Source organism: Eleutherodactylus coqui, chromosome 1 (assembly GCF_035609145.1).
Source record: "Eleutherodactylus coqui strain aEleCoq1 chromosome 1, aEleCoq1.hap1, whole genome shotgun sequence".
NCBI classification, from domain to species: Eukaryota; Metazoa; Chordata; class Amphibia; order Anura; family Eleutherodactylidae; genus Eleutherodactylus; species Eleutherodactylus coqui.
Window position 1 is genome coordinate 179227327 of NC_089837.1, and position 72089 is coordinate 179299415.

The following is a 72089-nucleotide window of genomic DNA, read 5'->3' on the forward strand; positions in this document are numbered from 1 at the left end:
TGGTCACCAGGATAAGTAAAGCACAACATTGGAAATCTAATTCTTCTCCCTCCTTTGCAGAGATAATTAGATATATAAATACCAATTGCTGGTTTGAATATATACAAGTGCTGCCAACAGGGTAGCCTGATATAGACAATGTTGGTAAATATGGTTATCAAGCAACTTCGAATTTAATGCCATCTAACTGTTACCCATGTTAACTTCCTTTTATATTAAAAAAGGAGATTTTATTTTTATTTTTTTATTTATTTTAGTTTTTTCTGGTATCCAGCCTGACTGACTGATTGATTAACCTGTCATCTTATATTATGGTAAATTTTCCTGTTATGTAACCAAAACCTTATTTTGCTCATTTTTACTTTTTACTGAAAACTGTAATCATTAGAGTTACAATCAGTATAATTATACAAATGCAAAAGTTTCTTTTTCTGTATAAAACTTTCAAAATATAAAATCAAATCTTTATAAAAATACAATAAGATACAGTATTTCTGTCGCACTTTTCTCATCTAGGAATCAGAGAGCATATTTTCTAGAATCCCCTCTCATAGTCAGGATGTTAGTTTGGCTTTAGAAGACTGTAGTGAGAAATAATGAAAAAAATGAACATCATGGCAAACATTGATTCGAATGGCAGCCCTCAATTTTTTTTCCTGAAATGAAAACAAACATTAGCCACATCAAGTCGCCAAATTATTGCTGGCCTCGTAAATTGGCTCAAAATATTTATATTTGTCAAAAGTGATAGATATGAGAAAAATACATACATTCTCCTTATTTATTTAGCTTCTTATAAAGATTTGAATGTCTTCTGTCTCCCTTTTCATCTTGGTTAGACATATCCTGAAATATGTTGCATGAAATGAATAGCTTTGAATTAAATCATGGTTTCATGATATTCTGTCTGGAGATGTATATGCTATATTTGTTCGTGTGAACACCCAGTAGTTGTGAAGTGAATTGCATTATATCAAAGGTTTTTCTAGCATGTCATTGTGATATATTGAATTTGTATCAAGATAAAATGGTGTCCTTAACTAAATTTCTGAAAATATAAGCATGTACACATTTGTACATCTATTTTATATTAGCCAATAATAATTACTGAAATCTCAAAAGGGTTAAAGGAATATGGCTAAAAAATGAAAGTTCAGGGTCATAAATGAAAAAAAATGAAATAGGTCTATGTAACATTTAAAATATATCATATAAATGCAAATGCAGTGATTACAAACGAGACCAGTCTGTAGTGAATATATTCCAGCATATATGTGCATATCACATATTAAATTTCATTGATAGCAAGAACAGGATATGCTAGCTCTCAGAGAGGTAATCTGTATTTAATATTTGTATCCATTTATATGTACTCATATGTGGACGTCTCTATATTATTTTTTTCTTTCAATAGCAATTGTTGTTGTTAGCCGTTTAGTCGTTCACGACCCTCGGTGACCATGAAGATGAGCTCCCTCCCTGTTTTTCGGTTTGGCACTGCTTCTTTCTTTAAAGGGTAATTAATTGACCATTAAAATTGAAATTCACTTAAAATGTACTTGTCGGCGAAAAGCTAAGGGTTTTCTTCCAATATGTTACCGATTGCCAAATTAGGGTATCAAGTCGGCTTGGAGAAAAAATCACACACAGCAACAGGCTGCATGCTAGAAATGTTTCTGGTTTATTGCAAAAGCTTCAGTCTTATATACCATTTCAAAGAAATGAAGGCGTTTTAGCAAAACAGTGTACGTGCGGTCTTGACAATCTGGCCTTTCCCACACATTCTTACCATAACAGTAGGTGAAACTGTCTGTCCTTGAGTCTTACGGGAACCAGTGTCTAGCACAAGATACCACAAGATACCAGATGTACATTGCTTGTAATCACAGACAAGCGCTTCTACGCTGAATCATCATGTGAATGTTAGTTAAAATCAGGCTAGTATTGTCCAATAACTGTGTATATGAAAAGACAAGATGGAGGTACTTTGGTTCTTATAATCCCTCACAGTACTGTATCATATACTTGACTTACAATATCTGTCAAGCATCATATTTACAGAGAACTAGTCAAATTATTCATATGCTTCCTAATCTATGCATTTTGTATTACATGATGATCCTTGTAATTTATAACAGTTTGTTCTAAATTGGGATTCTAAACACCAGATTAGCTTCAAATTATTTTAAGAGCTTTAAAACACTGTATGAGCAAATATCTTGGATAGCCTTTTTTTCCTTACTTTCAGAAGTACACAATAAAATTCTAACAGAAATGTTCTTGTCTGGGATGAACAATATCCCATGTGTGAATATGAATTGCACATGGCTATTTTCTTAGTAGATAGCATTACATATTCATTCTAAACATTCTTCAGTCTTTTTGCCTTTACGCGCTTCTAGCGTGGAATATTTTAATCACATTCAAAAGTTATTGCAGAGAGACACTTGGGTTTTAAGTTCAGGAATTCCAAGGCTGTTCCTTTTACATCTGGATAAAAATGGCAAAGTTCTTTAATAACATATCACTGGCATAAAGACATTAAAAATGGCATCAGTTGATTTCACAATGACCTATGTGACATTGGCAGTCTCCGTCTGAATAGCTGATGGTGTAAAAAAACAATAGTATTTTCTTCTATCCGTGATGCACCAGTACGTTTTATATAACTTACCATTTCACAAATAACACTCTGCTGTTGTTGTCTTTGCCTGCAGATGTTGATGCATTCAGAATTGAAAATAGACACCAGTTTTTGTGGTTCCACAGATGCCTTTTAACAACAGATCTGATATTTTTATGATTACCAGTTCTGTCCTGAACATAAGTGAATTCCACATAACAGAAGTACTCAAATAACAAACATTGCTGGCAGCACATCAACTCAGCCCAAGGACAAGTGTGCAGACCTTCTCCTTCCAGGACAGAGAATATTATTGATTGCATTTTTTCCTTTTTTTCTTTTCTGGTTGTGAACAAAGTTTTCAATAATAAAAGATTCTGCGAAAATAAAGTCTTATGATTGGACTTGAAAAAGGTATTGATGAAGATTAGATAGGTCATCATGAAATCTTGTCTAAACACTCATCCTATGTAGATTTCCCCATATATTAAGTCCTTGATTCTTTTAATATAAATCTGGTATAACTTAGAGAAACATTATGATCAGTGTATTTCCAAAGATGTGCACATAATAAAGTAATCATGGCACTGGCTGAAAATTAAATTGTCCTAAATTCCACTTTGTTAGATATTTTAAATGAATTTCTTAAAGATCTCATTTATAGCATCTATATAGTTTATGACTCTTACTTTATAACTCTTTGCGTGTAAATGCTTAAACTGAAGTAATTGTTTTTACATTAGGAGTTTGCACTCTTAGGGTAATTCTGATTTAAAATCAGTGCCCAGTGCAGTCAAAACATCATCTGTTATACTGGATGAGAAAAAAACTATGAAATGAAGCAAAGATTTAAAAAAACACAGAAAGACAAAAGGAAACAAATTATATTTTAGTATTCTACTATATTATTGAAATAGTCTATTGTTATTAGAGATGAGCGAGCACCAAAATGCTCGGGTGCTTGTTGCTCGAGTCGAACTTTCCGCGATGCTCGAGAGTTCGTTTCGAGTAACGAACCCCATTGAAGTCAATGGGCAACTTGAGCATTTTTGTATATGACCGGTGCTCTGCTAAGGTTTTCATTTGTGAAAATCTGGAAAACCCAAGAAAGTGATGGAAACGACACAGAAACGGATAGGGCAGGCAAGGGGCAACATGCTGGGCTGTATCTCTGGCTCCCAGGTCCCACTGTTAAGCCACAATAGCGGCAAGAGTGAGCCCCCCCCCCCTAACAATTTTTACTTAGGACAAACCCTCATTAGTAACGCAAACATTAGCTAAGCACCACACTACCTCCAACCAAGCACAAGCACTGCCTGCAGGACACACTGCTGCCTCTTCTCCTGGGTTACATGCTAACCAACCCCCCCCCCCCCCCACCCCCACATGACCTTGCATCCGCAGCGCACACAAAAGTTTCCCTGTGCAGCCTTCAGCTGCCCTCATGCCACACGCTGGCTGCATAGCCACACCACCCTCAGGTCTATTTATAAGTGCGTCTGCCATGAGGAGGTAACAGAGGCACACACTGCAGAGGGTTGGCAGGGCCAGGTAGCGACCCTCTTTCAAAGGGGCGGGGCGATAGCCCACAATGCTGTAGAGAATCAATGAGAAATTGACGTTCGATCTTCCAATCCTGTGCCACCTCCGTGAGGAGCTGCAAACGTGGGCATGAGTTACATAGCTATGGGGAATCCATGGGCCCACACAATATTCATTCTGTCTAGGTGTCGCATAGCTCAATCGACACTGCAAGGGGAAAGCCATCTGCACTCTGCCCCCTACCCAAGTCAGTCAGTGTCTTTGTGCCAGACAGGTCAAAAACCGCGGTGGGAACTAAGTGTGCACCAACAGCATAGGTGGGTCCTAGGCAACCTAAGACATGAACAATAAATAAATCAGAGTGCCCAAACATGGCAGACTTGCACCGCTCCGGCGACATAGGCCTCGGCCCACAGCTTCAGCAATCGTAGGCATGAAGCAGACTTTGATGCTAGTTCATCTGCGACGGGCTCATTAAATCAGTTAGCTTTCCTTTCACCGCTCCAATGACTAGATTAGCAGGAAAAGCTCCACAGCCCCAACCTGGTGTACTTGCACTTCCCCCGGGACAAAGGCATCAGCCCACACCCTCAGCAAACGCGGGCATGAAGCGGACTTCGATGCTAGTTCATCTGTGACGGGCTCAGTAAATCAGTTACCTTTCCTTTTCCCGCTCCAATGACTGGATTACCAGGAAAAAGCTCCACAGCCCCAACCTGGCGCAGTTACAGTTCCCCCGGGACATAGGCCTCGGCCAACAGCTTCAGCAATCGTAGGCAGGAAGCGGACTTTCACTGCACCCAGGGCATAGGCCTCTGCACAAACCCTCAGCAATCGCGGGACTGCAGCGAACTCCAATGCTAGCGTAGCTGTGAACGTCTCATTAGTGCTGTATCGCTCCTCTTGTTTGTTCCAATGCAGTGCCCCTGATAGCTGCGGTAATGTCAGATAAAATACAGGTTGGCTTCGGCCCACACTGCATGCCCCAGTCAGACAGTTTTTTTTTTATTAATAGTCACAGGCAGGTACAACTCCGCTCTAGGATATCTGTGTGGACCCACAGCATGGGTGGGTCCCAGGAAGCCACCGACGGCACATAAATAAATCCCATTGCAGTCCCCCGGATAGCTGAGGTAATGTGAGATAAAGTACAGGTGGGCTTCGGCCAACACTGCATGCCCTAGTCAGACTGTGTTTTTTTTATTAATAGTCACAGGCAGGTACAACTCCGTAATGGGAAGTCTGTGTGGACCCACAGCATGGGTGTCTCCTTGGAACCCACCGACGGTACATAAATAAATCCCATTGCAGTGCCCGGACAGCTGAGCTAACGTCAGATAAAATACAGGTGGGCTTGGGCCCACACTGCATGCCCGAGTCAGACTGGGCTTTTTTCATTAATAGTCACAGGCAGGTACAACTCCGCTCTGGGAAGTCTGTGTGGACCCACAGCATGGGTGGGTCCCAGGAAGCCACCGACGGTACATTAATAAATCCCATTGCAGTGCCCCCCATAGCTGAGCTAACGTGAGATAAAGTCCAGGTTGGCTTCGGCCCACACTGCATGCCCGAGTCAGACTGGGTTTTTTTAATAGTCACAGGCAGGTACAACTCCGCTCTGGGAAGTCTGTGTGGACCCACAGCATGGGTGGGTCCCAGGAAGCCACTGACGGTACATTAATAAATCCCATTGCAGTGCCCCGGATAACTGAGCTAACGTGAGATCAAATACAGGTTGGCTTCAGCACACACTCCATGCCCTAGTCAGTCTGGGTTTTTTTTAAGGGCCAGATACGTAGAACACTGCAATGGGAAAACTTAGTGCACCCATGCTATGCACAGACCCCTGTAATATTTCTGTAGCAAACGTATAAGCTGACCCCACCAACAGTTATGTTGCAGAAGTCTAGGGAGACACCAGTAACATTTCTGTAGTTATAGGATAGACAGACCCCAGTAACATTTCTGTAGCAGCAATATAGGCAGAGCCCAGTATTAGTAACATTTCAGTGGTAACAGTATAGACAGACCCCAGCAACATTTCCGGAGAAAGCAGTATAGGCATAGCCCAGTATTACTAACATTTCAGTAGTAACAGTATAGACAGAACCCAGTAACATTTCAGTAGTAAAAGTATAGACAGAACCCAGTAACATTTCTGTAGTAACAGTATAGGCAGACCCCTGTAACATTTGTGTAGCAGCAGTATAGACAGACCCCTGTAACATTTCTGCAGCTGAAGTATAGGCAGCCCCCGGTAACATTTCTGCAGCTGAAGTATAGGCAGACCCCTGTAACATTTTTGCATCTGAAGTATAGGCAGACCCTTGTAACATTAATGCAGTTACTCTCCTTTCCTTTGGCCCAAACAAGTTTCTCAGATAACTGTGGTAACTCGAGAGAAAATGCATGATACGCATTGCTGATCACCTGACCCCAAGCAGGAGGAGGAAGTGGCCTTACAAGGCCAAGAATCTATGACCAGGACCCGCTGTAGCCTGTGTTGAAAGGATGTGAGCGGGCCCTTGGCCAGGCTCGGTCCCAGCATATACCTTGTGAGACCCAAAGTGCTGCGACTGACATAGCAATGGACAGTCCATGTGCCCACACAGTATTCTTTCTGTCTAGGTGTTGGATAGCTCTATACCGCAAGGGGAAAGCCATCTGCACTATGCACCCTACCCAAGTCAGTCAGTGACTTTGTGCCGGACAGGTAAATCACCGCTATAGGAAGTCTTTGTGCACCCACAGCGTAGGCGAGCCGAAGGAACCCAAAGACAGTAATAAACATGAAGAAATCATAGTGCCCAAACATGCCAGACTTTCACTGTGCCGAGTACATAGGCCTCTGCACACACCCTCAGCAATCGTAGCCATAGAGCAGACTCTGATGCTAGTACAGCTGTGAAGGTCTCATCAATGCAGTAATGCTCCTCTTCTTTGGCCCAAACCAGTGTCTCAGATAACTGTGGTAACATGGGAGAAAATACATGATGCCCAGTGCTGATCCCCTGACCCCAAGAAGGAGGAGGAGGTGGCATTACAAGCCCAAGACACCATGACCAGGACCCGCTATAGTCTGTGTGGGAAGCACATTAGCGGGCCCAGGGTCAGGCTCGTTTCCAAGCCTCCACCTTTGTGACCTAAGGTGCCCTGCGTTACATAGCAATGGGAAATCTTTGTGTCGTAACATAGATAGCTCAACACTGGAGGGGGCAGTCTTTGAGTTCCTTGGCCTAGCCTATGCTGTAAGTGCACAAAGATGGTATTACACAGGAAGAAATCAGAGTGCCCAACCATGGGAGAGTTTCGCCCCGCCAAGAAACTTGGCCTCGGCCAGCAATTCTGGCCTAGTCAGTCACTGTATTATTTGTGCCACATAGGTAAGACACCGCGATGGGAAGACTTAGTGCACCCATAGTATAGACAGACCGGTGTAACATTCCTGTAGCAAAGGTATAAACAGACCCCAGGAACATTTCTGTAGCAGCAGTATAGGCAGACCCCTGTAACATTTTTGTAGCTGCAGTATAGGCAGACCCCAGTACCATTTCTGTAGTGGAAGTATAGGCAGACCCCAGTAACATTTCTCTAGCAGCAGTATACACAGACCCCTGTAACATTTCCGTAGCAGCAGTATCAGCAGACCCCTGTAACATTTATGTAGCAGAAGCATATGCAGACCCCAGTACCATTTTTGTAGCAGCAGTATAGGCTGTGAGGAAGGAAGAGCAGCAGCCAGAGGATTCAGAGTTTCAGCAGTGGACTGCGTATAAGACTGGTTGCCCGATACATTGCTGGATGCATTTTCTGCCATCCACGACAGGACCTGCTCACACTGCTCTGTTTGCAATAAAGGTCTACCACGTGGACCCATAAATTGTGATATGAAGCTGGGGACCCCAGAAACTTGCCTCTCTCCTAATCCCGCAGCAGCCGGCTGGGATACACCTGGATCAGGAACTCGGCCTGTGCCCACACCCTCACTTGGAACTGCGCATCCTCGCCCGCGTGCACATCCTCGACCCCTACCCCTACCCCTCAGCATGGTGGATTATGAATAGAGCAGACACAGACCGCTGTAAATAATTATGCAATTATATGCGTATACTTTCACGCAGAGAGCGGAATCGTAACGCTAACTCCAGGCAAAAAAAAATGGAAGAAAGGCCGCAAACAGGCCTAGCAATGCAATAGTGATGCACCAAAACTCCCACCAGGCACCTAGTAAAATGCAGACGGTCAGAGGTAGCCCAACGACGGAGCTTTTTTGTTTTTTTTTTTAAAAAGAAGACAGGCTATATACTGTGTATATCACTTTCCCTCTATAAGTACCTGTGTTGGCCGTACGCTGAGCATCAAATTCACTGCAGACACAGGCCGGTGTAAATAATCTTGGAATTATGTGCGTAGACTTTGTCGCTGAGAGCAGTCTAGTAAGGCAAACTCCAGGCAGAAAAAATAGTCAGGAAGGCCGCAAACAAGCCTAAGTGCAATAGTGATGGACTACAACTTCCATCAGACACCCAGTGAAATTTAAACAGTCAAAGGTAGCCCAACTGAGGAGCTTTTTGTTTTTTTTGGTTAAAGAATACAGGCTATATACTGTGTATATCACTTTCCCTCTATCAGTCGCTGTGGCCATATGCTGTGCGTCTCTAATTCACTGCAGACACAGGCCGGTGTAAATAATCTTGAAATTATGTGCGTAGACTTTGTCGCTGAGAGCAGTATAGTAAGGCAAACTCCAGGCAGAAAAAAATAGTCAGGAAGGCCGCAAACAGGCCTAAGTGTAATAGTGATAAACTACAACTCCCATCAGACAATCAGTAAAATGCACACAGTCACAGGTAGCCATAAGAAGGAGCTTTTATTTAAAAATGTTTTTGAAAAAGAATACCGGCTTTATAGCGTGTATATGACTTTCCCTCTATCAGGGGCTGTGGCCGTACGCTGTGCGTGAAGTTGACGGCAGACACAGAGCGGTGTAAAAAATTTTGGAATCATTGGCGTACAGTTGGAGGCTGACAGCGGTTATGTAACGCTAACTGCAGCCAGAAAAAAATTATACAGAAGGCTGTAAACCGGCCTAGCTGTGCAATAGTGATGGACTACAACTCCCATCAGACAACCTGTAAAATGCACACGGTCACAGGTAGCCCTAAGAAAGTCCGTTGGGGTTCTTGTACACAGGATCCTACACTACCACTCTCCCTATCTCAGCAACGCTGTCCCTATACTATGTAGTACAGACTGCAGCCTGAGAACGCTATAGCTGTAATGGGGCTGCACGCCCGATATACAAAAAAATAAAAAATTTGCAAAACTGCTACCAGCAGCCATAACAGTAATGCACATGGTCAGATGAGGCCCTAAGAAGGACCGTTGGGGTTCTTGTACATAGGATCCTACACTATCACTTTCCCTATAGCAGCACCAGCACTGTCCCTGATCTCTCCCAGTGTGTGACTGTGGCGAGCCGTGGGCGGCCCCACTTTAAATACTTGGGGGCCACTTGATCTCGCCACCACTTACTGCAGGGGGGTGGGATAGGACTGGAACGTCACAGGAGGAAGTTGTTATTCCTTCCCTGCGTTTCTATTGGCCAGAAAATGGCGCAAAACTTTCAGGGAAGGAAATGGAATTGACTCGAACATCGCGTGGTGCTCGCCTCGAGTAACGAGCATCTCGAGTACCCTAATACTCGAACGAGCATCAAGCTCGGACAAGTACGCTTGCTCATCTCTGCCAGTAACATTTCTGTAGCAAGAGTATAGGCAGACTCCAGTAACATTTCTGTATCAAAAGTATAGGCGAACTCCTGTAACATTTCTGTATCAAAAGTATAGGCGAATTCCTGTAACATTTCTGTAGCAAGAATATAGGGCCCAAATAAAACTACCCCACTGTACAGCACTGACAACTGTGGCTTAATTCACCACACAGAGAGACTTGTAGGTAGCGGAGGCTCTATGCTGTGATTTGAAAAAATTAACCCGCTGTCTTGCGCTGATACCTAGGGGTAATTTACCGCTCGCAGAAACTTGTAGATAAGCAAGGCTGCTTGGAGTGGTAGAAGACTCTATCCATATTGGATACTAAGATTATCTAAGGCTAGCATTTGTGTAATAAATAACTAGTTGTCTCATTCCAAAAATAATTTACCTTCTCATGATTTCTAAACTAATTATACATCCATGCAAAACTTACACTTATTTTATTATTTGACCTCCGCGAGTGCATAGGACCTTCACAGGCATTGATATTTTCCCATCTAGAAGATCTGGGAACAAAATGAAAAACATCGAATCTTGTAGAGCAAAAAATTCTCTTCCAAATAGAACAAAAATGAAAAAAAATAAAAATGGAGTACATTCCGATTTTCGCCTTTGAAAAAGGGAAAAATTAGCAAAAAAGTGTTTTTTGCCATTTTTGACTCATTTTATCTTAAGGCCTTAGTCACACGGGCGTAAATACGCGCATAAAAACCCACGGGCGTATTTACGCGCGTATATACGCGCGTAAAAACGCACCTACAAAAGATAGAACATATTGGTGGCAATGGACATGGTCACGCGGTTTTTTAACGCGCATATATACGCGAGTATATACGCGCGTATATACGAGCGTATTTACGCCTGTGTGACTGAGGCCTAAGAGCTATGCATCCTTTTGGGTCCATAATGTGAATAATGAGAAACATTTCTATGGAGTACACATTGATAAATTCATAGCTGAGTTGGATTGCATTGATTATGAGTTATTACTGCTTAAAATATGAGTTTTATTTTGCGCGATAGAATTTTTCAGCTACTTTGACATACAATGGTGGCAGAATGATGATAAGAGTGGCAGTCTGAGAAACTTAGCTGGGATCAGCACCAAAAGTTCTCCTAGTGTTTGAAGTTTCATTGCTTTAGAGTCATTGGAACTGGCTTGGCAATGGATTGAAATCGCTGTAATCACATGACAACCCCCTAGATTAAGACCTGTAGCTCGTGAACTAAAGCACTTTGAAGCCTAATATTCTGGCTATCTTAGTTTAGGGTCAGGGTCTATCTTTGTGCAAAGTTTCATTGAAATCTGAGATGGTCGACTGGGAGCGTTGGTTGAACTGACATGGAATGACCCTATTGTGAGACGCTCTGCACAGCGGCAGAGCTTAAATACTTTGCAGTGGCCCAGGAAATATTACAGTACTGTTAAGTGGTGAGACCTCTGTGTAATGCACTGCAGACATAGAATGATATAACTAAAATAGTTTGCAGTAGGCTAGGAAATGTTAGAGTGCAGTTTCATGGTGACAGCTGGTTGTAAGGCACTGCAGGCTGAGAACGCTATAACAGAAATGCGGGGAACAGGCTTAGATACGTAATACAAAAGTTGGTGCACTACTGCTCCCAGCCAGCCACAACTATAAAGCACACTGTTAGATGTAGCCCTAAGAAGGACCGTTGGGATTCTTGTACAGAGGATCAGGACTGTATAACTTTCCCTGTAGAGGTCGCTGTGTCCCTAAACTCTGCATTAAGAACAGCACACACAGAACGGTATGACTGAAGTAGTCTGCAATAGGCTAGGAAATGTTAGAGTGCAGTTTCACGGTGAGAGCTGATTGTACGGCACTGCGGGCTGAGAACGCTATTACTGAAAGGCTGGGAACAGGCCTAGATGCATAATACAAAAATTGGTGCACTTCTGCTCCCAGCCAGCCGCAACTGTAAAGCACATGGTCAGATGTAGTCCTAAGCAGGTCCATTGGGGTTCTTGTACGGAGGATCAGGACTGTATAACTTTCCCTATAGAAGCAGCTCTGTCCCTAAACTCTGCGTTATGCACTGCAGGCTGAGAATGCTATTACTGAAAGGCTGGGAACAGGCCTAGATGCGTAATACAAAAATTGATGCACTACTGCCCCAAGCCATCTACAACTGTAAAGCACACGGTTAGATGTTGCCCTAGGAAGGACCGTTGGGGTTCTTGCACAGAGGATCAGGACTGTATAACTTTCCCTATAGAAGTTGCTGTGTCCCTAAACTCTGCGTTAAGCACAGCACACACAGAACGGTATAACTGAAGTAGTTTGCAGTAGGCTAGGAAATGTTAGGGTGAAGTTTCACGGTGAGAGCTGGTTGTACGGCACTGCAGGCTGAAAATGCTATTACTGAAAGGCTGGGAGCAGGCCTAGATGCGTAATACTAAAATTGATGTACTACTGCGCCCATCCAGCCACAACTGTAAGGGCTCCCACCCACTGGCGTTTTTTTCTCCACTGCGATGTGATTCTAAAGTTAAAGTCTCGCATCGCAGTGCGAGAAAAACGTCGGCATATACCCCAAAATCACTGGGATATCGCTGCGACATCGCCAGTCTTTTCAATGGGGCCACCGGCAGCAGCGCTAGCCCCATTGAAAAGATATGGAGAATGCCGCGGACTTCTGCCACAGCTGTCACAGCTGTCACAGCTGTGGCAGGAGTTTCCTTCATCCCCGCCGGGACCGCGGGGATGAAGGAATCCTCTGTCACAGCTGTGACAGCTGTCACAGCTGTGGCAGAAGTCCGCGGCATGCTATCCCATTGCTTTCAATGGGATCAGCACTGCTGCTGATCCCATTGAAAGCAGTGGTTTCTGACAAGCCCCGCAGAATGATTATCGGAAAAGGGCTTGAAATATAAGCCCTTCCCCGATAATTATAAAAAAGTGGTTAAAAAAATAATAAAAAAGTTACTCACCTCTCCTGCTGTCAGCCGCGTCCTCCTGCTGGCTCCCCGACACTGCTGTCCAGCACTTTCAGCAGACGGGGATTTAAAAATACCCGCCTACTGAAAGGGCTGTGCAGATTGGCTGAGGGCTCAGCCAATAGCAGCTACTGCTTAGCTATTGGCTGAGCGCTCAGCCAATGACAGATAGCTCTTAGCTACTCATTCATGATTAGCTAAGATATTACTATTCATGAATGAATAGCTAAGAGCTATCTGCCATTGGCTGAGCGCTCAGCCAATAGCTAAGCAGTAGCTGCTATTGGCTGAGCCCTCAGCCAATCTGCACAGCCCTTTCAGGAGGCGGGGATTTTTAAATCCCCGTCTGCTGAAAGAGCTCAGTAGCAGTGCCGGGGAGCCAGCCGGAGGACGCGGCTGACAGCAGGAGAGGTGAGTAACTTTTTTATTATTTTTTAACCATTTTGTTATGATTATCGGGGAAGGGCTTATATTTTAAGCCCTTCTCCGATAATCATTCTGCGGGGCTTGTCAGAAACCACTGCTTTCAATGGGATCGGCAGCAGGATCCGGACTATATAACTTTCCCTATAGAAGTCGCTGTGTGCCTAAACTCTGCGTTATGCACAGCACACACAGAACGGTTTAACTGTAGTAGTTTGCAATAGGCTAGGAATGCAGTTTCACGGTGAGAGCTGGTTGTCCGGCACAGCAGGCTGAGAACGCTATTACTGAAAGGCTGGGAACAGGCCTAGATGCATAATACAAAAATTGGTGCACTTTTGCTCCCAGCCAGCCGCAACTGTAAAGCAGATGGTCAGATGCAGTCCTAAGAAGGTCCATTGGGGTTCTTGTACGGAGGATCAGGATTGTATAACTTTCCCTATAGAAGCAGCTCTGTCCCTAAACTCTGTGTTATGCACTGCAGACTGAGAACGCTATAGTTGAAATTGCCTGCACAGCCCAAGATGCTTAAAAAAAAAAATAGTGCACTACTGCTCCCAGCCAGCCACAACAGTAATACATACTATGAAGAGTAGCCCTAAGAAGGACTGTTGGGGTTCTTGACGACAGGATCCTACTCAAACACTGTCCCTATATCAGCAGCAGCACTATCCCTAACCTCTGCCAGCATGCACCTGAGGCGAGCCATGGGCGGGACCACTTTAAGTTTTTGGCGGTCACATGATCGGCCCAGCCACTCACTACTGTGGTGGGGGAGAAGGCTGGCACGTCACAGCAGAAGTGGTAATGCCTTCCCGCATGTCTATTGGCTAGAAAATGGCGCTAAACATGCGGGGAAGTAATGCAATTGACTCGAGTACCGTGTGGTGTTCGCCTCGAGTAACGAGCATCTCGAGTACTGTAATACTTGAACGAGCATCAAGGTCGGATGAGTGTGCTCGCTCATCTCTAGTAAAGACCCCTTTTGACCATACTCTCCCCAGCATTCACCATTTTCACTTCTCATTCTGCTAGCGATCAGTTGGGAAGAATAATACAATAATTATATTTTTAATAGCGATTTTAGAATAGCCATTAGAGATGAGCAAGCACCAAAATGCTCGGGTGCTCGTTACTTGGGACGAAATTTTCGCGATGCTCGAGGGTTTGTTTCGAGTAACAAACCCCATTGAAGTCAATGGGCGACTCAAGCATTTTTGTATATCGCCGATGCTCGCTAAGGTTTTCATTTGTGAAAATCTGGGCAATTCAAGAAAGTGATGGGAACGACACAGCAACGGATAGGGCAGGCGAGGGGCTACATGTTGGGCTGCATCTCAAGTTCCCAGGTCCCACTATTAAGCCACAATAGCGGCAAGAGTGGGCCCCCCCCTCCCAACAACTTTTACTTCTGAAAAGCCCTCATTAGCAATGAATACCTTAGCTAAGCACCACACTACCTCCAACAAAGCACAATCACTGCCTGCATGACACTCCGCTGCTACTTCTCCTGGGTTACATGCTGCCCAGCCCCCCCCCCCCCCCGCACGACGCAGTGTCCACAGCGCACACCAAAGTGTCCCTGCGCAGCCTTCAGCTGCACTCAGCATAGCAATGGGGAACCTATGTGCCACACACTATTCATCCTGTCAAGGTGTCTGCATGCCCCAGTCAGACCGCGGTTTTTTATAAATAGTCACAGGCAGGTACAACTCCGCAATGGGAATTCCGTGTGCACCCACAGCATGGGTGGCTCCCTTGATCCCACCGGCTGTACATAAATGTATCCCATTGCAGTGCCCATCACAGCTGAGGTAACGTCCGATAAAATGCAGGTGGACTTCGGCCCACACTGCATGCCCCAGTCAGACTGGGGTTCTTTAGAAGTGTACACATGGAGTTACAACTCCGTGTGGACCGACAGCATGGGTGGGTGCCAGGAACCCACCGGCGGTACATAAATATATCCCATTGCATTGCCCATCACAGCTGACGTAACGTCAGCTTTAATGCAGGTGGGCAAAAAATTAATTGGATTACACTGTAGGCGAGGGCCCCAAAAAATTGGTGTACCAACAGTACTAATGTACCTCAGAAAAATTGCCCATGCCCAACCAAGATGGCAGGTGAAACCCATTAATCGCTTTGGTTAATGTGGCTTAATTGGTAACTAGGCCTGGAGGCAGCCCAGTTAAAATAAAAATTGGTTCAGGTGAAAGTTTCAACGCTTTAATGAGCATTGAAACGTATAAAAATTGTTTAGAAAAATTATATGACTGAGCCTTGTGGGCCTAAGAAAAATTGCCCGTTCGGCGTGATTACGTGAGGTTTCAGGAGCAGGAGGAGGAGGATGAATAGAATATACAGATTGATGAAGCAAAAATGTCCCAGTTTTTGATGGTGATAGAGAACAATGCTTCCATCTGCGGGTGCAGCCTACGTATTGCTTAGGTATCGCTGCTGTCCGCTGGTGGAGAAGAGAAGTCTGGGGAAATCCAGGCTTTGTTCATCTTGATGAGTGTAAGCCTGTCGGCACTGTCGGTTGACAGGCGGGTACGCTTATCCGTGATGATTCCCCCAGCCGCACTAAACACCCTCTCTGACAAGACGCTAGCCGCAGGACAAGCAAGCACCTCCAGGGCATACAGCGCGAGTTCAGGCCACGTGTCCAGCTTTGACACCCAGTAGTTGTAGGGGGCAGAGGCGTCACCGAGGATGGTCGTGCGATCGGCTACGTACTCCCTCACCATCCTTTTACAGTGCTCCCGCCAACTCAGCCTTGACTGGGGAGCGGTGACACAGTCTTGCTGGGGAGCCATAAAGCTGGCAAAGGCCTTGGAGAATGTTCCCCTGCCTGCGCTGTACATGCTGCCTGATCTCTGCGCCTCTCCTGCTACCTGGCCCTCGGAACTGCACCTTCTGCCACTAGCGCTGTCGGATGGGAATGTTACCATCAGTTTGTCCACCAGGGTCCTGTGGTATAGCATCACTCTCGAACCCCTTTCCTCTTGGGGTATGAGAGTGGAAAGGTTCTCCTTATACCGTGGGTCGAGCAGTGTGTACACCCAGTAATTCGTAGTGGCCAGAATGCGTGTAACGTGAGGGTCTCGAGAAAGACATCCTAACATGAAGTCAGCCATGTGTGCCAGGGTACCTGTACGCAACACATGACTGTCCTCACTAGGAAGATCACTTTCAGGATCCTCCTTCTCCTCCTCCTCCTCCTCTTACTCCGGCCATACACGTTGAAAGGATGACAGGCAAGCAGCATGGGTACCCTCAGCAGTGGGCCAAGCTGTCTCTTCCCCCTCCTCCTCATGCTCTTCCCCCTACTCCTCAATGCGCTGAGATATAGACATGAGGGTGCTCTGACTATCCAGCGACATACTGTCTTCCCCCACCTCCGTTTCCAAGCGCAAAGCGTCTGCCTTTATGCTTTGCAGGGAACTTTTCAAGAGGCATAGCAGAGGAATGGTGACGCTAATGATTGCAGCATCCATCTGGGTAGACTCCTCAAAGTTTCCAAGGACCTGGCAGATGGCTGCCAACCAGGCCCACTCTTCTGTAAAGAATTGAGGAGGCTGACTCCCACTACGCCGCCCATGTTGGAGTTGGTATTCCACTATAGCTCTACGCTGCTCATAGAGTCTGGCCAACATGTGGAGCGTAGAGTTCCACCGTGTGTACACGTCGCACAGCAGTCGGTGCACTGGCAGATTAAACATATGTTGCAGGGTCCGCAGGGTGGCAGCGTCCGTGCGGGACTTGCGGAAATGTGCACTGACCCGGCGCACCTTTCCGAGCAGGTATGACAAGTGTGGGTAGCTTTTCAGCAACCGCTGACCCACCAAATTAAAGACATGGGCCAGGCATGGCACGTGCGTGAGGCTGCCGAGCTGCAGAGCCGCCACCAGGTTACGGCCGTTGTCACACACGACCATGCCCGGTTGGAGGCTCAGCGGCGAAAGCCAGCGGTCGGTCTACTCTGTCAGACCCTGCAGCAGTTCGTGGGCCGTGTGCCTCTTCTCTCCTAAGCTGAGTAGTTTCAGCACGGCCTGCTGACGCTTGCCCACCGCTGTGCTGCCACGCCGCGCGACACCGACTGCTGGCGACGTGCTTCTGCTGCTGACACATCTTAATTGCGAGATAGAGGTTGCGTTGGAGGAGGAGGAGGAGGGTGGTTTAGTGGAGGAAGCATACACTGCCGCAGATACCAGCACCGAGCTGGGGCCCGCAATTCTGGGGGTGGGTAGGACGTGAGCGGTCCCAGGCTCTGACTCTGTCCCAGCCTCCACTAAATTCACCCAATGTGCCGTCAGGGAGATATAGTGGCCCTGCCCGCCTGTGCTTGTCCACGTGTCCGTTGATAAGTGGACCTTGGCAGTAACCGCGTTGGTGAGGGCGCGTACAATGTTGCGGGAGACGTGGTCGTGCAGCGCTGGGACGGCACATCGGGAACAGTAGTGGCGACTGGGAACTGAGTAGCGCGGGGCCGCCGCCGCCATCATGCTTTTGAAAGCCTCCGTTTCCACAAGCCTATACGGCAGCATTACCAGGCTGATCAATTTGGCTATGTGCACGTTTAACGCTTGAGCGTGCGGGTGCGTGGCGTTGTACTTGCGCTTGCGCTCAAACAGTTGCGCTAGCGACGTCTGGACGCTGCGCTGAGAGACATTGCTGGATGGGGCCGAGTACAGCGGAGGTGAGGGTGTGGGTGCAGGCCGGTAGGCACTCGTGCCTGTGTCCTCAGAGGGGGGTTGGATCTCAGTGGCAGGTTGGGGAACAGGGGGAGAGGCAGTGGTGCAAACCGGAGGCGGTGAACGGCCTTCGTCCCACCTTGTGGGGTGCTTGGCCATCATATGCCTGCGCATGCTGGTGGTGGTGGCTCCCCAGCTGATCTTGGCGCGACAAAGGTTGCACACCACTGTTCGTCAGTCGTCAGGCGTCTCTGTGAAAAACTGCCACACCTTAGAGCACCTTGGCCTCTGCAGGTTGGCATGGCACGAGGGGGCGCTTTGGGAAACAGTTGGTGGATTATTCGGTCTGGCCCTGCCTCTACCCCTGGCCACCACACTGACTCGGCCTGTGCCCACACCCTGACTTGGGCCTCCACGTCCTCGCCCACGTCCACGTCCTCTAGGCCTACCCCTACCCCTCAGCATGCTGTATTACCAGTAGTGCAGAAACAGAACGCTGTAATTAAATGTGCCGCTTATTGGCCAGTGGTTGGAGGCTGACTTCGCTTACAGAACGCACAGCAGAGGCAGGAAATAATTTTGCGCAAGCCTGCTGTAACACTTAGCTGGCTGCGTATGAATTAGGACAACTCCCCCCAGCAGAGACCCAGTACACTTGTGGACAGGAATACAGCGGTGATGTAAGAGGCAACACAGAGGCAGGAAAGAATTTTGCGCAAGCCTGCTGTAACACTTAGCTGGCTGCGTATGAATTAGGACAACTACCCCCAGCAGAGACCCAGTACACTTGTGGACAGGAATACAGCGGTGATGTAAGAGGCAACACAGAGGCAGGAAAGAATTTTACGCAAGCCTGCTGTAACACTTAGCTGGCTGCGTATGAATTAGGACAACTACCCCCAGCAGAGACCCAGTACACTTGTGGACAGGAATACAGCGGTGATGTAAGAGGCAACACAGAGGCAGGAAAGAATTTTGTGCAAGCCTGCTGTAACACTTAGCTGGCTGCGTATGAATTAGGACAACTACCCCCAGCAGAGACCCAGTACACTGAGGACGGTCACAGGCAGCCCAAATAGATTTTTTTTCCAAAATGTTTTTGGAAAGGACCACTGCCCATATACACTAAATATGTCTTCTGTCCCTGCCTCACCACTACTGGCCCTGGACAATGTAAAATTACTGCAGGGCGCAATGCTCTGCACGGTCGATATACAAAAAAAAAATGTGCAACACTGCAAAAAGCAGCCTCCACACTACTGCATACGGTTAGATGTGGCCCTAAGAAGGACCGTTGGGGTTCTTGAAGCCTAAAATAACTCCTATCGCTCTCCCTATAGCAGCTCCGGCACCAGCAGCACTGTCCCTGATCCCTGTCAGAATGCATCTGTGGCGAGCCGCGGGAGGGGCCGATTTATATACTCGGGTGACACCTGATCTCGCCAGCCACTGACTGCAGGGGGGTGGTATAGGGCTTGAACGTCGCAGGGGGAAGTTGTAATGCCTTCCCTGTCTTTCTATTGGCCAGAAAAGCGCGCTAACGTCTCAGAGATGAAAGTGAAAGTAACTCGAACATCGCGTGGTACTCGTCTCGAGTAACGAGCATCTCGAACACGCTAATACTCGAACGAGTATCAAGCTCGGACGAGTACTTTCGCTCATCTCTAATAGCCATGCCTCGACTGGACTGCACTGCTGATTTAGATGATTTTTCCTACTCATCTATGGAGAACTCCTCTCCCAGTTCCCCTTTCCAGTTTAACATATGAGATTTTTTCGACAGCTTCTGGTGGGGGGCGGAGCCTGACCGTGGAGAGTGATGGCTGCTTGAGCTGATACTACGGCACATCTACAGGTATCTTTCAGCAGCAAGAAGCACCTTAACATGGTGAAACAGCAATAGAGAAGAGAGGAGAACAGCTGGGCACCCCTCGCCCGGCTAGAAGTCAGTCCAATCTACAGAAATACCCTAAAAAGCGGAGCGCTCATTCTCCTCATGTTGCAGGCAAGATGGAACCTGCTCAGGGCACAGCAGCAGCACAGTTAATGGAGCAAGAAGAAGAGGCTTCATCAGAAGGGGAGGAGAGAGAGCAGATCTCTAGAAGCTTCATGAGAGATCTGATCTCCAGAGCTTTGTGCCCCATGATGTCAGATCTGACAGAGATCAAAGAGGACATTAAACACATGGGGAGACGTGTGGAGTAGAGATGAGCGAACGTACTCGTCCGAGCTTGATATTCGTGCGAATATTAGGGTGTTCGGGATGCTCGTTACTCGTAACGAGCACCACGCAGTGTTCCGGTTACTTTCAGTTTCCTCTCTGAGACGTTAGCGCGCTTTTCTGGCCAATTGAAAGACAGGGAAGGCATTACAACTTCCCCCTGTGACGTTCAAGCCCTATACCACCCCCCTGCTGTGAGTGGCTAGGGCGATCAGATGTCACCCGAGTATAAAAATCGGCCCCTCCCGCGGCTCGCCACACATGCCTTGTGACTTAGCTGAGGGAAAGTGCTGCTGCTGCTGCTGCTGTAGGGAGAGCGTTAGGAGTCAGTGTAGGCTTCAAGAACCCCAACGGCCCTTCTCAGGGCCACATCCTCTAGTGTGCAGTACTGTGTTAGCACAGTATTCTTTTTTTTTTTTTGTCCAAAATTGGATCTGCAGAGCATTGCGCCCTGCAATAGGGACAGAAGTGGGGGTTAGGCAGGGAGAGTGTTAGGAGTTAGTGTAGGCTTCAAGAACGCCAACGGTCCTTTCTAGGGCCACTTCTATCCGTGTGCAGTACTGTCCAGGCTGCTGTTAGCAGTGTTGCATTTTTTTTTTTTTTCTCAAAACCGGCTGTGCAGAGCATTGCACCCGGCATTAATACTACAGGGATAGAATTGTGTAGGCAGGGCCAGAAGACATTTATTATTCATTGAATACACGCAGTGGGATCTTCCCTTTGCTAAAAAGGAAAAAAATTATATTTTGCCTGCCTGTGTCAGTCCTAAGGTCTCCGTGTACGTGTGTGCTGCGTGTACAACGTACAAAAATCAGATGCAACCAGCTACGCTTTACTGCAGGCTTGCACCATTGTCTTTCCTGACTGGCAAATACCTGCTCTGCTAGAGTTAATAACTCTGCTACACTATACTTGTGTGACACTTTTTGAGGGCCACACCACAGATATTAAACTTCTTGTTCATTGAATATACGCAGTGGGGTCTTCCCTAAGCTAAAAAGGAAAAAAATTATATTTGGCCTGCCTGTGTCAGTCCTAAGGTCTCCGTGTACGTGTGTGCTGCGTGTGCAACGTACAAAAATCAGACGCAACCAGCTACGGTTTACTGCAGCCTAGCGCCATTGTCTTTCCTGACTGGCAAATACCTGCTCTGCTAGAGTTAATAACTCTGCTACACTATAGTTGTGTGACACTTTTTGAGGGCCACACCACAGATATTAAACTTCTTGTTCATTGAATATACGCAGTGGGGTCTTCCCTAAGCTAAAAAGGAAAAAAATTATATTTGGCCTGCCTGTGTCAGTCCTAAGGTCTCTGTGTACGTGTGTGCTGCGTGTACAACGTACAAAAATCAGACGCAACCAGCTACGCTTTACTGCAGCCTAGCGCCATTGTCTTTCCTGACTGGCAAATACCTGCTCTGCTAGAGTTAATAACTCTGCTACATTATAATTGTGTGACACTTTTTGAGGGCCACACCACAGATATTAAACTTCTTGTTCATTGAATATACGCAGTGGGGTCTTCCCTAAGCTAAAAAGGAAAAAAATTATATTTGGCCTGCCTGTGTCAGTCCTAAGGTCTCCGTGTACGTGTGTGCTGCGTGTACAACGTACAAAAATCAGACGCAACCAGCTACGCTTTACTGCAGGCTTGCGCCATTGTCTTTCCTGACTGGCAAATACCTGCTCTGCTAGAGTTAATAACTCTGCTACACTATAGTTGTGTGACACTTTTTGAGGGCCACACCACAGATATTAAACTTCTTGTTCATTGAATATACGCAGTGGGGTCTTCCCTAAGCTAAAAAGTAAAAAAATTATATTTGGCCTGCCTGTGTCAGTCCTAAGGTCTCCGTGTACGTGTGTGCTGCGTGTACAACGTACAAAAATCAGACGCAACCAGCTACGCTTTACTGCAGCCTAGCGCCATTGTCTTTCCTGACTGGCAAATACCTGCTCTGCTAGAGTTAATAACTCTGCTACACTATAGTTGTGTGACACTTTTTGAGGGCCACACCACAGATATTAAACTTCTTGTTCATTGAATATACGCAGTGGGGTCTTCCCTTTGCAAAAAAGCGAAAACATTATATTTGGCCTGCAGGCTTGCGCCAATTTATTTCCTGCCTGGGAAATCAAATCACTGGTAATACAGCATGCTGAGGGGTAGGGGTAAGCCTAGAGGACGTGGACGTGGACGTGGCCGAGGACGCGGAGGGCCAAGTGAGGGTGTGGGCACAGGCCGAGCTCCTGATCCAGGTGTGTCGCAGCCGACTGCTGCGCGATTAGGAGAGAGGCACGTTTCTGGCGTCCCCACATTCATCGCCCAATTAATGGGTCCACGCGGGAGACCTTTATTAGAAAATGAGCAGTGTGAGCAGGTCCTGTCCTGGATGGCAGAAAGTGCTTCGAGCAAGCTATCATCCACCCAGAGTTCTGCGCCGTCCAGTGCTGCAAATCCGAATCCTCTGTCTGCTGCTCCTCCTTCCTCCCAGCCTCCTCACTCCACTACAATGACAGCTGCTCAGGAGCGGGAACACTCCCAGGAACTGTTCTCGGGCCCCTGCTTAGATTGGGCAGCAGTGGTTCCTCTCCCACCAGAGGAGTTTATCGTCACTGATGCCCAACCATTCGAAAGTTCCCGGGGTCCGGGGGAAGAGGCTGGGGACTTCCACCAACTGTCTCAAGAACTTTCTGTGGGTGAGGAGGACGATGACGATGAGACACAGTTGTCTTGCAGTGAGGTAGTAGTAAGGGCAGTAAGTCCAAGGGAGCAGCGCACAGAGGATTCGGAGGAAGAGCAGCAGGACGATGAGGTGACTGACCCCACCTGGTGTGCAACGCCTACTCAGGACAGGTCTTCAGAGGGGGAGGCAAGGGCATCAGCAGGGCAGGTTGCAAGAGGCAGTGCGGTGGCCAGGGGTAGAGGCAGGGCCAGACCGAATAATCCACCAAGTGTTTCCCAAAGCACACCCTCGCGCCATGCCACCCTGCAGAGGCCGAGGTGCTCTAAGGTCTAGCAGTTTTTCACAGAGACGCCTGACGACCGACGAACAGTGGTGTGCAACCTTTGTCCCGCCAAGATTAGCCGGGGAGCCACCACCAACAGCCTCACCACCACCAGCATGCGCAGACATATGATGGCCAAGCACCCCACAAGGAGGGACGAAGGCCGTTCACCGCCTCCGGTTTGCACCGCTGCCTCTCCCCCTGTGCCCCAACCTGCCACTGAGATCCAACCTCCCTCTCAGGACACAGGCACAACCGTCTCATGGCCTGCACCCACAGCCTCACCTCCGCTGTCCTCGGCCCCATCCACCAATGTCTCGCACCGCACAGTCCAGCCGTCTCTAGCGCAAGTGTTGGAGCGCAAGCGCAAGTACGCCACCACGCACCCGCACGCTCAATCGTTAACCGTCCACATAGCCAAATTTATCAGCCTTGAGATGCTGCCGTATAGGGTTGTGGAAACGGAGTCCTTCAAAGCTATGATGGCGGCGGCCCTGCGCTACTCAGTTCCCAGTCGCCACTACTTTTCCCGATGTGCCGTCCCAGCCCTGCACGACCACGTCTCCCGCAACATTGTACGCGCCCTCACCAATGCGGTTAGTAGCAAGGTCCACTTAACTACGGACACGTGGACAAGCACAGGCGGGCAGGGCCACTACATCTCCCTGACGGCACATTGGGTGAATTTAGTGGAGGCTGGGACAGAGTCAGAGCCTGGGACCGCTCACGTCCTACCCACCCCCAGAATTGCGGGCCCCAGCTCGGTGCTGGTATCTGCGGCGGTGTATGCTTCTTCCACTAAAGCACCCTCCTCCTCCTCCTCCTCCTCAACCTCTGTCTCGCAATCTAGATGTGTCAGCAGCAGCAGGACGTCGCCAGCAGTCGGTGTCGCGCGGCGTGGCAGCACAGCGGTGGGCAAGCGTCAGCAGGCCGTGCTGAAACTACTCAGCTTAGGATATAGGAGGCACACGGCCCACGAACTGCTGCAGGGTCTGACAGAGCAGACCGACCGTTGGCTTGCGCCGCTGAGCCTCCAACCGGGCATGGTCGTGTGTGACAACGGCCGTAACCTGGTGGCGGCTCTGCAGCTCGGCAGCCTCACGCACGTGCCATGCCTGGCCCACGTCTTTAATTTGGTGGTTCAGCGCTTTCTGAAAAGCTACCCACGCTTGTCAGACCTGCTCGTAAAGGTGCGCCGGCTCTGCGCACATTTCCGCAAGTCCCAAACGGACGCTGCCACCCTGCGCACCCTGCAACATCGCTTTAATCTGCCAGTGCACCGAACTCTACGCTCCACATGTTGGCTAGGCTCTATGAGCAGCGTAGAGCTATAGTGGAATACCAACTCCAACATGGGCGGCGCAGTGGGAGTCAGCCTCCTCAATTCTTTTCAGAAGAGTGGCCCTGGTTGGCAGACATCTGCCAGGTCCTTCGAAACTTTGATCAGTCTACCCAGGTGGTGAGCGGCGATGCTGCAATCATTAGCGTCACCATTCCTCTGCTATGCATCTTGAGAAGTTCCCTGCAAAGCATAAAGGCAGCTGCTTTGCGCTCGGAAACAGAGCCGGGGGAAGACAGTATGTCGCTGGATAGTCAGAGCACCCTCCTGTCTATATCTCAGCGCGTTCAGGAGGAGGAGGAGGAGGATGAGGAGGATGAGTAGGAGGGGGAAGAGACAGCTTGGCCCACTGCTGACGGTACCCATGCTGCTTGCCTGTCATCATTTCAGCGTGTATGGCCTGAGGAGGAGGAGGAGGATCCTGAAAGTGATCTTCCTAGTGCGGACAGCCATGTGTTGCGTACAGGTACCCTGGCACACATGGCTGAGTTCATGTTAGGATGCCTTTCTCGTGACCCTCGCATTCAACGCATTCTGGCCACTACGGATTACTGGGTGTACACACTGCTCGACCCACGCTATAAGGAGAACCTTCCCAGTCTCATTCCCGAAGAGGAAAGGGGTTCGAGAGTGTTGCTATAGCACAGGACCCTGGCGGACAAGCTGATGGTAAAATTCCCATCCGACAGCGCTAGTGGCAGAAGGTGCAGTTCCGAGGGCCATGTAGCAGGGGAGGTGCGTTTATCGAGCAGCATGTACAGCCCAGACAGTGCAACAGTCTTTAAGGGCCTGGCCAGCTTTATGGCTCCCCAGCAAGACTGTGTCACCGCTCCCCAGTCAAGGCTGAGTCGGCGGGAGCACTGTAAAAGGATGGTGAGGGAGTACGTAGCCGATCGCACGACCATCCTCGGTGACGCCTCTGCCCCCTACAACTACTAGGTGTCGAAGCTGGACACGTGGCCTGAACTAGCGCTGTATGCCCTGGAGGTGCTTGCTTGTCCTGCGGCTAGCGTCTTGTCGGAGAGGGTGTTTAGTGCGGCTGGGGGAATCATCACAGATAAGCGTACCCGCCTGTCAACCGACAGTGCCGACAGGCTTACACTCATCAAGATGAACAAAGCCTGGATTTCCCCAGACTTCTCTTCTCCACCAGCGGACAGCAGCGATACGTAAGCAATACGTAGGCTGCACCCGCGGATGGAAGCTACGTTCTCTCTCACCATCCAAAACGGGGACATTTCTGCTTCATCAATCTGTGTCTAATATTCCTCCTCCTCCTCCTGCTCCTCCTCCTGAAACCTCACGTAATCACGCTGAACGGGCAATTTTTCTTAGGGCCACAAGGCTCACTCATAATTTTTCTAAACAATTTTTAGATGTTTCAATGCTCTGAAAAGCGTTGGAACTTTAACTTGAACCAATTTTTCGTTAAACTGGGCTGCCTCCATGCCTAGTTACCACTTAAGCCACATTAACCAAAGCGATTAATGGGTTTCACCTGCCCTCTTGGTTGGCCATGGCCAATTTTTTTCAGGTACATTAGTACTGTTGATACAGCAATTTTTGTGGGCCCTCGCCTACAGTGTAATCAAATAAATGTTTAGCCCACCTGCATTAAGCACGACATTACTACCTCAGCTGTGTTGGGCAATGCAATGGGATATTTCTATGTACCGCCGGTGGCTTCCTGGCACCCACCCATGCTGTAGGTGCACACGGAGTTTTTACTACATCTGTACACTTGAAAAGAACCCCAGTCTGACTGGGGCATGCAGTGTGGGCCGAAGCCCACCTGCATTAAGCTCGACATTACTACCTCAGCTGTGTTGGGCAATGCAATGGGATATTTCTATGTACCGCCGGTGGGTTCCAGGGAGCCACCCATGCTGTAGGTGCACACGGAGTTTTTACTACATCTGTACACTTGAAAAGAACCCCAGTCAGACTGGGGCATGCAGTGTGGGCCGAAGCCCACCTGCATTAAGCACGACATTACTACCTCAGCTGTGTTGGGCAATGCAATGGGATATTTCTATGTACCGCCGGTGGCTTCCTGGCACCCACCCATGCTGTAGGTGCACACGGAGTTTTTACTACATCTGTACACTTGAAAAGAACCCCAGTCAGACTGGGGCATGCAGTGTGGGCCGAGGCCCACCTGCATTAAGCACGACATTACTACCTCAGCTGTGTTGGGCAATGCAATGGGATATTTCTATGTACCGCCGGTGGCTTCCTGGCACTCACCCATGCTGTAGGTGCACACGGAGTTTTTACTACATCTGTACACTTGAAAAGAACCCCAGTCTGACTGGGGCATGCAGTGTGGGCCGAAGCCCACCTGCATTAAGCACGACATTACTACCTCAGCTGTGTTGGACAATGCAATGGGATATTTCTATGTACCGCCGGTGGGTTCCAGGGAGCCACCCATGCTGTCGGTCCACAGGGACTTCACAATAGGGAGTTGTACCTGCCTGTGTCTATGAATTAAAAACCGCGGTCTGACTGGGGCATGCAGACACCTTGACAGAATGAATAGTGTGTGGCACATAGGTTCCCCATTGCTATGCCCACGTGTGCAGCTCCTGATGGCGGTGGCACAGGATTATATTTCTCATTGCTTCTGTACAGCATTGTGGGCTATCGCCCCGCCCCTTTTAAAGAGGGTTGCTGCCTAGCCGTGCCAACCCTCTGCAGTGTGTGCCTGCTTTTCCTCTGGCAGACGCACTTATAAATAGACATGAGGGTGGCGTGGCATGAGGGCAGCTGAAGGCTGCGCAGGGACACTTTGGTGTGCGCTGTGGGGGGGGAGGGGGTGTGTTTGGTCAGCATGTAACCCAGGAGAAGTGGCAGCGGAGTGTCATGCAGGCAGTGATTGTGCTTTGTTGGAGGTAGTGTGGTGCTTAGCTAAGGTATGCATTGCTAATGAGGGCTTTTCAGAAGTAAAAGTTGTTGGGGGGGGGGGGGCCCACTCTTGCCGGTATTGTGGCTTAATAGTGGGACCTGGGAACTTGAGATGCAGCCCAACATGTAGCCCCTCGCCTGCCCTATCCGTTGCTGTGTCGTTCCCATCACTTTCTTGAATTGCCCAGATTTTCACACATGAAAACCTTAGCGAGCATCGGCGAAATACAAAAATGCTCGGGTCGCCCATTGACTTCAATGGGGTTCGTTACTCGAAACGAACCCTCGAGCATCGCAAAAATTTCGTCCCGAGTAACGAGCACCCGAGCATTTTGGTGCTCGCTCATCTCTAGTGTGGAGGACTTGGAGAGTTCTTCAGCTGCAATCACCACTCACTCTCTAGAAATGGTGCAGGTTCTCAGGGAACAGCACTCTCAGTTAAATAAAGCAATGCTCATGCAAGAATATTTAGAGAATTGTAATCGGCACAGTAACGTATGGATTAAAGGACTCCCAGAATCTTGGACGACTGAAGCTCTTAATGAAGTGGTGATGGAGCTTTTTGCATCTCTGGTGGGGGCCGATAGAGCAGCGTCGATTTCTATCGAACGCATTCATAGAGCTCTATGACCACAACCCGCCGCATCTGACCCTCCAAGAGATGTTATATGCAAGCTTTTATCCTTCCCGGATGCTCTAGCCATACTCGATGCTGCAAGAAATAAGAGAGATCTGCAGTATGCGGGCTCAATTATCCAGTTCTTTCAGGACTTGGTGCCATCAACACTCCCCAAGCGTCGCATGCTCAAACCTTTGTTGGGCGCTCTAAGAGCTAAGCACATTAGGTATGCCTGGCTATTTCCCTTCAGACTGGGAATCACTCACAGAGGGAGACTCTATAATATCCATTCACCAGAGGAACTACAAAATAGTTGGCAGCAACTGGATCTAGATCCAATTGATCTCCGAACTGGCTACCACTCCCGGAGCTGCCAGGTTTTTCAAACCTTTCCTCACCGGAAAATTGGCGACTAGTCGGAAACTCCAAGTTTTTGAAGAACAAAGAGAAAAAGAACAGAGATGAGGATGCCCAAGGTTGCACTTGATCTACAGGACGTTATCTGTTCTGGATCCGACCTTCTCTTTCGGTGACACATGATTGTTATGGTGCCATTTCTGTAACTCATTGTGTCGGTTTCTTCCCGTTTGAAACTTTGCTTTTCCGGATTTGGATATAGTTTCTCACGAATTGCTGTCGATTCTCTTGCTAGTTCTGCTGTTCTTTAGGCTTCTGAAAAAAACTCAAATGTTTATCTGAATTGCTAAGGTTCCTGTTTGTGCCTCTCTAATCAGGCTTAGATTCAAAGATTTAAATACAGTTTTGTTTTCATTTGCTATATACGCCTCACATCCATGGGTCGGTTCAGAATCAAGACCTTTTATTGAACCAGCTCGTCTCTCTTATCCGAGAAATCAATACGTAATTTTGTGTAATTAATATTTTCTTTTATTTGTTCTTTACCCTCCTTTTCCCCTTTCCCCCCTCCAACCCATCTCTCCAAACCTTCCCTTGATTGTCTATCCCCCCCTCCCTAAAAGGGAATAAGTAGGTATTCAGATTTTATACATAATATCCTATGTACAAGATTCATAACCGTTACATTGACTTAAGAATCTAAGCTTCTACTCGTATTTTAACAGAACTAGGTCCTACCGGTGTCTTCATGGAAAATATACGCTGTACGTCCTTCAATATCCGAGGTCTCAAATCGCCATTCAGGAGACATCTCTCTATTATTGAAAAGGTATGGCACTAAAGTCTTACTTTTACAAGAAACACATTTTAAGGGAACAAATGCATGTCCCTGCTGGGTAAGCTCTTCCCACAGAGCTATCATAACTCATACCCGTCCTCCACATCCAAGGGAGTGTCCATACTGCTCCACAAGCCTATTAATTTTAGATACACCGCTCAATATTCAGATGCAATAGGGAGGGTTCTTTTTCTTAAAGGTTCCATCAATAACATTAAAACGACTATTGCAAATATATATGCCCCCAACCATGATCAGGTGAATTGGTTAGTCAAGCAACTTAAAACATTACGGTAATTCGCTGAGGGAATAGTGATTCTGGGAAGGGACTGGAATGTAACTCTGAACCCTCTAATCGACTCCTCAACTGTCCTCTCACAGGTGAAATTAAGAAAACTAAACCGCACTCTACAAGAGATGGGGATTGTGGACGCCTGGCGACTTTTACACCTCTCTACAAAGGATTATACCTTCTTTTCCCAAATCCATTCCTCTTATCAGAGGCTTGATTACATTTTTGTCTCCTCTAGTGTTCTGATGCAAATAGAGAATGTGAACATTTACGCCATGACTATTTCTGATCATGTAGACCTCAAACTTAAATATGAGGGAGCTAGGGAATTAGAGATGAGCGAACGTACTCGTCTGAGCGTGATACTCATTCGAGTATTAGCATGTTCGAGATGCTCGTTACTCATGACGAGTACCATGCGATGTTCGAGTTACTTTCACTTTCATCTCTGAGACGTTAGCGCGCTTTTCTGGCCAATAGAAAGACAGGGAAGGCATTATAACTTCCCCCTGCGACGTTCAAGCCCTATACCACCCCCCTGCAGTGAGTGGCTGGCGAGATCAGGTGTCACCCGAGTATAAAAATCGGCCCCTCCCGCGGCTCGCCACAGATTTATTCTGACATAGATGAGGGAAAGTGCTGTTGGTGCCGGAGCTGCTATAGGGAGAGTGTTAGGAGTATTTTAGGCTTCAAGAACCCCAACGGTCCTTTTTAGGGCCACATCTAACCATGTGCAGTAGTGTGGAGGCTGCTTTTTGCAGTGTTGCACATTTTTTTTTTTTTGGATATCGGCCGTGCAGAGCATTGCGCCCTGCAGTAATTATACATACTCCAGGGCCAGTAGTGGTGGTGAGGCAGGGACAGAAGACATATATTTATTGAATATAGGCAGTGGGCCTTTCCAAAAACATTTGGGAAAAAAATCTATTTGGGCTGCCTGTGACTGTCCTCAGTGTACTGGGTCTGTGCTGGGTGTAGTTGTCCTCCTAATTCATACGCAGCCAGCTAAGTGTTACAGCAGGCTTGCGCAAAATTATTTCCTGGCTCTGTGTTGGCTGTTACATCACCGCTGTATTCCAGTCCACAGTGCAACAGTCTGCAGTTATTTTACATACTCCAGGGCCAGTAGTGGTGATGAGGCAGGGACAGAAGACATATATTTATTGAATATAGGCAGTGGGCCTTTCCAAAAACATTTGGGAAAAAAAAATCTATTTGGGCTGCCTGTGACTGTCCTCAGTGTACTGGGTCTGTGCTGGGTGTAGTTGTCCTCCTAATTCATACGCAGCCAGCTAAGTGTTACAGCAGGCTTGCGCAAAATTATTTCCTGGCTCTGTGTTGGCTGTTACATCACCACTGTATTCCAGTCCACAGTGCAACAGTCTGCAGTTATTTTACATACTCCAGGGCCAGTAGTGGTGAGGCAGGGACAGAAGACATATATTTATTGAATATAGGCAGTGGGCCTTTCCAAAAACATTTGGGGAAAAAAATCTATTTGGGCTGCCTGTGACTGTCCTCAGTGTACTGGGTCTGTGCTGGGTGTAGTTGTCCTCCTAATTCATACGCAGCCAGCTAAGTGTTACAGCAGGCTTGCGCAAAATTATTTCCTGGCTCTGCTGTGCGTTCCGTAAGCGAAGTCAGCCTCCAACCACAGGCCAATAAGCGGCACATTTAATTACAGCGTTCTGTTTCTGCACTACTGGTAATACACCATGCTGAGGGGTAGGGGTAGACCTAGAGGACGTGGACGCGGGCGAGGACGCGGAGGCCCAAGTCAGGGTGTGGGCACAGGCCGAGCTCCTGATCCAGGTGTATTGCAGCTGACTGCTGCGGGATTAGGAGAGAGGCACGTTTCTGGCGTCCCCACATTCATCTCACAATTAATGGGTCCACGCGGTAGACCTTTATTAGAAAATGAGCAGTGTGAGCAGGTCCTGTCGTGGATGGCAGAAAGTGCATCCAGCAATCTATCGTCCACCCAGATTTTTGCGCCGTCCACTGCTGCAACTCTGAATCCTCTGGCTGCTGCTCCTCCTTCCTCCCAGCCTCCTCACTCCATTACAATGACACATTCTGAGCAGCAGGCAGACTCCCAGGAACTGTTCCCAGGCCCCTGCCCAGAAAGGGCAGCAATGGTTCCTCTTCCACCGGAGGAGTTTGTCGTGACCGATACCCAACCTTTTGAAAGTTCCCGGGGTCCGGGGGATGAGGCTGGAGACTTCTGGCAATTGTCTCAAGAGCTTTCAGTGGGTGAGGAGGACGATGACGATGAGACACAGTTGTCTATCACTCAGGTAGTAGTAATTGCAGTAAGTCCGAGGGAGGAGCGCACAGAGGATTGAGAGGAAGAGCAGCAGGATGATGAGGTGACTGACCCCACCTGGTTTGCTACGCCTACTGAGGACAGGTCTTCAGAGGGGGAGGCAAGGGCAGCAGCAGGGCAGGTTGCAAGAGGCAGTGCGGTGGCCAGGGGTAGAGGCAGGGCCAGACCGAATAATCCACCAACTGTTTCCCAAAGCGCCCCCTCGCGCCATTCCACCCTGCAGAGGCCGAGGTGCTCAAAGGTCTGGCAGTTTTTCACTGAGAGTACAGACGACTGACGAACAGTGGTGTGCAACCTGTGTCGCGCCAAGATCAGCTGGGGAGCCACCACCACCAGCCTCACCACCACCAGCATGCGCAGACATATGATGGCCAAGCACCCCACAAGGTGGGACGAAGGCCGTTCACTGCCTCCAGTTTGCACCGCTGCCTCTCCCCCTGTGCCCCAACTTGCCACTGAGATCCAACCCCCCTCTCAGGGCACAGGCACTACCGTCTTCTGGCCTGCACCCACACCCTTACCTCCGCTGACCTCGGCCCCATCCACCAATGTCTGTTAGCGCACCGTCCAGCCGTCGCTAACGCAAGTGTTGGAGCGCAAGCGCAAGTACGCCGCCACGCACCTGCCTGCTCAAGCGTTAAACGTGCACAAATTTATCAGCCTGGAGATGCTGCCGTATAGGCTTGTGGAAACGGAGGCTTTCAAAAGTATGATGGCGGCGGCGGCCCCGCGCTACTCAGTTCCCAGTCGCCACTACTTTTTCCGATGTGCTGTCCCAGCCCTGCACGACCACGTCTCCCGCAACATTGTACGCACCCTCACCAACGCGGTTACTGCCAAGGTCCACTTAACAACGGACACGTGGACAAGCACAGGCGGGCAGGGCCACTATATCTCCCTGACAGCACATTGGGTGAATTTAGTGGAGGCTGGGACCGAGTCAGAGCCTGGGACCGCTAACGTCCTACCCACCCCCAGAATTGCGGGCCCCAGCTCGGTGGTGGTATCTGCGGCGGTGTATGCTTCCTCCACTAAACCACCCTCCTCCCCCTACGCAACCTCTGTCTCGCAATCAAGTTGTGTCAGCAGCAGCACGTCGCCAGCAGTCGGTGTAGCGCGGCACGGCAGCACAGCGGTGGGCAAGCGTCAGCAGGCCGTGCTGAAACTACTCAGCTTAGGAGATAAGAGGCCCACGGCCCACGAACTGCTGCAGGGTCTGAGAGAGCAGACCGACCGCTGGCTTGCGCCGCTGAGCCTCCAACCGGGCATGGTCGTGTGTGACAACGGCCGTAACCTGGTGGTGGCTCTGCAGCTCGGCAGCCTCACGCACGTGCCATGCCTGGCCCACGTCTTTAATTTGGTGGTTCAGCACTTTCTGAAAAGCTACCCACGCTTGTCAGACCTGCTCGGAAAGGTGCGCCGGCTCTGCGCACATTTCCGCAAGTCCCGCACGGACGCTGCCACCCTGCGCACCCTGCAACATCGGTTTCATCTGCCAGTGCACCGACTGCTGTGCGACGTGCCCACACGGTGGAACTCTACGCTCCACATGTTGGCCAGGCTCTATGAGCAGCGTAGAGCTATAGTGGAATACCAACTCCAACATGGGCGGCGTAGTGGGAGTCAGCCTCCTCAATTATTTTCAGAAGAGTGGGCCTGGTTGGCAGACATCTGCCAGGTCCTTGGAAACTTTGAGGAGTCTACCCAGATGGTGAGCGGCGATGCTGCAATCATTAGCGTCACCATTCCTCTGCTATGCCTCTTGAGAAGTTCCCTGCAAAGCATAAAGGCAGACGCTTTGCGCTCGGAAACAGAGCCGGGGGAAGACAGTATGTCGCTGGATAGTCAGAGCACCCTCCTGTCTATATCTCAGCGCGTTGAGGAGGAGGAGGAGGAGCATGAGGAGGATGAGGAGGAGGGGGAAGAGACAGCTTGGTCCACTGCTGAGGGTACCCATGCTGCTTGCCTGTCATCCTTTCAGCGTGTATGGCCTGAGGAGAAGGAGGAGGATCCTGAAAGTGATCTTCCTAGTGAGGACAGCCATGTGTTGCGTACAGGTACCCTGGCACACATGGCTGACTTCATGTTAGGATGCCTTTCTCGTGACCCTCGCGTTACACGCATTCTGGCCACTATGGATTACTGGGTGTACACACTGCTCGACCCATGCTTAAAGGAGAACCTTTCCACTCTCATACCCGAAGAGGAAAGGGGTTCGAGAGTGATATAAGAGTGTATAATATTCATCCTCCTCCTCCTGCTCCTCCTCCTGAAACCTCAGTCAAGGCTGAGTTGGCGGGAGCACTGTAAAAGGATGGTGAGGGAGTACGTAGCCGATCGCACGACCATCCTCGGTGACGCCTCTGCCCCCTACAACTACTGGGTGTCAAAGCTGGACACGTGGCCTGAACTCGCGCTGTATGCCCTGGAGGTGCTTGCTTGTCCTGCGGCTAGCGTCTTGTCAGAGAGGGTGTTTAGTGCGGCTGGGGGAATCATCACGGATAAGCGTACCCGCCTGTCAACCGACAGTGCCGACAGGCTTACACTCATCAAGATGAACAAAGCCTGTATTTCCCCAGACTTCTCTTCTCCACCAGCGGACAGCAGCGATACCTAAGCAATACGTAGGCTGCACCCGCAGATGGAAGCATTGTTCTCTATCACCATCAAAAACGGGGACATTTTTGCTTCATCAATCTGTATATTCTATTCATCCTCCTCCTCCTGCTCCTGCTCCTGAAACCTCACGTAATCACGCCGAACGGGCAATTTTTCTTAGGCCCACAAGGCTCAGTCATATAATTTTTGTAAACAATTTTTATACGTTTTATACGTTTAAAGCGTTGAAACTTTCACCTGAACCAATTTTTAATTTAACTGGGCTGCCTCCAGGCCTAGTTACCAATTAAGCCACATTAACCAAAGCGATTAATGGGTTTCACCTGCCATCTTGGTTGGGCATGGGCAATTTTTCTGAGGTACATTAGTACTGTTGGTACACCAATTTTTTGGGGCCCTCGCCTACAGTGTAATCCAATTAATTTTTTGCCCACCTGCATAAAAGCTGACGTTACATCAGCTGTGTTGGGCACTGCAATGGGATATATTTATGTACCGTCGGTGGGTTCCAGGGAGCCACCCATGCTGTGGGTCCACACGGAGTTGTATCTACATGTGTCCACTTCTAAAGAGCCCCAGTCTGACTGGGGCATGCAGTGTGGGCCGAAGCCCACTTGCATTAAACATGACATTACCTCAGCTGTGATGGGCAATGCAATGGGATATATTTATGTACCGCCGGTGGCTTCCTGGCACCCACCCATGCTGTCGGTCCACACGGAGTTGTAACTACATGTGTCCACTTCTAAAGAACCCCAGTCTGACTGGGGCATGCAGTGTGGGCCGAAGCCTACCTGCATTTAATCGGACGTTACCTCAGCTGTGATGGGCACTGCAATGGGATACATTAATGTACAGCCGGTGGGTTCCAGGGAGCCACCCATGCTGTGGGTGCACACGGAATTCCCATTGCGGAGTTATACCTGCCTGTGACTATTTATAAAAAAACGCAGTCTGACTGGGGCATGCAGACACCTTGACAGAATGAATAGTGTGTGGCACATAGGTTCCCCATTGCTATGCCCACGTGTGCAGCTCCTGATGGCGGTGGCACAGGGTTATATTTCTCATTGCTTCTGTACAGCATTGTGGGCTATCGCCCCGCCCCTTTTAAAGAGGGTCGCTGCCTAGCCGTGCCAACCCTCTGCAGTGTGTGCCTGCGGTTCCTCCTCATGGCAGACGCACTTATAAATAGACATGAGTGTGGCGTGGCATGAGGGCAGCTGAAGGCTGCGCAGGGACAATTTTGTGTGCGCTGTGGACACTGGGTCGTGCGGGGGGGGGGGGGGTTGGGCAGCATGTAACCGGGGAGAAGTGGCAGCGGAGTGTCATGCAGGCAGTGATTGTGCTTTGTTGGAGGTAGTGTGGTGCTTAGCTAAGGTATGCATTGCTAATGAGGGCTTTTCAGAAGTAAAAATTGTTGGGGTTGTTGGGGGGGGGCCCCACTCTTGCCGCTATTGTGGCTTAATAGTGGGATCTGGGAACTTCAGATGCAGCCCAACATGTAGCCCCTCGCCTGCCCTATCCGTTGCTGTGTTGTTCCCATCACTTTCTTGAATTGCCCCGATTTTCACAAATGGAAACCTTAGCGAGCATCGGCGATATACAAAAATGCTCGAGTCGCCCATTGACTTCAATGGGGTTCGTCACTCGAAACGAACCCTCGAGCATCGCGAGAATTTCGTCCCGAGTAACGAGCACCCGAGCATTTTGGTGCTTGCTCATTTCTATAGGGAATGGTGCTGGCGTCTCAATGACTCTCTACTAGACTCTGCAGTGGAGAGGGACGAATTAAGTAAACATATCATAGAATATTTCCAACTAAACACCACAGCAGATCCAACATTTTCTGTGGTGTGGGAGGCCCATAAGGCCTTTTTGAGATGTTTGTTTATTTCCTTAGGATCTAGAGTTAAAAACCTACAGCAACAAGAGATTGATGATCAGTTGTCACAAATAGCTAAGCTAGAACAAAAGTCCAAACTTTCCCAAGCAAAAATCGATTTAGAAGAATTGATTGCATGAAGAAGGGACTTGAAACGTTGTCTAGAGTCGAGGTTTAAAAGAAACATCTATTCCTAAAGCATACTGTATATGCACATGGGAACAGAGGAAGCAAATTTATGTCTGCCTTCATTAAAAAAGCATGTAGCAAAAATTTTATAAACTCAATTAAGACTCACCTAGGCAAAACTGTTTCCTCTTCACCCAAGATAGCAGAGTCCTTCCAAAAGTTTTATACGCAACTGTATAACCTCAGGAATCATGGCACCTCTCCGGATCCAGATACAGCAAGGGAGCAAATTGACTCATTTCTAAGTAACTTGCACCTTCCTAAGTTGGGTAATACTGAAGCTGTGACTTTGCTGGACCTGGTGACGGAGCAGGAGGTAGAAAATATTATAGCCTTGTGCCCTAATGGGAAAAGCCCAGGACCCGACGGTCTATTCATCTCTTATTATAAAGCCTTTAAGACTCCCGCTTTTGAGGGAGCTCTTTAATGATCTTCTCGAAGAGGGGAACTTTACCAAAACACTCTCAGGATGCCCATATTATGCTTATACATAAGGAGAATAAAGATTCTGAGTTGTGTAGTAGCTATAGGCCTATCTCTTTGATTAACTTGGACGTAAAGCTTTGGCCCAAGCTGTTAGCTAAAAGATTGGAAGACCTTACCCCCTCTTTAATCAATGAAGAGCAGTCTGGTTTTGTCAAAGGCCGCGAGGGCAGAGACAACTGTCTTAGGTTGCTTCACGCCTCGAGATATGCTTAAACTCAAAGAATCCCTTTGATCTTGGTAGGAACAGATGCCGAAAAGGCCTTCGATAGGGTGGACTGGTCTTACTTAGAAAGGGTCTTACTAAATTTTAATCTACCTACCCCTTTATATCTGCAATTTTTTCACTCTATGCAAAACCACATGCCCAATTGAACATTAAGGAGTAACTTTCTACAGCTTTTGATATCCAAAATGGTACAAGACAGGGGTGCCCTTTATCACCAACGCTTTTTATTTTAGTAATGGAACCCCTTTTACAGAAGGTGAGACATGACCCGGATATCAAGGGCCTAAGCATCAGCCCCTATGCCCTGTCAGCAGCCGCTTTTGCGGATGACATTATGTTTGTGATTACTGAACCTGAAAAAAGCACCCTAAAGCTTGTCTCATTGTTGGAGCTTTTTGGCTTTATTTCTAATTTTAAAGTAAACTTTACTAAATCTACAATCTTGAATGTCTCAGTCCTGCCCAATCGCTGTAGCTCATTGAGATCCAGTGCACCCTTTGCTTGGTCAGACACTTTAATAGATTATTTGGGTATTAAACTCTCAATAAAAGCGGAGGATCTTTACTCCAGTAATTTCCAACCCTTGCTATCCCATGTTAAAATGTTGCTACGGTCTTACAACCTTCCCTTTATTTCCTGGTTTGGCAGGAAGAATATCTTAAAATCTTATGTACTGCCAAAGATCTTCTACAAGTTCAGAATGCTTCCCATTTTTCTGCCTAAGTCCTTTTTTAAAACTCTTCACTCAATGTTCTTGGGATTCGTCCGGAGGCAGAGGAGACCTCGCCTGGCTTTTAGCCTAATGATAAAAAGACGTTTAGAGGGGGGATAGATATGCCATGTGTCCATGATTTCTACCAGACTATACAACTCAACTATTGGTTAGAGCTAGCCTTACCCACCAGAGACCCTCTCTTGGGTCTTCTAGCCAAGGGCCCGTATGGTGATGCTCTAATGGAGGACCTCTGGTTTCCAGCTAAGAGTTTATACATAACCAATAAATTTACACCCTGATCCAGGGTCCATGGAGACTTGGGACGGCTTGAGGGATTCTCTGGCTCCTGACTCTTCACCAATTAGGCCAATGAAACAAATTGGTAGACTGCTAGGAATTCCTATGGACCCCTCAATAAGAAGCATCTGGGGTAAATTCTCTCAATCAGTAATGGGGGATCTACAAGCACAAGCTCATAGAAATAAGAATGAGTTACTACAAAGGCCCACGTTGTTAACGTATTCAATGCGTTTCTTAAAAAAATTCAAATCCACCAGACCCAAAACCCTGTTTGAAAAATTTGTACACAATGGAGCACCCAATTCCAAAAGAATTGCAACCATTCGCAAGAGATTTATCTCACCTCCTCTAATCTTTAAGCCCTCATTTCTCCTTTCTTGGGAAAAAGAATTAAATGTATCGCTCTCTCTGGAGGACACAAAAGTAACTCTGCAAACTGCCTTTGGCTTCTCCCCATGTGTCTTGCACCAGGAGAGTCACAATAAGCTTTTAGTTAGGTGGTGTAAAACCCCACAATGGCTATTTGCATATAAATTAACCACTAATGATAAGTGCTGGAGATGTGGCTCGGCTGTGGGTTCTTTCCTGCACATCTGGTGGGAATGCCCCATTGTCATCCCATTTTGGAGAGATGTAGAAAGAGTGCTTCAGCCCCTTAAACCGGACATGATTATTACAGCGGCTATGATTTTTCCTTGGAAACTCTCCTCGATCTTCCATCCACTGAAACACAGGCTGATGGCATTCCTTCTAGATGCAGCAAAAGCCTTGATCCCTCTATATTGGCGTCAGAAAATGCCCCCATCCCTAAATCACTGGAGGGAGAAAGTGGATTTAATCTATAATTTAGAAGAGCTTTCGAGCTGGGCAAGGGGCGGACATGAGGGATTTGTGGAAGTATGGCACACCTGGCGAACCCTGGACCAGAGACCCTAAATGGTCTTGAGGTGGTAGATAAAGCAGATCACAGGGAGTTGACTAGGGCTTGTAGTGATTACTTGATTATATCCCTTCCAGAGACTTGAAGCCTTATACCCCCCTTCTCCTTATACTTATTTCCTTATCTATCGAATGCCGGGTAAGGAGACCTCTGACATGGTCACAGTCATGGACACGGAAATTGTCACACTTTTGAAGGTCCGATGAGGAAGATCTAGTTTACATCATTAAAATGATTTCTCATACCTCCTTCCCCACAACCCCCCCACCCCTTCCTAATTTCCCGACCCTAAACTTCACTACCCCCCTTCTCCCCACCCTTTTTATCCATACCTTTTTATCAATGGTATTTTCACTACCGATATTTAATTGGAAGTTTTAATTTCAAAGTATTGTTGTATCCCCAGTTGGGGAATGCATGTATACTAGAGATGAGCGAGTATATTCATTTCGAGTAATTACTCGATAGAGCACCATGATTTTCAGGTATTTCTGTACTCGGGTGAAAAGATTCGGGGGGCGGGGGCAGGCGTGGTGGAGCGGGGGGTAGCAGCGGGGAACAGGGGGGAGCCCTCTCTCTCTTCCTCTCCCCCCCCCCACTCCCCGCTGCAACACCCCACTCACCCACGGCGCCCCCCGAATCTTTTCACCTGAGTACGGAAGTACTTGAAAATCGCGGTGCTCGGGCAAAAAAGGGGCTGGCCGAGTAGGCTTGCTCATCTCTAATGTATACTCATCCTGAAAATTCTTAACAAAATATGATTTGAAAAAAATAAAAATAAAAGTGTCTGGTAGCAGGCATCTCCAAAATTGGCTGTGATGTGATCTTGATAATAATTCCAAGAGGCAATTTTATTCTATGAATTGGAAAATTTTGTAAGAAAGACCTGATCCTGAAGTAGCTAAAGTTTTCGCTTTGTGGAAGTTTAAACTTTGCATGTAATGTATCAAAGGATTTGACTCCTGTAGTGGACACAAGATCATCCACTGAAGTCAGGCCTCCCTCTTTCCGTTAAGGTTTCAATAGGTAGTAAGGGTTTTCGCATGGTGTTGTCAATTGTCATTTTTTGTAAGCTCTTTCCACATTTCCATTGAGACTAGCATGGGGGAGAAATCCCTTGAGTTTGCACTTTCATTACGGGAGGTTCCATGAGTGCCGATAGAGATGTCATGTACAGTAGTGCTTTGCATGAGTCCCCTGGTATAACTCTTCTCAATACTCACCCAAACCATGCTATTTCCTTTATGTACCCATACTCTTGATTGATTGAGAATAATGGCTTTGAAATATGCCTCTGTATTAGGGATATCAGCCCCTCTGAGTTTGCGATGCATAGCTAAAATGTATATAGTTAGACAAGGCTTCTTCCCTCCCCAAATAAAGTTAGACATCTGTTTTTGAAAATTAGCTAGGGTATATCTAGATATTGGTATTGGCAGAACTCTAAATATGTATAATACTTTAGGTAGAATTTTCATTTTATATGACATAATCCTGCTGAACCAATATAAATTCAGTTTGGATGGGTGGTCAAGATCTTCTTGGATAGAATTTAACTGTGTTGGGTAATTTTCTTTTTCTAAATCAGTTGCTAGGGAAGTCAATGTTACTCCCAATACAGGAGGCCCTTATTTTGTCAAATGGCTATTTTTAGGCTTTTAGATATATTTATTCCCAAAATTTGTGTTTTATCTACGTTAAGTTTGCAATAGGAGAATTTACTATATTGCGTTGAAATCTGTTGAGCTGCTCTCAAGGATTCCAAGGGACATGACAATGTCATAATTATGTCATCGGCAAACAATTCAATTTTATGTTGTCTTGAATTTAAATGGATAACCTCTATGTCTAATGTTATGCGTATAATTTCTGCCAATGGTTCTATGATGAGGACAAATAGTAGGGGGGAAAGTAGGCATCCCTGTCTAGTACCATTGGTTATGGCTAGGGTATCAGACAAAGTGCCATCTACCAGCACCTTTGCTGTAGGAGATGAATACAGGTCAATCAAAATCTACTGAGGTTAATGTTTTTTTACCTCATTGCGGAGTCCGGGCCCTACAGGATGTTTCTCACTTTGTCTGCATCGATTCTGCCATTGGCTATTTAGGCATTGCACTTCTGAAGAATCTGTCAAATTTGTTCAAGTTGAACTTTGGAAGTCTATCATCGGAAATGAAAGCTCTTTTGGATTCATATCACTTGCCAGTAATCTCCTGGTTCTGGGACCAAGTGGAAAAGATTATCACTCTGACCCTGATAAAGCCTTCTTGGCATGCCTAAACTTGTCATCCCACTAAAAATTACCTTTTTCATGGAGATGTCTCTGTCACATTCCTTCCCACCCTTCTTTTTTTTCTCTGTTCTCTATTTTCCTTTGATTACACCCCCATTCCCCAAAAAAACTGTTACCGTTTTCTCTGGGCACATCAAGAAGGTTTATCGTTTGTGATTTAGTTACCCTGCTGCAGACAAGCCTTGTTTATTGAGCTATTTAAAAAAATGTTCTTATTGTCCTGTTTTTTTAGACCCCGGTCAGACGAGCAATTTTTTTTAGCGCATGAATAGGCGCGCTTAAAAAGTGGCTCTATTAGAACCAATGCTTTCCAATGAAAGCGTTCACATGTACGTTTTTAGAGGTGCTAAATAGTCGACCCTGCAAAAGATAAGACATGCAAGTGCAAATTCACAGGATTTTTCTACATTTTTTAGCACGGCTACTTATGCACTAAAACAATCGCTTGTCTGACCGAGGCTTTACTGTGCATTCTAATAACTGTGGATGCACATAACGTGAATGTAGTTTGAGAGGAAGTAAAACACATGGGCTATGGGCACAACACTAATAGTCGAAATGATTAAACAAGAGAATTACCCGGGTCTTCTTTATTAATATTTTAAAACACCCCCTATCCTTTCTTCAAAAATGGCTGTGAAAGTGAGGAAGGTGTTTGCAAAGGAATCTGCTGCCACACTGTGAAGATGAACTTTGTGCCATTTTTTAAAATTAATAAAGAAGAACTAGGTAATTCTCGTGTTTGTTCACTTATCGACTATAAGGGCTCATGTCCACGGGGAAAAGAAGAATTAAAATCCGCAGCGGATTTTAACTCTTCTCCCGCGCGCGGATCCGCACCCCATAGGGATGCATTGACCACCCGCGGGTAGATAAATACCCGCGGATCGTCAATAAAAGTGATTTTAAAAAAAATGGAGCATGAAAAAATCTGGACCATGCTCCATTTTCATGCGGGTCTCCTGCGGGGACGGCTCCCGCGGGCTTCTATTGAAGCCTATGGAAGCCGTCCGGATCCGCGGGACACAAAAATCACATTTTACTTACCTGCTCCGGTTCTTCTCTTCGGCGCCGCGCCATCCTCTCTCAGCCGCGGCCGGATCATTTTGCTTCGGCCCGGCGCATGTGCGGGGCACGTCACCGACGTCATCGTGCACATCCGCCGAGCCGAAGAATGAAGATCCGGCCGCGACGAGAGAAGATGACGCCGCGGCGAAGAGAAGAAACGGAGCGGATGGGAGGTGAGTTTATTGTCATTTATTTGTATTTTCAGCGCTCATGTCCGCGGGGCAGGAGGGACCCGCTGCAGATTCTACATGTAGAATCCGTAGCGGGCCCGATTTTCCCCGTGGACATGAGGCCTTAGTGTTGCACCCCAGCCCACGTTTTTTACTTCCTCTCAAACGCAATACAGTTGGCGAAGAGTGGGCACACAACACCTTCCTTTGTTCTTTTTTCGTGTACAAAAAAGACCTAGTCATAGATTGTTTCCTTCTTTCTGATGGACATCTATTGAGACTAAATCAGAATATGCATTCTAAATAAAAATATAAAATTACTATATTATATATTTATAGTTATATATATATAACTGTATGTAGGCCTTGAAGTTTTGGCTAAGGCAAAAAAGAATTATGAGTTGAATAAATGTTTTTTTAATTGTTACAAAAATTGTAAAAATATTAAATGTTTTAAGAAAAATCCTTTCCCTATTTTTTTTTTTTAAAGGAACTTTTATTTAGCCAAAGTAATTAACAAATAGATAGACGCAACTGGCACCGCAAGTGCCCAACTCAGTAGTACAGTACATATCATAAATACAGACAGAAAAACCATTACCTATGTATATGCGTACATTCCTCCTTACATATAATGTTTGGCTAGAAACGTATGTTTTACCTTTGTCAGCTGTTGCTAATCAAAATAATCATAGAAAAAGGAGGGACTCCAAGTCCAGTGACGAGATATAACTGGAAAATATGAGAAAAAAGAAAGAGATAAACAACACAAATACCCAAACCACCACCCTCCCCTTTCCCTAACTCCCCAGCGTGACTCTTAAAAGGAAATATTTAGCTTAAAAGCAGGTCAAGCGGGTGTCCTCCAAATTATTTCCCCTTTAATACCTTGACAGGCACTCCCGTTGCTGTTGGAGGACAATCCACCCCACCACCCCAGATCTTGTAAAATTTCTCCGGGCATCTCCATGCCACTTATGTCAGCTTGTTCATTTGGGATTGCAGAATTTACCACCTTGCCCCATGCATTCCTGATCAGCCTCCCAGGGTGTTTTCAGCTTAACAAAATTACTTTTTTGACATAAAAAGCAGCAATTTATATAACATACGAGTTGTTGCAGCTACTGAGAGGTCCCCAACAAGCCCAAAGAGGTATACTCCAGGGTGTTTGATCCTCGGGGCCCTCACATGCGCTTCCATGAATGCGAGAATGTCTTCCAATGGTCTTGCAGGACAGCACACTCCCACAACACATGCATGATGGTCCCATCAGCGACCAGACCATGCGCATATCACCAAAGGGAGCAAACTCGCAGTGCGCAGCCTGGAGGGGGTATAGTATTTGCAGTGCAGGAACTTGACCTGGAAAAGCCTTTCCTTAGCACTAATCAAATGAGAACCAGACCATTTAGTATGTCCTCATCTTCCCCTGATAGCAGATAGGGGATATCAGCCACCCATCTCTTCATGGCCTTCTCACTCAGCGGGGCAAGATGTTGCAGTAAATGGGCATAGAAACTAGACAATGGTTTAACAAGGTTGCACATCTGCGCCAAGACCTCCAGCCCTCCAGCCAGTGAGATGGTTAGGCCCCCAAATTGGGCCCTAACTACATCCTGCAGCTGGTAATATTGAAAATAGGAATGCTCAGGCAGGTCATGGGTTATCTGCAGCTGTAGGAAAGTGTAGCATGTACCCTCACTGACTATGTCTGAGAAGATGTTAACGCCCTGAAGTCTCCAAAAAGCAGACTCCGGAAAACATTGCAAGTGTGGCAGACTGGGATTATTCCACAGGAGGATATGTGGGGACCATGTGGCTCTCTTCTCAGTGGACAGCTGCACGGCCAGACATCGAGTGTTGCCAGCATGGGGGAGGGGGGAAGGGACAATAGAAGATGAGGGGCCACATATCAGCAGTCCCCTCAGGCTCTGGCCAGGGCCTGCCATTCTACGCTCAAGGCCCACCACTGGATTATAATCTGAAGAAGATAGCTACCATCCAGCGTACACCAATTGGCTAGTCAAATAATAGTAATAGAAATGGGGTAAGGCCAATCCTCCCCAGCTCACTGGGAGCCGCAGAGTCTCTAATTTAATCCTGGGCAAGGTGTCCCTCCATAAAATACATAGCAGCAGTTTCATTTTTAGCAAATTTATTCTGCCCACTAGAGCAAGCAGGAGAGAGGCCCAGCGCACTGCCATCTCTTCAGCCCAGCTCAGGAAGGGAACAAGATTAGTGTATATATATATATATATATATATATATATATATATATATATATATATATATGTGTGTGTGTGTTTGCAAGAATGCAGTGCAGAAAGGAAAAAGGATGTCCTAAATTGTTCAAGCCAATTTAGGACATCCCCTAAAGTCTCAAAGAAATTGGAGCGATTGTTCTTGATCACCTTCAGCCTAGCAGGGTATAACATGGCATAAACAAGCTGTTTTGAACGCAGCACTTTCTTTGCTTCTGTGAATTTTTGTCTCCTCTGCTGCACCTGTAAGGAAAAGTCCAGAAAAATATGAACTATTTGCCCTCTAACCTTCAGCAGATCTTTCTCACGATAAAGTTCCAGGATTTTGTACTTGTTCCTGTAATTGAGCAGCTTTGCTATGAAGGTACGCAGGGGGCCTCCAGGCGGCGCTCTAGATGGGATACGGTGAGCCCTTTCAATGCAGAATAAAGGTGAAAGTGAGTTAGGACCATACGCCTACTTGAGGAATGATTCCAGGAAGTCTCAAGGATTTTTACCCCCTGCTCCCTCCGGCAATCATATGAATCTGAGATTGCATCAGCACAGTCAATTCTCCATGTCATCTTTTTTGTTCTGCTGCTGAAGCTGGAGTTGAGGGTCTGCACCTAGTATGAGAGTGGTGTAGTGGTGTCTTCTAGGTAAAGACTCGCGTCTCGATCTCGGTTATGCCTTCCCTCAATGTTTGGGCATCTGCCCATAACAGACCAAAGTCTGACTGCAAGGCATCAGTTTTTTCTGTGAAGGCAGGGATTCTGTAATTGCTTTCAGAATGTCAGCAATGGTCAGGCCGGATGCAGGAGGTGAAGTTGGTGCGGCCCCCTCAGAGGATGTGCCTTGTGGGCTGCAGGACTCATTAGATTGGGAGTTGACCAAGGTGTTGAGTTGGGCATACTGCTGCAGCTTGTTGGTTATTTTAGCTTGTTTAGTGGGCACCACCTCGCTAGAGGGTAACAGTAAGAGATATCCACATGTCCATACTTATAAAGTGTCACAGGGGGGATTTATATGCAGTTTAATCGCTAATGTATAGCTGTTGGTATATAGTCATAGTATCAGAAAGCTTCCTTAGCATTTTGTGCTACTTACCTAGACTGCAACACTGTTTTAAAACAGCCACTACAGTTACTGTTAACTGCACTTATTAGATAGCCCAAAAATAGAATAGCCTAATTGTATGACGAACTAACATACTTTGGAGATCAGCCTTTAGATCCAGTTTTCCAATAAATACATAAGAGCGAAATAAATCTTTGCTCTACAACACTCATTGCCTGGTTACTTGAGGATAACATGAGCTTGTCAGATAAATTTCTTTTCACTTTCATGCCCACTAGTAGAATATATTGTATATATTTCTAAACCATATGTAGATAATAAGTTTCCTCATAAATTTCTGTTGAGGTAACAATAAGACATCCGCCAATACTAAGAATAAATTTGTTAGGCTTATTGTTGTTTATGCTAGAAGATACATATTCATCTATCATAAAACAAGAAATTGTGAAAGATGTAACTAAATAACAATGGAATGCATGCTGTGAATCAATAGCAAGAATTAATATTGAATAATGGCTTACAGAGAATGCATAACAATTAGAGATGAGCGAACACCAAAATGTTCGGGTGTTCGTTATTCGTAACGAACTTCCCGTGATGCTCGAGGGTTCGTTTCGAACAACGAACCCCATTGAAGTCAATGGGCGACCGGAACATTTTTGTATTTCGCCGATGCTCGCTAAGGTTTTCATGTGTGAAAATCTGGGCAATTCAGGAAAGTGATGGGAATGACACAGTGACGGATAGGGCAGGCGAGGGGCTACATGGTGGGCTGCATCTCAAGTTCACAGGTCCCACTATTAAGCCACAATAGCGGCAAGAGTGCCCCCCCCCCCCCCCACTGTCGGCATAAAGATCGTCCTCCTCTGGCACAGCTGTAACAGCTGTAGCAGAGAAGAACGATGTTTGCCCATTGAATTCAATGGAACCGGCAATACAGCCGACTCCACTGAATGCAATGGGCTGCCGGCGATCGCAGGATGAATGGTCGGAAAGGGGTTAAATATATAACCCCTTTCCTGCAATTCATCCAGAAATGTGTTACACTAAAAATATATACCGGCGTATAAGGCGACCGGGCGTATAAGACGACCCCCCAACTGTCACCTTATACGCCGGCAATACAGTGGAGCAAAGAATAAAAAGCATTACTTACGTTTTTAGATGATCTGCGGCGCTCCTGCAGGCTGTCACTCCCTCCTGGTCCACGGCAGACAAGCTTTCTCCACGAAAGACTTTAAATCCCTGCCTCCAGAAGCACATGTGCCTTCAGCCAATCACAGCCAATGACAATGATGTCATTGAATGGCTGTGATTGGCTGTGTTTCTGGAGGCGGGGATTTCAAGGCTTGAAATCCCCGCCTCCAGAAACACAGCCAATCACAGCCATTCAATGACATCATTGTCATTGGCTGTGATTGGCTGAAGGCACATGTGCTTCTGGAGGCAGGGATTTAAAGTCTTTCGTGGAGAAAGCTTGTCTGCCGTGGACCAGGAGGGAGTGACAGCCTGCAGGAGCGCCGCAGATCATCTAAAAACGTAAGTAATGCTTTTTATTCTTTGCTCCACTGTATTACCGGCGTATAAGGTGACAGTTGGGGGGTCGTCTTATACGCCCGGTCGCCTTATACGCCGGTATATATTTTTAGTGTAACACATTTCTGGATGAATTGCAGGAAAGGGGTTATATATTTAACCCCTTTCCGACCATTCATCCTGCGATCGCCGGCAGCCCATTGCATTCAGTGGAGTCGGCTGTATTGCCGGTTCCATTGAATTCAATGGGCAAACATCGTTCTTCTCTGCTACAGCTGTTACAGCTGTGCCAGAGAAGAAGGATTTGTCTTCTATATGTTCTCAATGGGGTCAGCGCTGCTGCCGCTGGCCCCATTGAGCGCATATAGAATGCATCCATAGCGAGCAGCGGGAGGGGCAGACTTTCATATCAGGCGGACACCTTATCTCCCCAGCCACTCACAGCAGGGGGGTGGTATAGGGCTTAAACGTTGCAGGGGGAAGTTGTAATGCCTTCCCTGTCTTTATATTGGCCAAAAAAAAGCGCTAACGTCTCAGGGAAGAAAGTTTAATTTACCAGAACACCGCATGGTGTTCGTTACGAATAACGAACATCCCGAACACCCTAATATTCGCACGAATAGCAAGCTCGGACGAACGCGTTTGCTCATCTCTAATAACAATCATTACAGTATGACAAAACTTTAAAAAAAACTTTTTTGGGGGAAAAAATTTGCTTAGTGGTGTTTTTCATGTTTTTTTGCTCAATTTTTTGCTGCCTTTTTTTTGCAAAAAGCAGTATAGCTAGATGTTAGCTGGAAGACAGTAATTAAAATCCATTAATGCATTTTATAAGCATTGTCATTTGTTTTTAGTTCAGTGACATTTTTGGAGACTCAGGCCTTAGTCAGACGGGCGTTTTTTCGCGCGATTTGCGGATCGCATGACGGATGCGCATCCGCAAATCGCGTGACCGGTGCCCAAAAATCGCCCGAAAATCTGCTCCTAGCCGCGTTTTATTAGAAACGGCCGGAGCTGTCCAGCGTATTGCATTCAATGGAGCGGCAATACAGCCCGCTCCATTGAAAGCAATGCGCTGCGGGCGAGTGTGGGATGAATTGTCGGGAAGGGCTTAAATATATAAGCCCTTCCCTGCAATTCACCCAGAAAAGTGTTAAAATAAAGAATATATATACTTACCTGCTCCCGGCAGCCGGAGTTCCGCACGGCCGGCCTGCAGTGGGTGTGAAGGGGGTGTGAGTCAGACCTGCCCCCTGATTGGCTCAGCGCTGAGCCAATCAGGGGACAGGTCTGACTCACACCCCCTTCACACCCACTGCAGTACGGCCGCACGGAACTCCGGCTGCCGGGAGCAGGTGAGCATGTATATATTTTTTATTTTAACACTTTTCTGGATGAATTGCAGGGAAGGGCTTATATATTTAAGCCCTTCCCGACAATTCATCCTGCGCTCGCCGGCAGCCCATTGCTTTCAATGGAGGCGGCTGTATTGCCGGCTCCATTGAATTCAATGGGCAAACATCGTTCTTCTCTGCCACAGCTGTTACAGCTGTGGCAGAGAAGAATGATTTGTCTTCTATATGTTCTCAATGGGGTCGGCGCTGCTGCCGCCGGCCCCATTGAGCGCATATAGAGAAGAGAACAGGAATCGCAGATCGCAGATAGGTGCGATCTGCGATTTCTGTTCTATAATTTATCGGACGAGCGCATAAAAAGCGCTCATGTGTCCGATACCATTGCAAAGCAATGGTTTTATAAAATCGCCGGACGCATGCGCATGCGCAAATCGCAGCAAAAAACGCCCGTCTGACTAAGGCCTCAATATGCTTGTCTTTTTCTGACATTTTTGCATAGACCAAACAAATGCTTGTATAGCTACAGTCACAAAGCAGAATTTCCACCAGTTGAAATTTCTTGAAGAGTTGTCCATGATTCTGTGGCACCTATGCAACAAATCCATGACAAAATTTTCATGTGTGACATACAGATTTGCTATGGATTTTCCTATAGATTTATCACAAAATTCACTCAGCTCATTAAATTCCATGTAGATAATTCACAACAAATAAATTACAAGCTGTGAATCTAATATTCACACCGCACGTCAGTTCCACTGTGCATTCTGGGTAATTTTTATTTTTTTTTTTTGCACCTTACGCATGAAACTGGTTAAAACCTGTAAATACACTTACACTACTGTGTTGGGGGATAAAAAAAAACACAAAAAAATCATGTGTGAAGGAAGCCTTAAGACTCGGTCAGACACGTGATTCTTTGGCGCATGAATGGCCGTGCCTAAAAAGCTGCTCTATTAGAACCAATGCTTTCCAATAAAAGCATTCACATGTATGTTTTTAGAAGCACTAAAAAAATTGGACCTGCAAAAGACAGGAAATGCGAGTGCAAATACACCCGTTCACGCGATTTTTCTACACGCGATGTGGGATTTTTTAATAGCAAGGCTATTTGTGCACTAAAAGAATCACTCGTTTGACTGAGGCCTTAAGAGGCTTACAGATGGTATGGAATATTCATCAATAACATTGCAGAATAAGCCCTCTTTCATATAGTCAGCACCAAAATCGACACTGCTAATATGCGGAGTTTGACGCAAAATTGAAAATGGCAGAGTTCCGTCGGCATTCCCATATCAAAACGAATGAAGAGCTTGGTTATTTAGAGAAACAGTGTCTTGTTTTATTCAAATGACGTGCTATAAAATACAGGAGTTCACAGAGAATGCGTTTCAAACCCACACACAAGGGATCTTGTTCACCTCAATAGACACTCCATACACTTCCATTTAAATAGAAATTTACATTATTAAAAAACAATAAACACTTGATCATTAACCCTTGAAGCGCTTTCTATCTATGTCAATAGAAAAAGACCTTATAGTAATAGCAACGGGAATCCAAAGCTCATTATTATTCCAAAACAGTAGTATAAATACTTAATATAAATTAGAATATATTTTATTGTAATTCTTTCTATAAACTCAATATTATACATATAAATATGAAAACATATTTAATTTAATTCATATCTAAAACATTACCCATATTATTATGGAAATATTTAGTTACTCTTGTTAATTTAATTTGTATGGTTACCAGCAATTAATACATCAAAGGGCCAGGACGAAATATGTGAGCATGACAGTCCATTCTTCCAATTCATTGAATTACCATTTGAGTGTACACATGCTATGAGCAGAAGGGCTGCACAGACAGGTGTAGAGTAGTTAAATTATCTCTTCTTTCTTTTTATTGGTAGTGAGTTAGTGCTTAAATATAGATGTTTTATAAATGGTAAAACCTTTTAGTATATATAAAGCAAGTCCGTTCTTACATTCATACCGACCAGTATTCTAGTATTTAATTTTAAAATCCCAAATACTTCTCGTTTGAAAAGCATTTTCTGACGGATCTTTAGTCTTCTCTGGTCCAATACTGTTTCTATATAGTATTTAAAACTATCCATACTATCATTATGTGTTTGCAAAATATGTTTCACCTCCCCTGAATGGGTGGAAAGAGATTTTTTTATTCCTCTGATATATTCGGCTATTCTAGTTTTTACTTTTCCGAGAGTGCACCCTAAATATTGAATATTTCACCCTAAATATTGAATATTACATTGTATGCATTCTATTATGTAAATAACACTAACAGAGTTTCAATTTTTAAATTTCTCAATGTTGTATTCTTTAAATCCCTGATTATTTGTAAAGACTGCCTTCTTTATCGCGCTGTCACAAGCACTACACCCTGCGTTACCGCATTTATGAAAGCCTGTCTGTGTAAGCCAATGTGATTTATTCTTTTGCAAAAAGAGACTTGGAGATAAAATATTGCCTAAACTTCTATTTCTTTTAGCAACTACAGATACTCCCTTGTCTACTGTAGTATTTTTCAAAGATTGCCATCCTGCTTCAAAATAGGTAATTAAGTGAAAAACAGATCTCTAATTTTATAGAAACTGTCACTAAACTGGATTAAGAACACCAATTTCTTGATTTTACTCTCATGGCAATAATTTCTACTTGACAAAGAATAATTCAATAAATTTTCCCTTGTACAATTTTCCACCTTGTCTCAAGCTTTTCTAAGTGTTGTTTTATTATAGCCCCATTTTGCTAGTCTATTACAGATGGATATTTTAGTGTCATTATAAACATCATTTTTTGAGCAGGCTCTCTTAGCCCTTATCAATTCCCCAATGGGGATGGCATCCATCGTGTGTCTGGGATGACTACTTTTTGCATGTAATATCATGTTGCCAGCAGATGGTTTTCTATATAGTTTCGTTGCTATCTCCCCTGTTTCACCGCCACCATGCAGAATGAGGTCCATTTTATTATTCAATAATTTTTATTGAGAATCAGCATATTTGACAAATTATTTAACGTAGGCTTCAGCTATTACTTGTCAAAATACAATTCTATTCCTAGAAAATAGCAACAATAAATTAGCAATTCCTGTCTTGAGTATTATTATTCTTTAAAATTCCATTCAACATTACAAACCTGGGGAAATAAGGAAAAGGTAGGGTGGGGGAAGTCAGGAGGTAGTTGTTCTTCCCCTAATTTGGGGAGTTGTATGGTAGATAAAAAATTTTCTCATCTCATCTTCAGTGGGCTGCAGAAAATGGGGTTCCTTTTTAAGATTGTATAAAGTTTCATAAAACGTCCCCAAAAACTTCAGCAATTTCCAAGGGATTTGATGTTTTATTTCCTGAGACAGGGTGAACTATAAAGGGAATTTTTGCCTTGAATTTCTTTTGTTTGACTCTATTTGCTATTAGCCCGGTATATTTCTCACTACTAATATAATAGGTGGTTTTGAGAGAGTTTAAATTCTTTTCATATTCATCAATAAGAATATTAGGGACTTTGAGTCTAGTCTTTAGAAGATAATTATGCAAGAGGGGGGTTGGGGTGATTTGAATTTTCCTTTCTAATTCCGCAAGTTCTGCTAAGGTTTTTCTAAGGATATTCTTTTCTTTTTTGTAAATGAAGCCCTGTTGGATCATTATACCTCTTGTCACTGGTTTATGGGCATTCCATAATGTGAATCAACATGTCTCTGGGGAATCGTTATATTGAAAATATTCTTCTATTGCTTCTCTTATTTTTGCTTGGAACTTTCATTAGGAAAGCATTATTTCTCCAGCTTCCAAAGGTGGGAATTTATGGACCCATTTTTAATTTCAGGTTGATCGGGGCATGGTCTGACCATGTTGTCACTTCATTCCTTGCTTCTTGTAATCTCCCTAGAACAGGGAAATCTACCAGAAACATGTTGATCCTAGAAAATGATTTAGGATGGTATGAATAAAAAGTATATTTCCTAGAGTTCACATTTAGACATCTAAAAGCATCAAATAACTCTGCTTTGTGGATCTAGGAGGATAGAGTGGGACCGCTTCCTCTCCTTACATTACTAGAGTCTAGAGATTAATCCGCTATGACATTGAAGTCCCCATCAGGTTACCCTGTTGTACTTTCGTTATTTTCCTCATCACTCCCATCAAGAAACTCAGTTGTCTTGCATTGGGTGCATAGATATTAACTAGAGTCATGAGGAAACCCTCTATTTTGCAAATCCTCATCAAGTATCTGCCCTCTCCATCTACTACCTCCTTCACCAACTGGAAATCCACTGAGTCCTTTATAGCAATTAAAAGACCCGACTTCTTCTTGGGAGCATTGGCAATGAAGATCCTAGAAAATCTGTGTTGTGCGGAATGAGTCTCTTGAACACAGAAAATGTCCGCCTTGGAGGACAGGGCCTCTTTCCATAGTACATTAGGAATTAGGTCCCTTAGCATTTAGAGATATTAGATTTAACTCCATTTGGCATCAAGGAGTATTCCATGTAGAAATAGCAATTTAATCTTGCTTCTGCTTGTAGAATGTTCATGATTCTTTAGGTTAAACAGCAAACTGAGACAGAATGCCTTTTGTATGTGAATCCTATTTTGGGTTGGTGAAAGTAAATCAAAACAACTGTCCTGAAAAAAATAACTGACAATTTTCAATTTTTGCAATATAACTTGGGGGAGGTACAAAGAAAAAGGACCTTTCTGGTTCTTGGGAGCAATAAAAACACAGTAATGAAAGATCATGGTCAGCGGTATACACAGCTCAGCCTATTACGGATGGATAAACAGAATTTGACAAGAAGACTACAGCAGATAGCATAAATCAGCAAAGGGAAAGGCCCCTAGCGGTTGGCTGATGTTTTTTTGTTTAAACACCAAGGAAGAATAAAGTATTAAAACCAACTAACTTTATTAGAAAATTTTTTTGAAAAAAGGACAGAACAAAACATATATAACAAGGATAGGAACTACTGGATAGAGAATATTCCTTAGTTCCACCAGAAAAACCTGTATACAAGAACCAAGTAGTCTCACGGATGCTGGACACTAAATCACTTATGGAACCTGTAGTCAGGAAGTTAAATAATGACCTCCCAAGACAGATGTTATTGCAGAAAATGTCCTGCAAGCAGACATAGTAGCCTGTAAGAAGTCGGAGAATAGTTTGATGCTTCAAAAAGTAGGAGGTAGCTCTGAGATTTCTGGATATTTTCATCATATCTATGCTTTAATATGATAGAAATGCACCCTAGCTACCACATCTCTAGGAGCACTTTCTGGAACATTTCTAGGTTTGGGGAGCCTGTGGATTCTGTCCAGAATATGTTCCTCTTATGAGGTCTTGGACATATTTATTTATGTCTTCTGGTCTTACAGACTCCACTATACCTCTGAGTTTAATATTACTAGATCCACCATTTGCACTTCAGGGCTTCAAAATATTCCTGAAGTTTGTAGTGGGCATCTATCAGTTGATTATGAGAGGTAGTAATCTCACTGGTCTTCCTCTCCCAAATCTGTTAAGCAGAGCTAACTTTGGTGTTGACCTCACTAATATCTTTTTTAATGAACATCTCAGTGCCAGCACCATATCTCTGATAAAATATTCAGAGGCAGCCTGACCAAAGCATTCTATATTTAATATGGGGTCTGAGTCTTCTCCCTCTTCTGTCCAGACTTGTGTTGTAGGATTTATACTGGACCCCTTTCTTCTGGGCTTCCTTTTTTCTGGGGTCTCTCTTAGGGAGTTTATAGATCTCCCTTCAGCACATAACACTAGCTTTGGGGGAGAAGATGGCAACAAGCTGCTGGTGCCTCCTCCCCCCCCCCCTCTATGCTGAGCTAGGCCTTGCTCTCTTATCCCTGCTCCTGTAATTCAAAAGGAGCTTGCCCTAATGAAGAAGGCTGTGATTGCCTGCGGTGCTGGAATTGCTGGGGGGACAAGAAGCAAGGAGAAACCCGCTTACCGCTCCTTCTGGGTGCAGGGTCCTCCTGTCCCGCCACCCCGTACTCCTCTCCACTCTCAGCACTGCATGCCGTGGCCTCTATTTTTCTCTCCTCTTCATTGCCATGTGACGGGAAGAAATCAGTCAGGCACTTGGGTCCCGCTCTAGCCGGCCTCTTCCGTGACACCTTGATGTAAGGAAGCTTTCCCTTAACTTCTTCTAAACCGGTTGTGGTCATCTCGTGGTGCTATGAAGTCGCTATAGCTGGTTAGGTAGCAGAACTAGCTACAAAGCATCCACCATCAAGTCCCTCTAGGCCACACCCCCGGAATGAGGTCTATTTTGATGTGCACATTTTGGTGCGGAATTCAAGGAAGGCATATTCCAGAGCATTGTTGAAGACTATTCGATCCCATCTAAAAGCACCCTAACAGATTTTTATAAAAAAAGAAGAATCATAGTTACAGGAAAATATGCTAACACGTTACAACTGTTTCTTGTAAAAATACACATATGAATAAATGCTATACAATCAAAAATGTTATTCTCTTTCTCACCTTCTAATCAAGATGTTTCAATTTTTCTACAAAGTAGGTATATCATCTTTGTTGGCTTCAAAGTAACTCTGGTGGGAGCAATAATTCATGGCTTTTCAACATTGATGGAATATAGTTGAGATATGCCATCAATGTTTAATTAGTAGCGGTCTGACAGCTTGGACCCCCTGCTAATAATAGTAAGGAACTTACAATACTAGGTAGATTTAACAAACATCATTGCTATAGACTGTATGCATTGCAGTTCTTGTACATAAACTATAGCTCACATAATTCACCTAATCATCAGACACCACATATTGCACAATTTGCTTAACTTACACACAGTTAACTACAATAGAGGTAATCTATTAAATGACTTACATAAATTATGACACATACCATATTTGTGCTACACTTTGGGATTTTTCATTTCTTTTGTCACTTTTGCAAAGTGGCAAAAATGGTGGCACCTTTAAGTTGGATGGGGCGCTCCATTGTCAAACAAACATACATTGATTTAAGTCTGGGGTATAAAACACCCATCTTAGTAAACTTTTTCCACTGAGCCACCAAAATACTGTTGTCCTAGGTTTTCGGACCATGAATCACATCGTATAAGTGTACCAAAGAGCTGTGATATATAATAAGGGCTCTAGGTTTCAACATTGGCTTGACTCATAAATACAATGCAAATCCATTTACTTTTACTAAAAATGGAGAGGTGATTCATAAATAAATATTTCCATTTATATTGAAATACTGTAGTTTGCTACAGGAATACAGGAGGTACAGTGACAAATTTCACAAAAAGCACAGCTAATAATCAATTGTTTCTCTACAATGTTAGTGTAGTTTAACACATAGCATTTTTAAGAAGAATACTGTGTTTTCATTGTTTTTTTAATGCATTTTAACAGTTTTTTTCCAGTAAAAAAACACCATTGATAGATGTTAACTCTAGGTCAATAGAGATTTATGAAATATAATACAGTGTGTTCTTTTTGTGGAGGTTTTTGGTTCCATCTTTCAAGACATTTCTATTTTTTTTAACTGCAGCATAGGTGTGGCATTCTTTCAGGCACTGTCCTTTAAACTTCTCTATAGAAAAAAAAAATGCCTGTTGTCAGAAAAAAAAGTGTGTATAAAAAAAAATCCACCAAATAAAGTTGTAAAAATGCATGAAAGTCATGTAATTCTTTACAAGCTAGAAAAAACCCCAACAAAACCAAACCAAAGAAAAGTGTAAAGGAAGCCTAAAATATTCCTGTCTCCCCAGATAATTCCATAATCCATTAAGAAAATCCTATGGTAAACTGAATCAAAGGGATTTGGAGTGCATTAACTTTTAAAGATTACATTAAGAAAAGCTCAGAATAAAAGTTTCATGTATTTAAATATGTATGAATAGTTTTGGTTTGCAGTCTCTGGCTATAGAGTTAAGCTATTACTGATTTTCTAACATCAATACATAGAACTCCCACGCCACCACTGAATAGAATTCAGTGAGTGCTTGACATGTCAAAAACCTGCAGCAGACAAAAGCTTTCTATAAAATTAGCAAGTTTTGAAAAGTATTAGGTTGAAAGGGCATATATGCAATGACTCTGAGCCTTCACTTTCCAATAAAACTAAACAACACATAAAGTACTCCAGTGTGCCCTAAGCTGGGTGATGATTTGCTTCTAGCTCTGTACTGACAGTGTGTATTTGCTAATTCCCTATCTGCAGTACCTAAACTGGCATAATATAATGTACCGTTTTAAATGTTAAATAGCACTTGTACATACAATACAATTGCCTGTAAACATATAGTTTGGTCCAGAAGTATTTGGACAATGACATGATTCTACTAATTTAGCCTTCGACCAATGGAATTGAAGCAAAATTCATTAATATGTGATTGAAGTGTAGACTTAATTAAAGGTGTTTTACAAAATGTTGCTTTAACCATTTAGAAAGGACAGTGTTTTTTTGCATAGTCTTTCCATTTTTACAGGCTTAAAAGTAATTATATAACTGACCAATAAGCAGTTTTGTGGTCCAGTGTAGAGATGAGCGAGCGTACTCGGCCACGCCCCTTTTTCGCCCGAGTGCCGCGATTTTCGAGTACTTCCGCACTCAGGCGAAAAGATTCGGGGGGCGCCGTGGGTGAGTGGGGGGTTGCAGCAGGGAGTGGGGGGGGGAGGGAGAGAGAGAGGGCTCCCCCCTGTTCCCCGCTGCTACCCCCCGCTCCGCCACGCCTCCCCCTGCCCCCCGGCGCTCCCCGAATCTTTTCACCCGAGTACGGAAGTACTCGAAAATAGCGGTGCTCGATCGAGTAATTACTCGAAACGAGTAGGTTCGCTCATCTCTAGACCAGTGTAATCTGTATTGTATTCTGTGTTCAGCTCAGTAAATGTTCCAAGGTGTCAACACATGGTCACTCTTGCTTCTCTCTCTGCTCCACTGGGTATGGGGAGGGATCCCTGGTGTGGTGAGCAGTTGATTTTGAAGTTTCTGCATCTTCTTTCATGTCAGAAGTGATGCTAAGCCTTACAGCAGAATAGCAAGACTGAGCATGTGTGACAAACTTGGAATATCTACTGAGGTGGACCAGACACAGAAAGACTCCTTAATAGATACAGCTGGTGGCACATTCTAATATTATTCCAGTATTATCTGGGGATAGAAACTTTTAAAAATAATTGTGAATACAAAAAGTGTTTATAATTATGCTATGGATTTACCTAAAAATAAGATTTTTTTTTGTGGGATAAACCTTTGAATGCCATATTGTTGTTAAAATCCATAAATTAAAGCTGAAAGTCCACCTTTTTATCACATCTTGATGTTTTTGTTTCAAATCCAATTGTGGTGGTGTAAAAATGCAAAGTTATTTGGTCACCAGTACAGTGGGCTCACACTCACTGTGTGACAAGGACAATGGGATTTGCTGTCTACCTATTCTGTCTAGGCAGCTAAATTGACAGCTTCCCTCATAGCCTTTCACGTGTATTTACATTAGGCTTTAATTCTGTATACTGACTCTATGTTGCAACATCATTACTACTGGGATAAAAAAAAGGGAAAGACATGTATTTGTTAAATCTAATGATTCCCCTGTTTTGCCGCCATATTTAATTAAATAATTAGCTCATGCCATACAATTAACAATGATGCTAGTAGTAGTTATGTGCACTGCACACAGAGGGCTAAGAAATATCATATGTAAATCTAATATGCTGGCTGATGAGGCGGCAAGGGGAACAACTTACAAGGTAGCACTACCAACAGTACTGCCAATTTCTGTGATCACTAATTATTTGATTTAGTTTGTAATAAATAGTAATTTGAGAAAATAGGATGCCTACTAGTGAATCTGGGGGTAAGGCACATTTGCATCACAAATAAGAAAATGGCGGACTGATACGCTAGGTTTGCTGGCTGGGCACAGTGTAAAAACAGAAAAAAAAGTTTGAGTTTCATCATGAAATTATATACCTAAGGCCCCCAGATTTATCCACTGACCTCAACCTGGCTCCTGTGCATGCACCCTTTGCCAGAATGGATTGCCGGGGTAATTTAATATCCCCTAGCTCCTGGCTACCAAACATAGCCGAGAACCTAGAGATTTCATGGGAGGCTGCGCTACTCTGTCCTTGGTCACATGATCGCTGTTATCCAGTGGATAACGGTGATCACGTAAAAGCAAAAAAAAAGTTAAAGTTTCACCTTCATCACAGATCTCATCCAAGAGCGGAGGTGAAATTACTTGCCTAAGACATCTGGCGATGTACCCTCAAGGTATCTTTGTCTACGGACCTTTTCCCAGCTTCGGTGCATGAGTCTGCTGGCAGAATGGCAGACGCAAGCACAGAAGCTGGGGAGGGCTCAGAAAATGTAAAATCTCCTTGCTACTGGCTACTAAAGTTAGCCGGGAGCCTGGAGCAGTGACTGGAGTCCGCAGTGAATGTCACTCTGCACCCATTGCCAAAGAGTGACAGTATGTTTCTGAACACAGACAAACAGGGGAAACCATTTTGTAGTGAAAGTCTTCATTCATACGTGTGCTGTACAAAATCTGTTTTGAAAATGACACAATTGCCAAAAAAAGCAAATTGTCACAATTGCCACAAAAGCCAAAGGGTGTTACCTCCATTGCAGGCCTAGCCCTGTGTCCAGTAAGCAGATCTGGGCTACAATTAGTATGTCTCCAAACACAGGAAAAACAGGGTTATCCATTTTGGGGTAAAAGTCTTCATTCATATGAGCGCTGTACAAAAAAATCAGTTCTTGAAATTGCACAATTGCCAAAAAAAAAGAAAATTGTTTTTTTCCCCTTCTGCTTTGCTTAGATTTATTCAAAAACTGTGGGGTCAAAATACACAGTACACTCATAGATGAATTCGTTAAGGGGTCTAGTTTTCAAAATAGGGTCATTTGTGGGGGTTCTCCACAGTTTTGGCCACTCAAAGGCTCTACAAGTCTGCTATGGGGCCTAAAACGCCTTCAAGCAAAATGTCTGTTCTTAAAGCCACTGGCTGCTGCTTTTGGTTTGCGCCCAATTGTGCATACAGACAGAAGATTAGGGCCATATATACAAACCCCCACCCAATCACCAAGCATAAAAACAATGGTTAAACCATACCTCCTTTGCTGCAAAAGAGAAATAAGCCATCATGACATCACTGCCAGGTGAACCTGAAAGACGTCCTTTTTTCAAGGAGCTGCACCTAGAAGCTGTCAATATGGAGACCCGCCGTCCTCACTAACATACTGTGCATTCGGGCTTCCTAATCTCTTAACAGATGTTACACTGTAGCACCATGCTCCCGATATCCTCCGCGCGCATGCGCATGAAGTTACGCATGTCTAGCGAGAACATGCAATATGCAACCAACTTATATTTCAGGCGCCTGCTCTGATCTTGCAAGAGTCAACAATGAATGACCATCTTACACCCAATGTGTGGCACTATGTGGGTCCGACTCACTGTACGCTTTATGTGCCTGTGAAAAACAAACTTCATGACACCACAAACGGATGTCAGGTTCATTAGATGCTGCACTGCGCCTGCGTAGTCATCTCATAAATGGATCCAATAGCAGTATATGCAAAATGATCAGAGAATGTTTAAACAAAGCACTAGAATCTAAATTCGATATGTTGTACCTCATAAGACCAAACACTTCAAAGGAACATTTAAAAGGTGACCAGTACAAGGTTTGTGTAGGGTGTCATCTCTACAAAGGGCAATATTAATACTCATAAAATAATATATTATTGTTATTCGTACCCACATATGGCAAAGCACATGATAGTCAGTCAACCCCATACAACGCCACCCACTGCCCCCAAGTGTGGACATATGTGCATTCTAGCCCAAGAGAAAACAAAAATAGTTGTTATCATTCATTAATGCTTTATTCACCAATATTGGAAATCATGCATATAAAAGCACAATTGTAGAAAACCAATGCTAGCACATGAGCCGTTACATATAAGGTGTCGTCATGCTGTTCAAAAGTGCATGTCAGATGGCCAACCAACCACTCAAGCCACCAGGGGTTCTGAAAACATAAACAACATAAATATCAGAGTCGTAATTAAAAACAGCACAGCAGATATATACAGCCTGCAAAACATACAAGACACAAGACCCTTATTGGAGATACGGCAATGGGTTATATTCTAAATTAAGGCCCTTCGGCTGCAATGTGTCTAATTCATGTATCCATTTAGTTTTAAGAAAATTTAAACGTTTTTCCCTATCACCACCTCTTATATTAACTGGTACCATCACTACAAACAGGCTTTGTCACTAAGGGGTTGAAGCAATAATTTCAAAAAATACTATATGGTTCCCATATGTCAGAGGTTTGACCTGTGCAGGTTGCACTCTTTGAAACTTCACTTCCAACACTAGCTTGGTAAGTAATATGGATCAATTTAAGGGGTATGGAAAGAATTTGCAACAGCATTAACCTGAAGTGAAGATCCAGAGGAGAATGGGGTCATGATAATGAAGGGATTTGATGTTTGTTATTATAATTGCGGAAATGGACAAATGTTAGGAAAGAATTCTCAATGCAAAATTATTAAATATGTGAAATATTTGAGTTTAGCACTGATGGATGTATATTGACAATGTGATAGTATGAGATAAATTAAATGTCCTGGAGACCACTCAGGTGTGTTCTCAGTGGTAAAAGTAATCCATCCATTGTTGGGGATCTCTAAGAGTGTGTGGTATGCAAGTCGGTCGAGTCCTAGACTACAAGCAGCAGCAAATATGGAATGGATACAGAAAGAACCAGTATAAACTGTTGAAATGTATTACAGATAAAGCCTTGAATGTCCTCATGAAGGAGCTTAGAGGTTTAAGACTGACAGCTGTTTAGAACTGGTATGCTATGGATGTGATACTTGTGTCTTAATGTGGAGTCTATGCAGTAATCAGAGACTCTTGTTCTACCATTGTTCCAGCCAATGATGCTGAACTCTTGTCCAAGCTATTGAACATCTTCACAAAAAGCAGGAGTCAAAGGTGATGGATTATCGGGATAGTCTGTGACTCTCCCCTTCTGGTTCTTGCCATTGCTCAGGACTGTCATGCCTGCATATTGCCGGCACTGTTACTGTGTTGTGTTGGACTGTTGCTATTTTGATGTTGCAATAGACTGTGTCTCAAAGCTATCATCATTCCTGTGATTGCACCTGCTGCTACGAAAGATGCCATAGACATATACCAGAAATCTACTCACTGGATGAAGAGGATATAATCTACTGAACAACAGCAAGATAGGATGAATGCTTGCATGTGTTAGAAATGCCAATAAAAGGGAGGAATGAAGCAGAAAAAAAAATTAAATCCTGAACCCTCTGTATTGCTACATTCCCAGTTTACAGACTATTTGTTGCATTCTAAGGGTCGGGTTAGTTACACACACACTGAGTGACTATAAATGAGCTTTGACTAAACAAGACTTGTTTTATCCTGGTAGCACTTTTCTGACTATGTAAAGATGAATAGTAATACCAATAATACCATGTCTGTATATCTGAATGCATCCAATAGAAATAATCTGGAAATGTTAGACATCCAATCATGATGAGGACTTGATGTATAATGAAGAGTGTATATGTATTAAAACAAACTGACTCTCTCATTCTGTGAGAATTGCCTTTAATTTTACTGAAGATGGTAATCCTCACGATCATCCAAATAAAATTACTTTTCTGAAGGCTTTCTCTTTCATAAGAACTATTCCACAACACAGTCCATAGAAAATGAATTAAATTTATATCAAAGTAAGTACCAACATATAAGAAAACGATAAATGAAAATTAATAATAGATCAATCAAAATAAAAAATCTAACATATTTTTAAAAAATTGGATAACATGCACTAATGAAAAGCACATGTTACTCTGTTTGCTTATACACTAGGTATGGTTAGAACTACACATCTAGACTGCCGATGAGATGATACAGCCCATTTCAAGTCTTAGGGCTCTTCCACACCAGGGACCTACACATGCCCAAATTCAGCTCAACAATAAAATGTGGATAACTGCGCACAAAAACGCGTGAATAGACGATTTTTCCGCACAAATCCTGAGATTAATTAGCACTACATCACCCATTTACATGATTGTGAGCTGCGTGATGCAAAAAAACAGCGCTGCTGCTCGGGAGTTCGGGGACAAGAGAGAGAGAGAAATAGTGGCAGCAGCCCTGAAGTCCCGAACAACAAGTTTTAAATATCCTGTAAGCTCCTGTTAGTACCAGCAGGGCTAGTGGGGACTCCCAGAGAGAATCCCCCATAGCAGGGAGAAAAAAGGGCAAGGCTAGAGGTGTGCACCACCCCCTCTCTCTCTTTGCTCTGGGGGAATCCCTTGGAGAGTCCCCTCTAGCCCCAGGTGGGGAATTGTGATGGAATTCCACTGTAAGGGGAGAAAAGGGTTACCCTGCAGGAGGTAATTACACTGACTGTCATTATGCTTTTCAGCCCTTAAACTACCCATTAACATCTGTGCTCCTACTGGGTAGTTTAAGGGCTAAAAAGCAAAATGACAATCAGTGTAAAATCACATTTACCATAACTCTTTTTTAAAACATTGATTTTTCTTCATTGCAGGCAATGTGAAAGATGGTATTATTTGAAGTAGAACATGTTGATATCATCCTTATGTCAGGTGAATTAAGCACACGAGTCATTGCAGCAGAATATAATCAATGACACCCAACCAGATTTCCTCTAATCAACACAGCAATTGCCAAAATTCCTTGCAAATTCCAGAAATAGTTTTTTTCATTGACAAACCAAAATTTGTTCTATGAAGCCAGAGCAGCTCTTCCTGATACTTCATTACTAACAGTTTTTGGTCATCAAGATTTTGATTTATCAGCGCCAGAATCTGCTTCTCAGAAGCTTGAAAGATGTTTGGCAACTGCACTATTGGTAGTGGGAGGTCTTGTTGATTGTTGTTGATTGAAATCTGCAATGATGACGTGTGCTTTGTTCACCTGACATAAGAATGATCTTAACACTTTCTGCTTGAGATAATGCCATAAGTCACTTTACCTTTAATGAAAAAAGAAATCATTGTGTTGACATAAGAATGAATAAAGCTATGATAAAATGAAGCACGGCATTGTTTTTGTGGTGGAATTCTCAGCTATTTTATTATTTCACACATCTAGCTTCTCATAGAAAAATAAAAGTTGACTCCAAAATGGCAGCATTCTAAATAGCTGTCATGTTGGTGACATGGTCGAACAGGTTTACCCCTTTCTCCCGTAGCATGTTTGCAAAATTTGATTAACACCTGTCAAAGCATTTTCATTCTATATGGGTGTTTCCGCACTTTTGAGGCGCCCTATATACTACCAGTACTGTTTTCCATTCATTTATTAAAATTGGTTTCTAAAGTGAGGCCACCTTTTCAATTATTAAGGTCATTAGTATATATTTATTTCATGCTTATTTTCTAAAGTAGGCAACCACTAATGATTGCTTACATACCCAACAGGGATTGTCACTCAGCTTTTACAGATTCACTATTAGAAAATCTGTCTGGTAATAATGCATTTTGGAATCTCATAAGGCTTGAAGACATTCCCTGCGGGACCCATAATGGATGCCTTTACCTAGCATTTGCAGAAACAATTTTGCTAAGACAGAATAAGACAATACAGTGACTTTATTTTACAAGTGAATATATTGGTTATTTTGAGGGAAATACTACAGACTAAATTATACATGTCATAAGTCTTCAGTCACACTTTCAACAGACCATCCCAATATCATATTTGTTTAATTTCTGTAAATCAAAAGAGTGTTTTTCCATTTAAATTTTATATTTTAATCTAAAGGTGCCCATACACAATTTTTCCTGACTAGCACATTCATAAGACCACTTGGTTTGGCCAAGCATTCCTGTGTTCTCCATGGGCAGAGGAAAGTAAAAAGCACACAAAGACAAGAAAGAATCAGGATAGCACCTCAGAGTAAGGGTGCGTTCACACGAGCACATAAACGGCGCGTTTTTGCGCCCAATCGTATAAACGTGACCATCTGAGGCATTGGTTTCCAATGTATTCGTTCGCACGGGCGATTTTATGGTGCGTAAAAACGGCAACCCGAAAAAAAAACGGAACATACGCGCCAACGCATATTCGATGGCCGAAAAGATAGTTTGCAAAGTAGGAACAAACGATAATACGTTTTCTAGCTTTGGTCATGATCGCCGAAAAACGTTCTTTCTGGCGATTAAACGCTGCGCACGTGCAAACGTAAATACGCCTACGCTCGTGTGACCGCGCCCTAAATGCGTCAATAGTAGAGATGAGCGAGCACCAAAATGCTCGAGTGCTCGTTACTGGAGTCGAACTTCCCGCGATGCTCGAGGGTTCGTTTCGAGTAACGAACCCCATTAAAGTCAATGGGCGACCCGAGCATTTTTGTATATCGCCGATGCTCGCTAAGGTTTTCATTTGTGAAAATCTGGGAAATTCACGAAAGTGATGGGAACGACACAGAAACGGATAGGGCAGGCGAGGGGCTACATGTTGGGCTGCATCTGAAGTTCCCAGGTCCCACTATTAAGCCACAATAGCGGCAAGAGTGCCCCCCCCCCCCACTGTCAGCATAAAGATCGTTCTCCTCTGCCACAGTTGTAACAGCTGTGGCAGAGAATAACGATGTTAGCCCATTGAATTCAATGGAGCCGGCAATACAGCCGGCTCCATTGAAAGCAATGGGCTGCCAGCGAGCGCAGGATGAATTTTCGGGAAGGGCTTAAAAATATAAGCCCTCACCTGAAAATCATCCTAAAATGTGTAAAAAAAAAAAAAAAAATTTATGTCAGCATAAAGATCGTTCTCCTCTGCCATAGCTGTAACAGCTGTGGCAGAGAAGAACGATGTTAGCCCATTGAATTCAATGGAGCCGGCAATACAGCCGGCTCCATTGAAAGCAATGGGCTGCCGGGGAGCGCGGGAGTGAGACCCCCCCCCCCCCCCTCCCCCCGCACAGTCAGCATAAAGATCGTTCTCCTCTGCCACAGCTGTAACAGCTGTGGAAGAGAAGAATGATGTTAGCCCATTGAATTCAATGGAGCCGGCAATAAAGCCGGCTCCATTGAAAGCAATGGGCTGCCAGCGAGCGCGGGATGAATTTTCGGGAAGGGCTTAAAAATATAAGCCCTTACCTGAAAATCATCCTAAAATGTGTAAAAATAAAAAAAAAATGTATACTCACCTTTCCGCTGAAGCTGGAGTTCAGCCGCGTCTGGCCGGCAGTTCTCCTGAACTGCTCTCTGTAGTATTCAGCAGCCGGGGATTTATAATCCCCGCCTGTTGAATGAGCTGCCTCTGATTGGTCACAGCCTCACCAATCAGAGGCAGCTCTCACTCACATGTTCTTCATGCCCGCGGGGGTCACAGAAGCAGCGGAGAGGTAAGTTTTTTTAAATTCTTTTTTTGTTTTCCACTAAAATGTTTCTTTTTCAGGGAAGGGCTTATACGTATAGCCCTTCCCTGGAAAAGAATGCACGGGACCGGCAGAGCATTGTTTTCAATGGAGCCGCCGGCAGCAGCCGTGGCTCCATTGACAACAAGCACGCAGTGCGAGAGGGGGTCTCGGCAGCCCTTTGCTTTCAATGGAGCCGGCTGTATTGCTGGCTCCATTAAATTCAATGGGCTAACATCGTTCTTCTCTGTCACAGCTGTTACAGCTATGGCAGAGGAGAACGATCTTTATGCTGACATTTTTTTATTTTTTTATTTTTACACATTTTAGGATGATTTTCAGGTAAGGGCTTATATTTTTAAGCCCTTCCCGAAAATTCATCCTGAGATCGCCGGCAGCCCATTGCTTTCAATGGAGCCGGCTGTATTGCCGGCTCCATTAAATTCAATGGGCTAACATCGTTCTTCTCTGCCACAGCTGTTACAGCTATGGCAGAGGAGAACGATCTTTATGCTGACATATTTTTATTTTTTTATTTTTACACATCTTAGGATGATTTTCAGGTAAGGGCTTATATTTTTAAGCCCTTCCCGAAAATTCATCCTGAGATCACCGGCAGCCCATTGCTTTCAATGAAGCCGGCTGTATTGCCGGCTCCATTGAATTCAATGGTCAGTGCTTGCTTAATCGAGACGAGTACCGTGTGGTGCTCGTCTCGAGTAACGAGCATCTCGAGCACCCTAATACTCGAACGAGCATCAAGCTCGGACGAGTATGCTCACTCACCTCTAGTCAATAGCAAAGGAAATAGTGATATGGGGGACATATCTGGCGTGGGAGGCTAAACTCCTAAGGGTAAGCCACTATGCCTAAAATCTCCTTACGTCCAATAGATGTTGCGGGTCAATACTTCATTAAGAAAACATCCACTGAAGTAGAGTGTAACAGGGAGGGTCCAAGAAACACTGGTGTAGTCTCAGAAAAGGAATATACATAAAAGTAGTAAAAGAAAAAAGGCTCACACATTCCAAAAGAAGAGCTTGCTGTAAATGTATTAGAAGAACCAAGAGGTAAAACCAGTTACTTTGTGGTAGGGTCTATGGAAGTTTCAGACTCTCCCTGTAGATCAAGGTTGGCATGAAGTGAAAGGCTGGAAGAAATTAGGTTCACGTCTGTGCTGGCATTAGAAGATAAATTTTAGTCCAAAATGAAGAGGGAGTGACAAACAAAAAGACAAAACAAAGAAACTACATGTGCACTATTAGGTTCTGCTCTTGGAAAGCGGGAGCCTTTTTTTCCTTTACTACTTTTGTATATATTCATTTCCAGAGGAAATAAGCTATTTCCAGGGAGAACAAAAGGACTGTGCATTAAAATTCAGTGTGCATGATCCTTCTTTTCCCTGACATCATCATGCTAGAATTCCATGTCCATATGTGTCTAGACACTAGGACCCCCACTCCAGAATTAATAAGACACAGTATCATCCTAGTCAATGCTCTTTCAGCTGTAGTGTAGCCTATGTACCAGATACAGTGCATGGATGAATATAATGCTGTGTCTGGCAAAGGATAAATTAATTGCATTATTTTCCCTCACCTCTCTTGATTGATAGGGTCCTTGGTGCTCTGATGTACAGCAATAGCAATATGTCATATATCATAAGTACTAATCTGCAAAAGTATAAAACATTTATTGGGTTGTGTTGCCTACTGTCAGGGCTATATTCACCACTAGGCACTGGAGATGTAATGCCTAGGGTAGCATCTTTTGAAGTAGTGCAATACTTTACAGTTCAGACTTATCAATTGCTTTTTTATTGTGTAGATTTTTTATGGGAAAAATGGGAAAAGGAAGGTGTTGACATAAATTACCCAGAGTTGCTTCTTCTATCATATTTCTTCACTGCAGCATCAGGGGTCCAATACCTCATTTGTATTGGTATTTATGAGTATCATATAGTGCAGCTTTGAATGCTGAGGAAGCCCAGGGTGCCAGTGCCAGTATGGTTCACCTGTGGGGGGCAGGGCAACTCGTTGGATTCAAATATGGTGTCATTAATAGGCTGTAAGCCTGCATGGTGCACTACACGTGCATGGTCTGACACCATGTATTTACTTTTTTGTGCAGGAATAAGTATTAAGCAGCCACCCTCCTCAATATAAGGAAGGTGTGTGAGTTGCTGTTTATCAGTGCCCTTCACATGTGTTACTTGCTCTTCCATTTAGCAGTTTGGCTGTCTGCATGTTGGGGGATAAGTGGTGTATATACCTGCCCTCTTGATTCAGTATATCAGTAAGTATATGGGCACTTTCTGTGATTTTATGGCTAATCAAATGATACTTAGTGCTATTCTATCAGAAACCCTTTATAGATTATTGACTAGATGGTATTTTACTCCCCTTAAACATGTCAAATGTTTCCAGAGGTCTACCGACCTATGCTGGAGAAATTGTAGTCATACTAGTTCTATCTATCATACTTTTTAGAGGTGTCCCATTATAATTTCCTTTTAAAAAAGACGTGTCTCTTCTTATTCAGAGAATTACAGGGAACAATACTCACATGAAGCCCAGTATTGCCCTGCTACTACTTGACATCAATTTAATTTCCTACACTAACAGAAAATTAATATGCCATATCTTCCTCATTGCCAAGATTTTAATGGCTAATGATTGGAAATCTTCCACATCTCCTTCTATCAATACTTTAATAAATTTGATCTCTGAACACAGTATAAATGAAAAACTTTTTGTCCTACATCACAACAATTTGCATAAGACTGCCTAGAGGTATAGGTAAGTGTTGATTTTTTTCTAATGACAAAACACCTTTAACACTTTAGTGACCAAGCCTGCTAGTGTCTTATTGACCAGGCCAAATTTTGGAAATCTGACATGTGTCACTTTAAGGCCTCTAACATAGAATAACTCTGTAAAGGTTTTGCATATCCAAGTAATTCATTTAAGGGATAAAAATAGACCGATAGAATTTATGTATATTTATTAAAATGATGAGAAGCGTGTTTGAAATATCTTGTATTCTTATGTTAGCTTATGCTCGATAATCTCTACCTTATATTTGCAATTGCATATGTTATTAAACAAATTTATAACAATATTTAACCATGTCAAACTGATAACATATACCTTCGCCAAGATTCCCACATAGAATTAAAGAAATTCAGGTTGTTAGATTTAGCATAAATTTTCTCGTATGGATAATGATTTGCTAAGTTATGCAATAAATTTTTACTTTAATATTTGGAGGAGAGCTTGTTCTCCACTTTCTAGCAATTTTAAGTTTTGCTGTAAAACAAAAAATGGCATATCCACCTCCGATATAGTCTAGGTATGCGGTCACCATCTAGCAGCAAAAGCGCAAGTTGGGAGCTACTTTTCACATATGTGCCTGTTATTTTTAGGATGAAAGCAAACACATCCCCCCAGAAAATCTGGACCAGCGGACATTCACAGAAAATGTGAAACAGTGTTCCCTCCTGACCACAGCCTCTCCAGCACTCTTTACTCTGAAGGGGGAAGCTTCTAGCTAGTTTGTCAGGGGTGTAGTGCCACCTTGTTAGTGCCCTCTTGTAGTTAGTCTGCAATAAGCTCGCTGAGAGGATTTATTGGCCTACTCGAAGGATTTCAACCACCGAGGTTGAGAGAAACCCTGCCTCAAATCCGTTTCCCAGTTCACCAGATGAACTGTCTTTGAGACACCCATATTTCCTGATAAAACATTATAAAATGTCCTTGTTTAAAACCCTTGAGTAATGTTATGAGCTGTAAGGAGAGATCTCAAACCATCTGGAAGTTGAAGAGACCACATTTGATTCTTTTTAAAAGAGATTGAATTTGATAGTATGAATAGTGGTCATTAGCACCCAGTCCATACCTTTTACTAAGTCTGTTAAATGTAGGTAGTTCCTCAACCTTCAAGATATTGGAAATGAGTTTAATCTACTGTGCCCCCCATCTACTAACATTCAAATCTTGGATAAAGTATGTAAGAATCTCTAGTGGGAGTTCAAGGGATAGTTTTCTTGGGCAATATTTAAATTTTTATACATAAGTATTCCATGCTTGCGAGCATAGGTGGGGACATGTCTTGAATTGAACAAAGGTGAAATCTCCAGGTATAGAGTTCCGATCATGCATGCCCCAAGGAGGGAGTATAATGACCTAGTTTTGTTCAGCTGCTTTTCCATAAGACTCCATGTCGGAGACCCGGAGTCCCGTAGCCAAGCCATAATTTGGTTTAGAATAGTCACTTGATAATATGAATATCAGTTTGGGACTCCCATCCCACCTTGTCTACGGTGGTGTTATAGGTTCTGAGCTGACACTCTAGGCCTCATATTATCCCAGATATATCCCATTAGTTGATTTTGGAACCATGCTATAGTCGTTTGTGGAATTGGGTAAGTTAGGGTATGGAAAAAATATAGAATTTTTGGTAGAATTAACATCTTATAGAGAGCGATTTTCCCCAACCAGGAGTGTTCCATTTTTTCCATTCACTCCAAATCTCTTTGAATAATGGAATGGAGAGGGCCCAAATTCACTGACACTATTATAGACAGTGGACAACATAGTTTTATGCCCAAGAATGGAATTTTAGATTGCCATCGAAGGGAAACTCTCTCTGGATGTCAAACTTTAATTGGTTGTCTACATTTATGCCTAGTATTTGTGATTTATCTTCATTTAGCATATAGTAAGAAGCTTTACTAAACATCCATATTCTCTCTGCAACTTTTTTCAAGGAGTTTAGGGGGTTAGTCAAAGATAGGAGAACATTGTCCGCAAAGAGTCCAATTTTATGTTGTCTAAACCCCAGAGGAACTCCCCTTATTTCAGGTGTAATTCTTATTAATTCTAGGGGTTTCATTATCATAATGAACAATAGGGGTGAAAAAAAGGCATCCTTGACGGGTCCCATTTGTTATTTTAAATGGCATGGGTAAGACTCCACCCACCAACACCCTTACAGATGGCAAGGAGTACAAGGCTCAAAAGGACTGTAGGAATTTGTTTCCCACTCCAAATTTTTTGAGAGCACCAAACACAAACTCCCAGTGTAGTCTATTGAATACCTTCTCTGTATCCAGGGCAAGGAGTAGAGAAGGTGTCCAATTCGACCCCAGCACCAAAATGAGGTTTAATACCCTCTTCGTACCATCCGCTGCCTGCCTCCCTTTAGTAAATCCCACCTGGTCCTTGTGGATTACCTCTGCTAGGACTGCTAGAAGATTCATGGCTAGGATTTTGGAATAGATTTTAGTGTCTAAATTGAGGAGAGAAATTGGTCTAAAGTTAGATGAGTTGGTAGAAGGTTTATCCGGTTTGCGAATTGTGGCAATAGTCGCTTGCAACATTTCTGCTGGCAAGAATTCCTCCTCCATTGCATATTTAAATACATTTATTAGATATGGCAAAAGATTCAAGAAAAACATTTTATAGTACTCGTTTGAGAACCCATCCGGCCCAGGAGATTTGAAAGTTTTCAGTGCGCTAATGTTTTTTGTTATTTCTGAGATAGAGATGGGTTTGTCTAGTTCCTGTGCTTTAGTGCCTAGAG